This window comes from Rattus norvegicus, chromosome 1 (assembly GCF_021556685.1).
Source record: "Rattus norvegicus strain SHRSP/BbbUtx chromosome 1, alternate assembly SHRSP_T2T, whole genome shotgun sequence".
In the NCBI taxonomy this organism is placed as follows: Eukaryota; Metazoa; Chordata; class Mammalia; order Rodentia; family Muridae; genus Rattus; species Rattus norvegicus.
Window position 1 is genome coordinate 59,447,736 of NC_141534.1, and position 72,089 is coordinate 59,519,824.

At 44.3% G+C, this 72,089-nt stretch overlaps 1 long non-coding RNA gene and 1 pseudogene across 4 annotated transcripts; both read left to right on the forward strand.

Annotated features, from left to right (window-relative positions):
* Positions 1-18,911: 18,911 nt before the first annotated feature.
* LOC148007035 (sperm motility kinase Y pseudogene) lies at positions 18,912-21,975 on the forward strand (annotated as a pseudogene). The gene is made up of 2 exons (XR_015646125.1): positions 18,912-19,316; positions 20,383-21,975. The product of XR_015646125.1 is annotated as a sperm motility kinase Y pseudogene (transcript).
* Positions 21,976-22,688: 713 nt separating this feature from the next.
* LOC148007036 (uncharacterized) lies at positions 22,689-27,152 on the forward strand. Of its 3 annotated transcripts, XR_015646126.1 has the most exons (5): positions 22,867-23,660; positions 24,118-24,212; positions 25,772-25,950; positions 26,067-26,277; positions 26,900-27,152. It is a non-coding gene; the product is annotated as an uncharacterized LOC148007036 (long non-coding RNA). The 3 variants fall into 3 exon arrangements; XR_015646127.1 differs by lacking the exon at positions 24,118-24,212 and having other exon boundaries at positions 22,689-23,660; XR_015646128.1 differs by lacking the exons at positions 24,118-24,212; positions 26,900-27,152 and having other exon boundaries at positions 23,006-23,660; positions 26,067-26,851.
* Positions 27,153-72,089: the final 44,937 nt, after the last annotated feature.

Here is a 72,089-nt window from a genome sequence, read left to right on the forward strand (position 1 = left end):
GGTCCATGTTAACTTCTCCACAGAGAAAGCTTATGAGCTTTGCTGATGCATCCATTAGGCGTTTGGGGGATTCAAACTCAAGTCTCTGCCTAGTCCTGCAGCTTTGTCTCAGGTGTTTGATGATAACCTAGAGCCTTTCTGAGGACTTATGAGAACAGTGTCCTCTTGATGTGTCAGTTTAGAAACAGCTTTGTCTTTAAAAAAAGAAAACTATACCATCAGTTTGAGGCTAATCCTTCAGAATTCAAAGAAAACGTGATACCCTGAGTGTAGACATGAGGACATTAAAGCAGGAGGCAGAGTAAACATTCAAAACAGAGAACTATGGACAGCTAAGCATCTTACAGGGTTTTATTTCTAACAGCCTAAAGTCTTTCCATAGCCCATAGAAGCCACAGTCTCAGAGTCCTTCCCAACCATGTCATGACAGGTCCTACTGTGACCTCATGAGGAGCGATTGTGAGGCGGCCCAGCAAACAGAAATTAAGGTGTTGCCAGGCCTGGAATTCTTTGAGTTCTTTGAGAGGTGGTGTGGGCTGGAGCCCTCTGCGACTTGGTTGTATCTACTGAGCTGTGTGTGGTTGTATCGGATTTTACTGTACTGTGTATATGTGTATATATCAGTGTGTGTAAGAGAGTGTGTGTTGACAGATTTGCCTGTGTGTGAGTGTGTGTACACTTTTGCCTGTGTGTTTGTCAGTATATGTAGGAGTGGGTGAGTTTACAAGTTTGTGTGTGTGTATGTGTTTGTATGTCTGTACTTCTTCTTGAAAGAAAGAGAGAGAGAGATAGAAAGGAGAAGAAAAGAAAGGAGGAAGCAAGCAAGCTGGTCAGCTGTAGAGAAATGGGCCTGTAATAACAGACAATCAAGACACACAATAGGAAGGGGGATCAGAAGTTCAAGGCTAGCCTGGTCTACAGCATGAGTTCAAGGTCACCATGGACAACTTAGTCACACCCTTTCTCTAAAGCTGAGGAGGGCTAAGGCTACTAACTCAGTGGTAGAGCACTCGTGGGGAAAGCAGACTGCTGTCCATTGATACCTCTCCTTCCTTGCTCTGAAATACACAATGGTATTAGAAGAGTCAAAGGTTCTTGGCCTAGTATCCACTATTCTATTTGCTACATCGTTAAGGGTGCAGTTTTTGGTATTTTGGTCAGGGATCAAATCTATGAAATAAAACTTAAGCAATACTCTTATTGCTGTCAGAGTGGCAGGTGGATGATAAATGCTTGCCCACCTGCATCAGTACAAAGCTGGTTCCTTGGACTCCCTGCAAACACATCACTGCTAACTGTATGCCCTGTGTAGGCTTTTCCAGCACTGTACATAGCTTGAAAACCTTCCCTGCTATGGACCCTTGAGTGGGCATCCTGCCTTTCTCAGTCTCAGAATGGAGCACCTGGTCACCTCTAGGCTCACAGGTCAGGGACCTCTTCCATCCCATGGTGTACAAGACTGGCACGGCTGCACACACCTTGAAAAAAGAATATTTTGGCAACCCTTAATGAAAAAGATGGTTCTTACTTTCCATTATGGCATTCTATAAAATACGGGTATTTCCTGGTACAATTACACATGTCATTGATTGTGTGTGTGCGTATGTTTTTGGAGGTTGGAGGGGGATAATTCATTTCTCTAAGCCCCTTCCTCAATGCGAGGCGAAAAACATTGACTCTCATACAGACTTTTAATAATTACACAGTTATTTATATATTTTTAAGATTTGTTTATTTTTCCAACTTTTTTTAGCGCTCTCTCTCTCTCTCTCTCTCTCTCTCTCTCTCTCTCTCTCTCTGTGTGTGGGTATCTGTGTGTAATTAGATATAATACTCAGGGTCAGTACATCCTACACTTGAGCTACCCTATAACTTTTTATGTTTTAAACAGCTTTATTATGATATCATTGACATATAAAGCTGATATGTGCTAGAGGTGAGCATATTGATGTTCTTAAAGACATGTTCTTTCTCAGATACAGAACGCCCCTGGCTAAAATCCTTGCTGCTCCTGCAGATTAACCTTGTCATGCACTGAAGCAATGGGGCACATACTAAGCACACTCCCTGAGATGCCTCCTAGGTCGGTAGCACTGGCTCCATCCCAGGCAGAGCTGGAGTGGGCAGCTGTAAGGTTGAGGACCTGCATTTAGGACACTGGGCCCCAGGAGCACCTTACCTGCAGGTCATCCTTTGTACCTCTGAATGTCACTCCTGGGTTCTCACTGCCTTGCACTTAACCATAGACACCACTGTAGAACTGTCTAAGGCCAGTAGGGCAAAAACATTGTTGTTATAAATTTCTACTAAGTAAACGTCAAATGTTGAGCTTCTTGAACAGTATTCTGAAATGAACCTGGGAGAAACACAAGAAATATGGTCTGAAGTCTCTTCTGGAACTGCCACTCCAGCATATTCTTCCACAGGCAGTCACTCTCCTCTGCACTACCGTCCCCCTTGTTTTGCAGCTCATGGATCTCCTTGCTTAGCATATCCACAAGGTGCATTTGCTGTTGCTTCTCCAGCTTCTCCCTGGCATCTTGTTTCCATGGGTCTGGAGACAGACTCCCCAGAGGACAACTCCTCTTTACTGATAGTTATGAACTGCAGATCCCTGTGCTCAATAGTGGGGGGCTGCTGCGGGGACTACAACACCAGAATGACTGTTTCTTGGGGCCTCTGCAGTGTGGAAGTTTTTCCTGGTTTGGTCAGTGTGGTCAAAGAAGAGAAGGAAGCAGGGTCAGGGAATGAGAGTGCATCTGTCACCCATTCCTCTCCTGCTCCCTGTGCTTCCTCTCTGCTTCCTTGTCCAGGCAGGCCTTCTATATCTGAGACCACCACTGCTGCTCCTCACTCTCTTTTGCTAGCCAGCAGCCACCTGAACAGACTGGGATCCTGCCTTGTTTGCAGAAGGTGGTGGGAGGGGCAAATCCACTAAAATGCCGCCAAAATCTGGTGTAGTGGACCTGTGGTAGGGGAGGTGGTGAAGGGAGGTCTGTTCATAAGGGCTGGGAGACAGTAACAGTGGTGGGCAGCACCTCTGCTGGGGTTTCCCAATGGCCAGGACCACTCTTAGTCAGAGTGGAAGCAGGGGTAACTGACTTGGAGGAAGGCTTCAGGTGCTCCTGTCTGGATGTCATAGATTACAATGAGGAGCTCTGGATCCACATATTACTGTCACACTAGAGACCCTTGTCAGCCTCTACTCAATGGAGCTCAAGTAGGTAAAACTCTTCCTGAAGTTCTTCCTTGGAAGTGGTAAGAGGCTGGGAAAAGAAAAGAGGAAGCTCTACTACTTCAGGGACTCACCAGAGATGTTAGCAAAATTCCATGCATGTTTCTTCCTCACAGAGGAGGTAACAAAAACTGGGGAATGGGTGAATAACCAGACCTGACACTACTTTATGGCTCACCCGCCAAGTAGCCAGCTGTTCCTGTGTCTATGAAGGAATAAAAAGATTTTTCTATACACTGATGCATGCTGTTTGTGGCACTGTCACTCCTGCAATTTAGCTCCTAACCAGGTCTATGTTGAGGGGTCTGTTCTTGTGAAATGTAAAGAAATAAACAATCAGATGCTTGAAACTGCATAAAAGGCATACTTTTTCCTCAGGGATCTGTTTTACAATCTTTTAAAAAGCATTCAAGGGGTTTGAAACCCCGAAAGGAGCTTTGACATTTCAGGAAAGGGCGATGGAGGGAAGATTTGTATGGTGGGTTACTGGAAAGACAGGAAGGGCTAATATTGGATTATAAAGGAAATAAATAAATGGTTTTCTAAAAAGCATGTATTTTAAATGCTGTGCTAAAAATGTAATGTTGACCCTATGCTTTCAATAAAAAACATTTCACATTTTCTTATTTACTCATTTACACTAATTCGCATTTTCCCAGATTCAATAATTTAGTATTAGTTTACTTGAGTAGCGTAATAAAAATAAAACTTCTGTGAACAAAATTCAGGAATGATAGTTAATGTAATTTGTTGAGAACTGTATCAAAGAAGTAAGATATTTCACAAGTAAGAAAGTGTTCCAGCTCATCTCAGACCTCAGTGCAGAGGTCTCCAGTGGAGACAGATGTTAGCTGCTGTTCTAGTGGTATATGCACACTTCTCTCCAGGAATAGGAGGCTGATCTATTAGAAATCGTGTTAAAAACCCAAGTGTCACATTAAATGACAAGTAAAATAAACATAACAATGTTCCTTTAAATGCAGGAGCCATGTCATACCCATCAGACACTGAGGGCAGGATGTTTAGCACTGAGCCAGAGACAAAGATGTACCAGAAGTCGGCTTCACGCACCCCTACAAGTCTCCTGACACCACAGACCAGGATAAGGACTTTCTGCAGGACCAGATGAGATCTGTGCTAGAGACATGAGAGTAAATACGTGAAGCCTTTTGGAGGTTGAAGCCTTTTGGAGGTTGGGGTCCCTATTCAGGATATTCCATCCTCACAACTTTGTTAGCCAGCCTTTTAAGTGTAAAAATGATCTCCACTACCTTGGAAACCTGACACTTTTTTGAAGACACATTTACAGTGCATTTTGATCTATAAGGTCAAGGGGTTTTCAAGTAAAATCCTAATTTTGGACTAATCTGAGACCTCTATGAAAACAACAATAATCGAAGTACAATGTGCCTCACTGGCTTCTGGGTTACAAGGTGACTTAGAGAGTGCCTCCTCTTGTCACATTGGGGCTGCAAAGGTGATCTGCTCTGTTTTTCATCAGCCTGTCTTTACCAAGCAGATTCGTTGGATCACTGTGCTCTGTCCAAGGCTTTTGAGGACTCTCTGGGGAGCCGTTTTGAGCTGAATTATTATAGAGCTCAAAACCTTTACTCTTCCACCTATCGATGATGGACAATGCCATCATCTGCTACACATGTGGCTGGAGCCATGGATCCCTCTATGTGTACTCATTAATTGATAGTTTGCTACCTGGTAGTTCTGGTGGGTTGTGGTTGGTTGATATTGTTGTTCTTCCTGTGGGGTTGCAAAGCCCTTCAGCACCTTCAGTCCTTTCTCTAACTCCTCCATTGGGGTCCCCCTATTCAGTGCAATGGTTACATGCAAGCATCCTTATTCCAGAGCACTGAGATGGGAATGGGTGTGTGGGAGCGGGAGCATCCACATAGAAGCAGAGGCAGGGGGTTGGGAGAGCATGGGAAGGGGATAACGTTTGAAATGTGAATACATAAAATATCCAAGAAAAATAAAACTCATAAAAACTTCACTCTGTGCTCTGGGTTTACCTGAGCCATAACGATCTGAAACTGAATCCAAAGCCAATTCATTCATTCTCTCCCTCTTACTGGTTTTAAGACTTGAAGAGCTTCAAAGTATGCGTCTAAAATTCTTATATTTAATAACTGCTCTTGGTACAATAGGGTGATCTTTATATACATTCTTTGACTAGCGTAAAAATGCAAAACCAACCAAGCAATCAAAAGAAACCATAGCCTAGGGTCTCACTATATATTTGAGCCTGGCCTGGAATTCACTACACAGACAGGGGCACCGGAAACTAACAGAAATCTGCCTCTTTCTGCATTCTTAGAGCTGGCATTAAAGGTACATGCCACCACAAATTGCTTTATATGTACATTTTCAAAAGCTTTTACATATATTGTGTCTAGAAAAACATTTCATTTACTTAATAAGTATCTATGGGGGAAAGTGACCTTATTTTTTTTCTCAACACCTGAATTGTAATGTGTAAATAACAAAGTAACCTTTTTTAGAGTATTTTTTAAAAAGCACTCAACTTCTCTTCTCTCACCTGATAACACACATATTATTATCCATCAGAATGACAGCATCACATGGTGCTGTCACCTGGTGTGATTATCCACACCTGTTCACAGTTTAGTCTTCCTGTCTGCTCACCTGGGACTCATTTGTTACCCACGTCCCTCTTTGAGTTAGTAAATGGTGTTCTGCTTTAACATGCCAACACATGGTCTAGCCAGGATTGTTTCCTGTCCTACGCTTTAGTAAACAGGATTCTAGGCTGTCAGATGCTGATACTGTTGTTGATACTCCAGCTACAAAGGTCAGGGCTAGGGTGTGCAGGTTCCATAGCTGAGTCAGGGTCAGAAGAGAGTTCACAATACTGCACTTAACAGACTGTGAATGTATCTAGGAAACTGTACCATCAGATCTGATCTGGATCATGATCCAGAAGTATTTCTCAGCATCATGCACTCAGTCTCAACTAACTTCTTCCTTGAAGAGCTGAGCAAGAGCTGTGGTAGGAGCTACTACATGGGACTTTTAGGGCCTCTCGTTATAAATATAATTTATGTGTATGAGTGTTTGCCCAGCATGTGTGCACATGAATGTTTGACTGGTGTCCAAAGAACTTAGAAGAAGGTTTCAAATCCCCTGAAATTAGGGGCAATTGTGAGCTAACACTGGTGTTGTAAAATACTGAACCATCTTTCAAGCCCCAGATTTTGATAACTTTTAGGAGGAGCCATATCTCAATACAGGATTACTATATGTTGGCTAACCTGGCTTGAGTCACTAGCTCTTACCTCTCTGCACCATGGAGGAAAATGGCTGGGTAAGAAAGGTGGACAGGCAGTGAGAGAGGATGTCTTGATTTGCAACTTCCAGGGTAACCATGGAACTGGTACTAGTCATGAGTTCAGCTGCCTTAGGTAGAAAAGAAACAGCGGTCACTGTCACAGTAGAGTCTATGTTCAGAATACTTGTGCTTAGGTTCCTCAACCCGGTTGCTGTGTGGGAAATAAACTAGGCTTTCAGAAGATTATGTCCTGTCCACATCACTTATGATAATTAAATATAAAACAGGTAAATATATTCTATTCTATAACATTAACATTAAGATATTTAAACATTTTACAAGCTCTAAGTATAAGTGTACATATTTATATAATTATTTAAGGAAATACTCTAAAGAATATACATTCTTATGAGTGAACACAAATGAGATTCATGTGCTCTAACAACTAGGATTATAGGGGAAGATGAGTAAACACAAAGAGCTTTTACAGCACTTCTTTTTGAATTCAAATTTCAAAATAAAAAGCAAAATATCACTTCAATACAGTAAGACTAACCAATCAGCTTTAAAGTAACCAATTAGTCATACCTTTCCTGAGAAAGTCCAACCAGACTAAATCCATCCACAATGAGGAGTTGGTCATGGGCACCTAGTTGTCCAACCTGAGCCACCAGAAGGATGCAGGTGTAGGGAGAAAAGAAAAAAGGCAGCGTCAATACACAGCAGCATTCCTCACACCACACAGTCAGTGCACAGCAGCATTCCTCACACCACACAGTCAGTGCACAGCAGCATTCCTCACACCACACAGTCAGTGCACAGCAGCATTCCTCACACCACACAGTCAGTGCACAGCAGCATTCCTCACACCACACAGTCAGTGCACAGCAGCATTCCTCACACCACACAGTCAGTGCACAGCAGCATTCCTCACACCCTTGCTGATTTCCCTCTAGGACTAAATAGGAATAGAAGTGAACACAACTTAGACACATTGCTCTCCTCATCTTCCAATGGCCTAGTGTCTCCCTATGATCATAAGGCTAGTCAAAGAGGAAGCAGAAGTGCCATTGGGCATGCCCTTCTTTTCAGGACACTCCCAACAACACCCACAGTGAACAAAGCATACATACACACCAGAAGTATCCTTTGTCTTCACTCAACAATCAGCCATACTTAGAAGAGCTGTAGCAACGAGAAAACAGAGGACGACCTACTTTCCTGCTGTCTCTCAGCAGAGAGCAGGACATTCCCCAGCTGGGTATTTCCCAGAGGCATTAAAGGATGAACCAATTCCAATGGGGAAATTCACTGATGAAGTTGTGTTGCTGCTTTCCTTCAAGAATGAAACGTTACAAGGGTTTTCTCCCAGAAATGTGGCCCAGGGAGATTGTCCAGAGAACATGCAGATGGCAAAACCCACGTGCCTTTGTACTTTGTCCTTCCCAGTTTGCTCTGTGCTCATTCTTCCTCTGGCTCTGTTTTCCAGTTCCCCATAATTCTTACCTTCTTATATCCTCTAAGTATTTTATGATTCTTCCCCCAACCCAACCATCTCCCTCTTCTGGATTTCTTCTCTTCCCAGCAAGGACTCAATATGACTGCTGTGTAGCCCACTCTAGAGCGTGGTGCAGCTGAATGCATCCATTCACCTGAAGTTTATCACACTCTAAAAACACCAGCTTCCACAAAGTGAGGTGGAGAGTGGTATGAACTCATGAAATCTTCCATAGGTTACTGGTCCTAGCACACACGGCATTTATCACAAGAGCTATAGAACAAATTCTTATGCGGTCAAAAGTAGCATCACATTTCATTCAGCCTTAAATCTAATAACCAGCAATGACTTTGAAAAATTGAAATTACAGTTGCTGCAACAGTGCAGATCCTGTGAAGAGGTAGGTCCTGCGACAGTGGAGGCACTGAAATAGCGCCGGTTCTGTGACAGTGAAGGTCCTTTGAAAGTGGAGGCACTGAGATCGTGGAGGTCAATCTACCTACAGGGGAGCTGCTGCACAATTGAGGTTCTGCTACAGTGGAGGTCCTGCAAAATTGGAATTGATGATACAGGGGTATTCCTGTCACTGTAGAGATCCTGGGGCAGTGAAGTTGCAGAATCATGGGAGATCTTGCTTCAGTTGATGTCCTGAAACACTTTAGTTGCTACGGGTGGTGCTACGACAGTGGAATTCCTGGGATAGTGGAGGTTATAGGACAGTGGGTGTCCTGAGACAGTTGTAGTGCTCCTACAGTGGAAGTCCTGTGACAGTGGAGGTCCCGCAATAGTAGTGTTGCTTGGACAGTCCAGTTCTTGGACAAAGGAGGTCCTGTGACACTTGAGATGCTGAGACTCTTGAGCTCCTGAACAATAGAAGTGCTGTGATAGTTGAAGTGCTGAGACACTTGTGGTCCTGTAACAGTGGAGTTGACACACAGACAGTGGACTTCCTGAGGTAGTGGTGGTGCTTAAGCAGTGGATGTCCTGTGACAGAGGAGGTCCTGCAATAGAGGAAGAACAATATATGCTGGCTGATGACCCAGAGCTTCCAGAAAATAGACCACCAACCTATATATATCAGAGGATGGCATTATTTGAAACCAATGGGATGGAAGGCCTTTGGTCCTGTGGAGATGTGATGCTCGAACATAGGAGGAGGCTGGAGTGGTGGGTTTTGAAAAGTTGGGTGAGTTTAGGAGCAGCATCACAGTGGCAAAATGGAGGGAGGAGGGAGAAGATGTAGGAGTGGGCTTTGTGGATTGGCACCTAGGACGTGGGACATCATTTGAGATGTTAAAAACAGTGGAAATGATAAGGTTTATTGTCTGACCCAAACCTAAGGGATACTACATAAGGAACACAAAAACCCACAGGTGCTCACCAACAATCAGATAAAATTTGGCCTTATGCGCTCTACTCCAAAGAAACTATTCCAAGAACACTGTTTTTTGTTTTTTCAAACAAAGTTTAAAACTCTTAAGTGTACTCTCAAATCTGCCCTAATTCGCATAAATTGGTCAAAACTGTTGGCTTTGTAAATACTTCTATCTTGTCCCAATAGTCACATGCTGGTCATCCCAACAACATGATACTTGTCAAGGTGGGAGTCAATCAACATGGGATTCTAGTTCCAACTGGGTCATGCAGACCCTGAGCTCACCTTCAGTTTCTCACACACACATACATACACACACACACACACACACACACACACACACACACACACACACACCACACATACAGAGAGAGAGAGAGAGAGAGAGAGACAGACAGACAGACAGACACACAGACACAGAAACACACACACATGCACACACACACACACACACACACACACAGACACGGACACAACCACCCATGAGAGGGGGAGAGGTAGAAACAGAGTGAGTGAGAGAGAGAGAGAAAGAGAGAGAGAGAGAGAGAGAGAGAGAGTAGAGAAAGAAGGGAGTGCTTATCATCTACTTTCAAAGGCATATTGTGTGCTCTTCGCGTTGAGCACAGAGACTCGCACATGTAAACCAATCTTGTACACCTAGGAACATTTTCTGTTCTGTATATTCTCTTTTCTATCCAGTTTTTAGGATATCTTTAAAAGCAAGTAGGGCATTGTCCTACCATGAAATCTTGGACCTAAAGGTACATTTTAATACAAAGCTTACATGTCACTTACAGATGACTCTAGTAGCAAGTACATTAAGTTCAGAATCATCCAATCAGAAACCCTTAGTGTGTATACATCATTCTCACTGCCTTCACTTAACCTCATGTTTGGACCACTGTTCCTAGCTGGAGATTCCTGTTTATTCCCAGAATAAAAGGGAGGCTCCAGGCTCAAGTGGAACAGCAGATTCAAGGTGGGACTGTTGGGTGACATTACAGTGAACATCAGGGACTGTCCCACGGAGGGAGGACATGGCCCTTTCTTTCCTCCAGGGGAAGCAGTATCTACATTGTCCTGAGCAGGGAAGGATCCTCTCATTCTAGCAGATATTCTGGATGACACAAGGAATGTGAATAGATTATGAGATCACTTTTCCACATTTCTTTCTGAGGCAGAGACCCTTGAGACCCTTGGCTCAGGAGTAACAGTTCCAGATAGCAAGGTGAGGTCAGTGTGGGCCCTGTGTTGACCTATGAATAGTTATTTATGTTAATCACCAAATCTTTAAAACTTACAGCATGTGAGAGAAAAGTCTCCCAGGAGTCTCAGCTAAAACTAATCAGTGAGTTTTTAAGAACAAGAACAAGTAGGAAATTTAAATTCATGTGATTGCTACAAACAAAGCAAGACACTGTCACTAGATCACCTTTGTGTAAGGGCCCTGACGACCTACACAACTTAAGATGTGAAGTGCTCACCTAGCATGCTTCCTGGCATGAACCCAAGACACAGCTTCTCTGTGTCTCATCACCTCTGAAGCATGCTCCACAAACAATGGCAACAAACCTTCTCTTCCTCAGAGTTCAAAGTTACCTTTATTGTTAGTGATAGTTTCCACAGTTAACTAACGTCTACTGGATAGACAGCTTTGACTAACCTTCTCTGAGCTTCTCCCAACCATGTACAGATGGTACATCCCTCTGCACATGAGGCCTGTTCCTCTCAGGCCTGCTGTTCTCCTTCCCAGATTAGAAACTGGATAACTTTCAAGCCTACATTCTTAAGTCATCTATCAACTTTGGGTACATGATAAGCACAACATGACATTGGGTGCCAAATAACACTTTCCTACCTGACAATGAATATGATCCAGGGGTACCAAACATGGAAACTGGTCAGGTAAGGTCAGGTAACCCCCATGCTATCTCCATGTGGAGATGAAGATTGACACACCTTCCCAAGCAGACTTTCTCAGCTGTCTCAGCCCACACAGCAGTCCTTTGCTGAGCTTCCTTACTCCCAGTGACTGATGAGAGTACATGAGAAGATGCCTGATTTCTGGAAAGCGCTGGGCCCCATGACCCACAGTAGCAGCAGCTTCTGATCACAGGTGATTTCAGGAACTGAAAATGCCTAATGTTCCTGTGTTGATTTGAATATGCTGAGCCCAGGGAGTGGGACTATTTGCAGATGAGCCCTCATTGGATAGGTGTAGCCTTGATTGAGGAAGTGTGTCACTGTAGATGTTCCTTGTCCTAGCTACATGAAAATCAGTTTTCTAGTAGCGGCCTTCAAATGATGATGTAGAACACCCAGCTCTTCCTGTACCATGTCTGCCTAGATGCTGCCATGCTCCCACCTTGATGATAATGAACCAAACTGCTGAACTTGTAAGCCAAACCCAAAGCAGTGTTCTTCTTATAAGATTTGCATTGGTCATGGTGTCTGTTAATAGCAGGAAAACCCTAAGTAAGTCACTTTCTACCACAGATTACGAGGTTAATTGAGTGATGTCATCACCTGAGGAGACATGGCCTCTTATTAAGGTTCTAATCTCCTAAGTAATTGCAGGCTCTCTTCTGGCCTAGGCATTGGCTATAATATTAATCTTCCCAGTGTCTTTTTCTCTGTAAACTATACATTTTACATTTCTCTTTGCCCCATTTGCTCTTTTTCATTGAAGACCTATAACCTCAGTATAACAGAGGCCATACTGGGCTCTCTTCAAATTTTCATCGAAGGCTGGAGAAGTGGGTTTCCAAAAGTTGGGTGAGTTTAGGAGCAGTATTATAGTGGGAAAATGGAGGGAGGAGGGAGAAGATGTAGGAGTGGGCATTTGTGGATTGACACCTAGAACGTGGGACATCATTTGAGATGTTAAAAACAGTGGAAATGATAAGGTTTACATTGTCTGACCCAAAACTAAAGGATACTACATAAGGAAAACAAAAACCCACAGGTGCTCACCAACAATCAGATAAAATTTGGCCTTTGGCGGTCTACTCCAAAGAAACTATTCCAAGAACACTGTTTTTTGTTTTTTCAAACAAAGTTTAAAACTCTTATGTGTACTCTCAAATTTGCCCTAATTCACATAAATCGGTCAAAACTGTTGGCTTCGTAAATACTTCTATCTTGTCCCAATAGTCACATGCTGGTCATCCCAACAACAAGATACTTGTCAAGGTGGGAGTCAATCAACATGGGATCCTTGTTCCAACTGGGCCATGCAGACCTTGAGCTCTCCTTCAGTTTCTCACACACACACATACACACACACACACACACACACACACACACACACACACAACACACACATACACAGAGAGAGAGAGACAGACAGACAGACAGACACACAGACACAGAAACACACACACATGCACACACACACACACACACACACACACACACGGATACACCCACCCATGAGAAGGGGAGAGGTAGAAAGAGAGAGAATGAGAGAGAGAGAGAGAGAGAGAGAGAGAGAGAGAGAGAGAGAGAGAGAGAGAAAGAAGGGAGTGCTTATCATCTACTTTCTAAGGCATATTGTGTGCTCTTCGCGTTGAGCACAGAGACTTGCACATGTAAACCAGTCTTGTACACCTATGAACATTTTCTGTTCTGTATTTTCTCTTTTCTATCCAGTTTTTAGGATATCTTTAAAAGCAAGTAGGGCATTGTCCTACCATGAAATCTTGGACCTAAAGGTACATTTTAATACAAAGCTTACATGTCACTTACAGATGACTCTAGTAGCAAGTACATTAAGTTCAGAATCATTCAATCAGAAACCCTTAGTGTGTATACATCATTCTCACTGCCTTCACTTAACCTCATGTTTAGACCACTGTTCCTAGCTGGAGATTCCTGTTTATTCCCAGAATAAAAGGGAGGCTCCATGCTCAAGTGGAACAGCAGATTCAAGGTGGGACTGTTGGGTGACATAACAGTGAACATCGGGGACTGTCCCACGGAGGGAGGACATGGCCCTTTCTTTCCTCCAGGGGAAGCAGTATCTACATTGTCCTGAGCAGGGAAGGATCCTCTCATTCTAGCAGATATTCTGGATGACACAAGGAATGTGAATAGATTATGAGATCACTTTTCCACATTTCTTTCTGAGGCAGAGACCCTTGAGACCCTTGGCTCAGGAGTAACAGTTCCAGATAGCAAGGTGAGGTCAGTGTGGGCCCTGTGTTGACCTATGAATAGTTATTTATGTTAATCACCAAATCTTTAAAACTTACAGCATGTGAGAGAAAAGTCTCCCAGGAGTCTCAGCTAAAACTAATCAGTGAGTTTTTAAGAACAAGAACAAGTAGGAAATTTAAATTCATGTGATTGCTACAAACAAAGCAAGACACTGTCACTAGATCACCTTTGTGTAAGGGCCCTGACGACCTACCCAACTTAAGATGTGAAGTGCTCAGCTAGCATGCTTCCTGGCATGAACCCAAGACACAGCTTCTCTGTGTCTCATCACCTCTGAAGCATGGTCCACAAACAATGGCAACAAACCTTCTCTTCCTCAGAGTTCAAAGTTACCTTTATTGTTAGTGATAGTTTCCACAGTTAACTAACCTCTACTGGATAGACAGCTTTGACTAACCTTCTCTGAGCTTCTCCCAACCATGTACAGATGGTACATCCCTCTGCACATGAGGCCTGTTCCTCTCAGGCCTGCTGTTCTCCTTCCCAGATTAGAAACTGGATAACTTTCAAGCCTACATTCTTAAGTCGTCTATCAACTTTGGGTACATGATAAGCACAACATGACATTGGGTGCCAAATAACACTTTCCTACCTGACAATGAATATGATCCAGGGGTACCAAACATGGAAACTGGTCAGGTAAGGTCAGGTAACCCCCATGCTATCTCCATGTGGAGATGAAGATTGACACACCTTCCCAAGCAGACTTTCTCAGCTGTCTCAGCCCACACAGCAGTCCTTTGCTGAGCTTCCTTACTCCCAGTGACTGATGAGAGTACATGAGAAGATGCCTGATTTCTGGAAAGCGCTGGGCCCCATGACCCACAGTAGCAGCAGCTTCTGATCACAGGTGATTTCAGGAACTGAAAATGCCTAATGTTCCTGTGTTGATTTGAATATGCTGAGCCCAGGGAGTGGGACTATTTGCAGATGAGCCCTCATTGGATAGGTGTAGCCTTGATTGAGGAAGTGTGTCACTGTAGATGTTCCTTGTCCTAGCTGCATGAAAATCAGTTTTCTAGTAGCGGCCTTCAAATGATGATGTAGAACACCCAGCTCCTCCTGTACCATGTCTGCCTAGATGCTGCCATGCTCCCACCTTGATGATAATGAACCAAACTGCTGAACTTGTAAGCCAAACCCAAAGCAGTGTTCTTCTTATAAGATTTGCATTGGTCATGGTGTCTGTTAATAGCAGGAAAACACTAAGTAAGTCACTTTCTACCACAGATTACGAGGTTAATTGAGTGATGTCATCACCTGAGGAGACATGGCCTCTTATTAAGGTTCTAATCTCCTATGTAATTGCAGGCTCTCTTCTGGCCTAGGCATTGGCTATAATATTAATCTTCCCAGTGTCTTTTTCTCTGTAAACTATACATTTTGCATTTCTATTTGCCCCATTTGCTCTTTTTCATTGAAGTCCTATAACCTCAGTATAACAGAGGCCATACTGGGCTCTCTTCAAATTTTCATCGAAGAAATTTGTTTATTACTTTTTAATTTAGCCTCAGGTAGGTTTTTACGATGTGGGCTGAAGGAAGCCACATTTTTGTAAAAGCATCATACAAATTATCCCAGGCCAGTTACAAATATTATTGCCTTCTAAATCCCCTTGTCCTGGGCTTCCACATTCTGGATAGGTCTTGGCACTCCTGACTCCCAAGCTCCTGCCAGTATACCCCATTAAACTCTTCTTAGAGCACTGGGCCACTTCTAGTTCAAAGTTCTGAATTCTTGCATATTTTCCAAAACAAGTAACAAGCACAAACTGGCATGGTCAGGTATCACAGAGCAAGAGTCCGCTCTATTACATCCCCTTCTGCATTAGTTACCTTTGTATTTCTGTGACAGAAATGCCATGAGCACAGCAAACAATAAAACATGTAGGCGATTAGTGATCCTATTTCACAGACCACCTGTTACCATAGGTTAAGTTCTATGACGACAGGACACAGTGGAAGGAGCAGGAAGCAGAGGACTCACATCTGGAATCACAAGTACAAAGCAGACAGTGCACAGGGAGTGGTGCAGAGCACTAAAACCTCAAAGCCCAGGCCCACTGGCATTCTTTCTCCAGCAAGGGCACACCTCCTGAGTCTTCCCAAACAGAGTCACGAACTGGGAAAGGAGTACTCAAATGCCAGAGACAGTGGAGGATAGCTCATGCAAAATGTCATGATGATTCAGGAATTCGAATCAGTAACAGAGAGAACCTTCACTCTGGGTCAATGTGTGTTGCTGCAAAGCCAGCAAGCTGCTCTCCCTCCTCTTGAACATAAGATGTGGATTAAGTACAAATGTAAACAAGCATCTCCATGGAAAATCAACAGCCCTGTTAATCTGGTCATACTTATAGGATAAGTCCAGAGGTGCTGGATACTGAAATCACAGAAGAAGCCAACACAAACTCAAACCGTTTAGTCTATAGGAATAAAAATACCACAGAAGCCAAAATGGGTAACGATATGGAGCAAACGCTCACTCACTCAGCAGATAAAATTACACCTAGCCCTTACTCACAGACCTACTTCATAAACAGTGTACATTCTGCTGGTACCTACTCAACACAATCCTAAACGCTGCAATCAAACCAAATGGTTTCTTACTTTGTTGAGTATGACTTAAAAACACTGAAGTACTCTGAAGGAGGTTAATGGAAACTTCTCAGGGCCTGGGGAAGGTGGCTGAGGGAGTACAGATTAACAAAGCAACACAACCCAATTTCCCCACCAGCAAGCAGAAACCGGCCTGATGTCAGTTGCCAATTCCTGAGGGTTTAAGAGAAGCCTACAGACTGGAAGGACTGAGGTAGGTGAGATTAAAGTACAGTTACACTGAATGCTCACATGAGGAATGGGAAGGGTAGCAACTGGAAAGTGCTGTGTGTGTGTGTGTGTGTGTGTGTGTGTGTGTGTGTGTGTGTGTGTGTGTTCCATGCATGTGTTTCTGTGTGAGTGTGGTTGGGTTGTTGCTGTTGTGTGCTTAATTTGAGACAGAGTGTTACCACAAACTGAAGCTGTCCTAAAACTCACCCTGTGCACAAGGGTGGTTTGGACAGTAAAGAGATCTTCTCTCTCATGAAAGGGGGATTAATGATGTGTAGCACAAGCTATGTGTGAATGTAAATTTCAAAATCTGAAGATTTCATAAATCTCCTTTGGCTTGCTTTAACAATGCTGGTGATTATAGCAATACATGGTACACTGAGGACAGAACAGAATATATAGTGTGTGCTTTTGAGATGGTTCAGAGGTGAAAGGAATAGCTGATGATCTGAGTTTAGTTCCAGAGGCACTGTTAATAATCAAAGACAAATGTAGCCGACTTTTATCCTGTGTAAAAATCAGTCAGGGCATCCAGTCATCTAAAGTCTGGAAGCTGGGGAAGGGAACATGGAAAATGAATATCCTAGTAAGAGCACCATTGGAAGGGGAAGCCCTGAGTCCTGCTAAGACTGAACCCCCAGTGAACTAGATTGTTGGGAGGAGGGCGACAAGGGGGGGAGGATGGGGAGGAGGGAAGGGGACGTTTGCACGGAAACTGGGAAAGGGAATACTGGAAATGTATATAAAAAATACTCAAGTTAATATATATATATATATACACACACACACACACTGAGGTCAACCCTAGATAGGGCATAGAGCAATCCATACATCATGGGATTCAACGGGGCATTTTATGAAAGAGCTATTTCCCAGGAGCAGACCTGTGTGTCAAGGCCTCCCTTCCAGCTTGGCCTTTGGAATCTCCAGGGCTAAACACTGTCTCTTCCTTTGCAGAAGTGAAACATAATAAAAATTCACACTTCACAGTACAGTGAATAGCAGTAATCGCGAAAGGTGTAAATAGAACCGATCAGTACCAGAGTATGTGGATTGATGTTATATGAAAAGTGTTTGGGTGCAGTGCAGTATCCTCTTCCATGTTCCTACATACTGAGCAACGACCCTGTACAATTTCTCTCTAGACAGAACCATCTGGAATTCACTCACTGAGGGACTTATGCCCTGGAGTGGCAGCTACAGGTAGGACTTGTGCAACCATGTCACGAAGCGAAGAGACAGAGATGCATGGATTAAATGGAGAGAAGCAGATTGGAATGGTGGAGAGGCTAACCTGCCAACAACTCCAAACCCCCAGCAGGATGACAATGGAGAACAGCGAGCAGTTTCCCAGCCAGCCTCACTCTCCATAGCCAGACTTCTTCCAGTCCTTCCATTTTCCCAAGGAAAGAAAAGTTCAAAAAGCAGGTACAGGGAAAGAAAAACTGCTCTACTCCCAGGAGCCAAGGGCAAACCCCCTGGCACCTCCCTGTCTGAGCCCATAAGCAGAGACAGCCCAGTCCTGGGATCATCTCTAGAGGCTCAGGGACCCAGGCAGATGAGCCCTTGAATCACAAAGGGTTCCTCTACAGCATTCTATGTTTGTCAGTCCTGAGTCCCTGAGCCTGAGGTGCTCTGCACAGCTATTCAGAGAAGCATTCTCCTGATCTCTGTACAAAGATCTCTGTGTTGGATGTCAAAGGAGAGTGTCCACCCAGCATGGTTTGGGGCTCTGGCCCTCTAATCTGTTGGTCCATGTTAACTTCTCCACAGAGAAAGCTTATGAGCTTTGCTGATGCATCCATTAGGCGTTTGGGGGATTCAAACTCAAGTCTCTGCCTAGTCCTGCAGCTTTGTCTCAGGTGTTTGATGATAACCTAGAGCCTTTCTGAGGATTTATGAGAACAGTGTCCTCTTGATGGGTCAGTTTAGAAACAGCTTTGTCTTTAAAAATGAAAACTATACCATCAGTTTGAGGCTGATCCTTCAGAATTCAAAGATAACGTGACACCCTGAGTGTAGACATGAGGACTTTAAAGCAGGATGCAGAGTAAACATTCAAAACAGAGAACTATGGACAGCTAAACATCTTACAGGGTTTTATTTCTAACAGCCTAAAGTCTTTCCATAGCCCATAGAAGCCACGGTCTCAGAGTCCTTCCCAACCATGTTGACAGGTCCTATTGTGACCTCATGAGGAGCGATTGTGAGGCGGCCCAGCAAACACATATTAAGCTGTTGCCAGGCCTGGAATTCTTTGAGTGCTTTGAGAGGAGGTGTGGAGTGGAGCCCTCTGCGACTTGGTTGTATCTAGTGAGCTGTGTGTGTTTGTATCGAATTTTACTGTACTGTGTATATGTGTATGTATCAGTGTGTGTAAGAGAGTGTGTGTTGACAGATTGGCCTGTGTGTGAGTGCGTGTACACTTTTGCCTGTGTGTTTGTCAGTATATGTAGGAGTGTGTGAGTTTACAGGTTTGTATGTGTGTATGTGTTTGTATGTGTGTATGTCTTCTTGTGCGTATGTGTATCCCTGTGTGTATGTGTGTATGTGTCTGACGTGTGTTTTTCCAGCTTTGCTTGTGTGTAAGTATGCGTGTTTTGTGTTAATCTGGGTGTTTGTAAGAGTTTGTGTGAGTATAAGTTCACTTCTGTGTATTTCTGTGTGTGTGCCTGTGTGTGTGCCTGTGCCTGTGTGAGTGCCCGTGTGTGTGTGTGTGTGCATGTGTGTGTGTGTGTGTGTGTGTGTGTGTGTCTGTGTGTGCACGTGCCCATCCCCTTTTGCCCCTTGTATCTATATTACCTGCACCTCAGTGCAAGAGAGTGTAGAGGCCAGAAGTCACCCCGGCTGCTGTTCCTGAGGTAGGTTCTCAACCTTATTTTCAAGACAGGCTCTCTCACTGGCCTGCAGCTGCCCAAGTATCTGGGCTGGCTGACCAGTAGCTCCCATGCATTTGGTATGCCAACCCCATAATATCAGTTTAAAGGCCTATGTAGATGGCTGGCTGCCTATTTCTTGATTGATTGATTGATTTTTGGATGACTTCAAGAGAAAGAATTAGGTCACATATTGCCACGCCACTGGCTATTTCCTTATTGGGGTTTTGTTTTTTGTTTTATTTATTTATTTATTTATTATGGATTGCTGGTTTCATTTTTTAGTGGTTTTTATGTTATCACATGCTATATTACTGCTTTGATTATTTACGGTTCTGCAGTCGGATGATTCACCCTATCTCCATTTTCAATGTCCTGCGGTTTCATCCTTTTACATTATTCCTGTTTCTCTATTTATTGAGTACAAGCAATCATTGGCTTAGACTTGATACAAATTTGCCATTTGTGACACTTTGACTCTTCGGCCTTTGTTTAAGGTTTACTATTCACTGATATTTAACTGCCTTAATCCTTGTGGTTGGTTAATTTTAATTTTCAGTATTTTGCTCTGGAGAGTTGTGGATTTTTGTGGATCACTAGGTCCTGAAATTCAATGGAGTTTTCCCTTAAGTGTTGGCTTTTTATATTTGTTTGTTTTGTCTTATACTAATTCTTTCTCCTCTCGTTTCTTTCATCTGTTTTTTTTTTTTTCTTCAATGAACATCTATTCATAGTATTGACCATCTTTGGCCGCCCATTCCTATTGTAGTATGACAATTTTTATTTTCATCATTGCATTTAGTATGTGTGCGCTCTTGGCTTTCTCTTTTGGGGTTGATTATTTGGGTGGCTTTTACTTATGACTCTTCATATTTTCCCCTTAACTTTTTCATAATTTTGCTCTATTTTTCTAGTCTAGTTTTTACTTTGTCTTTGTTTGTTTTTTTTTTCTTTTTCTTTTGTTTGTTTCTTTTAGGTACCACAAGTGTAATTTTAGCTCCTATATTGCTCCATCTTTTTCATTATTTGATTCCATTTTTGTTATTTTTAGGTAGCATTAGTACTGATAAAATGCCTACAGAGACTGAGGAGGAGTTACCAACCCCTACACCCGAGCCCAGTATCTCTGAGGAGGGCAACTTCCATTCCCAATACCAAGTATTGGGGACAATTGGGCAAGGGGGCAACGCCAAAGTCCTCCTGGCCCACCACCGGCTCACAGGAACCCCGGTGGCTGTCAAAGTTCTGCGAAAGGACAAGCAGTGGTTCCAGCCAGCCATGATGGAAGCAAACATAATGAGAAAGATCAACCACCCCAACATAGTGTCTCTCATACAAGTTATTGAAAAGGAAACGAGAATATACCTCATAATGGAGCTGGTGGAAGGCCAAGAACTCTACCAGTACATCAGAGAGTCAGGGCACATAGAGGAGGATGAGGCCCGGCAAATATTTGAACAGATATTGTCAGCAGTGAGCTACTGCCATGGAAAGGGGATTGTTCACCGAGACCTCAAACTGGACAATATAATGATTGATAAAAACAAAAAGGTCAAAGTCATCGACTTTGGGCTTAGCACCCAATTTCAACCTGGAAAAATGCTAAACCACCACTGCGGCACGTACTCTTTTGGTTCCCCTGAACTCCTCCTTGGCCATCGGTATGACGGGCCGAAGAATGATATGTGGATTATAGGAGTGGTCTTGTACTGTATGGTAGTGGGAAAGCTCCCATTTGATTCAGTGATCATCCAAGAACTGCAAAGACAAGTAGTGGCAGGGGTATATCCTGCTCCCTGTGGGGTTTCAAAAGAACTGGAGGACCTCCTTAGTAAATTACTGAGGGTAAATCCCAACTTTAGACCAACAGCAAGAAAGGCGATGAAACACCCTTGGTTCAAAGAACACTGGAACGGATTGATAGGTCCCTATGAAGAAATGCTTCCCCTCACACCAGACCCGGCCATTTTGGATGCCATGAAAAGCATTGGATTCCAAGCCTCTGTAGTAAAACACTCTTTAAAACAAAGAAAATATAATGAGGAAATGGCAACTTATTTCTTTCTACAAAAGCAGGCTCTCCAGGGGGATGGCTGCACAGCCCAGGCACAGCAAGTGAGTCCCGTTGTAGCCCCATTTCCTAGCCTTGATCCTGCTGCTGCTTTTAGATTAGAACCAAAGAGGAGTGGAAGCCTGCCAGTCCTTGGCACCTTGCGGGTGTCATCCTCCCATGGTCACGTATCTCACTATGGCCAGAATGCTCATCCAAAAGGAGGCAAAAGATCCACTGTGGCTGGTCGTCTCAGGCCTCTACCGATGACACCTACACAGGACCACTATCACAAATGTGCCGTGAGTGTCCCATGCATTCAAACAACAAGCATCTTCACTGAGAAGAGTAGCAATAAGGAAATCAAAGAAGACAACCCACTCTCCCACAGAGCCCCATTAGAGGATAAGCCCATCCCCAGCAGGGTCCGGCACAGAGGTTTTAAGGGGTGGACCAGGAATATAGCAAATGCCCTGATAAAGCTTTGTTGCTGCTTGCCAAGGAGAAAGAAACCTCGCCTGGGGCAGAACAGAATCTCCCCCCAGAAATGAGCCACAGGGAGAGTCCAGAGAACAAGCAGCAGGCATAGCCCAGGTACCTTTGTGCTTTGTCCTTTTCAGTTTGCTCTATACTGGTCCTTCCTCTGTCTCTGGTTTCCATTTTCCCCCACAATTCTTACCTTGTATCTGCTCTAAGTTCTTTTATGAGGTTTCCCCAACACCAAGCCTTCTCCCTCTTCTTGATTTCTCCTCTTCCCAGCAGGGACCCAATAGGATTGATGAGTTCCACACTCTACAGAGTTTTCTAGTTGGCCCATCCCTTCAGATGGACTCCAGCTCCCCCTTAGGCCAATAGCTCCCACAGGGTGAGGACTAGAGGGTCATGGGCTCATGGACTCCTCCAGGGGCTACTGATCTTTTCACATGTGGTCATCAATCACAAGTGCTGCAGAGCAGAGTCTTATGTTTTCAAATGTAACATCCCATTCCATTAAGCCTCAAAACTAATTAACAAGGTTTGTCATTGAATAAGTATCAACAACCTAGTTTGTGGGTTATAGTTGATGGTCAGAATCCTGCATGCATGCATATTGTTTTGCATACTGGTTTTTTTTTTGTTCCTAAGACCTAGTGATCTATTGAATTTTATAGGTAGTAGTTCTAAATGTTTTCTTTCAAAGACCTCAACTGAGAAGTAGAATAAAGAAGTTATAATATAGTAAGGCAAATCAAAGCCCCAAATGGTAAGCTAAGAATTCTACCTCACTGTTTTTTTGCTTGGAATAAATTGTCTTGTCTATTTCACAGTGTCATCTGGAAATTCTTTCATGTCCTCAGTATAAACAGTAGGTGATTTCAGACACATAGCAATGGAAAAGACTCCAGCAGAAACTACAGCAGCAACAGGAGTAGCAACAATAGCAGAAGCAGCATTAGGCACAGCAGCAGCAGGAGGAGGAGAGCGAGGAGGGTAGGAGGAGGAGGAGGAAGAGGAAGATGAAGAGAGGAGGAGAAAGAAGAGGAGGAGGAGGAAGAGAAGGAAGAGAAGGAGAAAGAGGAGGATGAAGAGCAGGGGGAAGATTTTGATTCCCTGTCCCCGTGAGAATTGCTGATGACTACTTCTGGACACAGATATCATGCTGAGAACTGTTTATCAAAATGATTTAACAGAATATTAATGTTCATAGAAGACATGTCAATGTTCCTGAGGGCATGCAGCCCTGGAAAAGAGAGCCAGATGGCAGAGGCAAGCAGTGTGGAATGTTCTTACTGAGGAAGACCTTCTCAAAGCTGATGATGTAATAGGTATGAAGGAGCATTTCATGGGAGTCACGGTCCCATGCCCCTGTGTCAGGGCACACAGAGCTCCTAGCCTTGCATCCTGCGTGAGAGGGGACCTGGAATATTCCCTGATCCCCACAGGGTCCTGGATTGCATGGTTCCCCCTCAGTTATGGTCCTCCCTGTGCCTCATGGGGTACGCAGCTTCTACGGGCTGAATTTATATCAGTGATTAACTGGAGCTGGACCACAACCACACCACAGGCAAGCCCTGGGCACTGAGGACATTAAGAGCAACAGACAACATCTCCTCCACTGCTTCTGACTCTGCTCCACAAGGCAAGGCAGCTCCCACACAGCAGGCATCCAGCCTAACTCCCAGCAGGGAGAGTGTGAGATGTCTGTGGATGAGCCCACAGGGACTACAGGATTCTGTGGGAAGACATCTGGTAGCTTCTGGAGCAGCTGCAGCAGCCAAGATACATGAAGTACAGTGGAGGTGAGCTATAGGACCAGGTAGCAAAGAGCCTGCTCTGGCCAATGCTGATCTGAATCCCTGGGTGCAGGCTGGAATAGTCACTCAGGGCTATTAGAGTGAAGGCCAGCCAAGGGCATACAATGTGTCACTAACATTCTTAAAGTCTTGTCCAGGAAATAAACCACTGGCCTTGACCAGTAAAGTTGAGTCCAGACTCATGGGCTACAGGATAGCAGATTGAACTGAGTCTGAATTCCCATGAGTATGACCTCTGGCTGCTCCCTAGGCTCAGTATAGATGAGCATGAGAAGGCACCATTGCTGTGTTTGCAGGAGTAGCAGAGAGCTCAGAATACATGACCCACTCCTAACCCAGACTGGAGCCACTCTGGGGAGGAGATAGCATCATTTGATGGGCTTATGCGGGACACTGTGCTCTGGTTTGTGGCACATACAGCTCCTGTCTTTCTTGCTGACAGTTCAGATCCTCAGCTGGCCTCATCACGGACAGTCCCATGAGGAGTGGGTGTTTGTTTCCTGCTTCACAGTTAGGGCAGGAACAAGCCCAGACGCAGTGAGTAAGGACAGTGCTTCTGTCTTGACCCAGCTTCCTTGTCCGCCCCCTCCCCCAACTCATATCAGGAGCCACCCAGAGACCTTCATAGGAGTGTGGGTCATGTTAATCGGAATGCACAGCTGGAGATTAAATTCTTGGTAAGGTCTCCATACAGCCCTGGTGGCTCCCACACCCTGCCTACCTAAGTTTTCCCAATTGGGTCCTCAGGGTCGTGGAGAATCTTCTACAGGCTGCCGTGAAGATACAGCCAGTTTCTTGGTAACATTGTGTTTAGCAGAGGTTCTCTGCTTCAGGCACAGGGCCTTCCAGTGAGAGGGTTTGCTGAGTAGCACACCAGGACCAGAAAAGTGTAGAGCCCTCCAGTGGTAGACATGAAGTACTGCAGGAGTTTATTTCCTGATTTCTTCACATCTACCTTGTTCTAAAGGCTTTTTGTCAGACACATAGGGACTTAAGAAACTTGAGTTTGCACCCCCATAGGGAACCCAGGACACTAAACCAGCAGCCCTGTTAAACGTCGGCAGAGGACTGTCTGGGCTCTGTGTTTATAGAATGGCTCTAGACTGGTATGAAGACTGATTGACCAGCCAGTCAAAGAGAGTTAGGGACAGTTAGAGACTTGGAGGAGAGCATGAGCGGCAGACACAGCAGAGTCCAGGCCAACAGTGGAACCAGTTCATTTAATAGAGAAGCATATGCCCTCCCAAAAGGCTGTCAGCTTAAGGCACTGCACTGAAGACCTGACCCAATAACATGCCCAATTTACACATCACCCACCTGTGGCTTGTGGAGGGTCCTCAGGGTAGATCCTAAAGTCCATCATGGCTGAAAGGCAGAAGTTTGCACATCATTGCAATGTGGAGGCTACTCTCTGCTGATGGTTCCCACACACTCTGTGAAAAAGTTTGCTTAAGTGAAAGTTGGCCGTCCTTGAACTCTCTGGTCTTCCAGGGTAGTGTGTGTTGACCACATGCAGAGCCATTCCTGAAAAACGTAAGAGCCAAAATTCAACAATATGGAGAGAATCCTGTGCCAGATGGAATCCCTCAGGCCAGTGCGGATTCAGAGACATCCTATGCCTTGGCATGGAGGCTCCCAAGAACTTCTAGGATCAATGTGAGCCACACAGGGGCCACAGTCCATCCTGGGAGAAAATTAAAGTATCTGGAATTATCAGGGACCCTAAGGTAGGTTCGTCAGGATATGGAGCTGATGCATGGTGGGATGCTTGGAGGATACAGCCTAAGTCAACGTAGAGGAAAGTGTGTTATGAGAGCTAAGACAGAGCAACCACACAGTCTGAGAACAATTTTCTTAAGTGCAATTTGGCCGTCCTTGAACTCTCTGTTCTTCCAGGGTAGGATGGCCTATCGGGCCCAGGACAGAGCGACTATGCCAGAATTACAATGGTCTGTAATAGAGATGGAGAAGGTGTCAGGATGGGACTTGGGCAGTGGATGGAGCTCTATGACTGCAAAGCCTGCCTAGGCTCCAAGGATCCAGAGCTGGCTGCTGCAGGAAGTCCTAGATCACAACTCTGCCGTTCCTCTTCCCAGGTCTTGCTTTTAACTACTGGACCCAACACAAAGCCTCCCTTGCAGGCTTACCAGAGCATGAAAACGAAATGGCCACCTCCTGTAACAAGAAACACTTCTAGAAGAGGAAGGAGACATCAATACATTCACAAAACTTTCAACTCGAAATCTGTCTTGCCAATAAGTGTGCAGGGATAAAGGTAAAGCAGATATTGAGGGACCAACCAGTCAATGACTGACACAAAGTGAGATCTGTCTCATGTGACAGACACAACCTCTGACGCTATTTATGATATTCTTTCTGATTTACTTGCAGACAGAAAAGTAGCACACCTGTCTCCAGAGGCTTCACTCAGCAGCTGAAAGCCACAGCCAATCCTCAGATGGAGCTCGGGAAGTCTTGTGGAAGAGTGGGGGGAGAGTGACAAGGAAACTGGTTGGGATAAAACACTACAAGAAGTCCCCTACCGTCAGATACCTTGGACCATGGAGTATGCTAGAGCCTGTGCAACCAACCCCAGAGCCAGGTTAGCTATCTGCAGTTGGTCTCCATGTGGGTCATCTGACAAGTAGATCCAGGACTGTCTCAGTCTGTGTTGCCTGCCATTGGATCTGTTCCCCATACCCGGACTGCCTGATTGTAAATCTGTGGGGCAGAATGTGCTCGGGCCACCTGGGACTAGATGTCCCGGGGTGGTGTGGTACCCAGGGACTCTCCCCTTGTCCAAAGAGAAGGGAGAGCATTATGGTAGAAAGGATTTGTAAGGTGGGACTGGGAAGGGAAGAGGGAGAGTGACTGGGATCAGGATGTAACCTGAATAAAGAAGACATTATTGGAAGTAAAAAAGTTAGCCTGGAAAATGGAAAGATTGATAAGTGGCTAAGAGCACTGAATGCTCTTTCAGAGGTCCTGAGTTCAAATCCCAGCAAACACATGGAGGCTCACAAATGTCTCTAATGACATCTGATGCCCTCTCTGGTCTTTCTAAATACAGCTACCCTGTACGTATGCATAACGATTGATTGATTGAATGAATGAATGAATGAATGAATAAATAAATAAATTTTACCTAATCTTAGTTATCAGGCAATGAATAAAATGTCGAGATTATGTTCAAACCCATGTCATGGATTGCCTGGATCTTTTAGATCTTCAGGAAACATCTCAACGAAGAACAAGAGAGGCTGAAGAAGAATGGGGAAGGGTTTGATCCCTGAAGTTCCTCAGTGTCCACTAGCACAGCACTTGTCCTTGGGAGATGACATCTTTCACTCTTCCTGACTGTTGCACCAATCAGAATTACAAGCTCTGTGGATGAACCTGTAAAAGAGGACAGTTGCTCTTGGGCCAATATGGAGGTTCCTGACCTCTCAGCAAGCTCACTGCTGACTTTTGAGGTCTCTGGAGGGTGAGCAAAATGAAGACATACAGAGTAGCCTCAGGTTGAGTCAGCCAGGCCCAGGGGGCTCAGTGGTGTCTCTCAGATTCCCAGGCCCTCCCTGAGATTGAACACACTACACAGTGTAAGAGGATTAGGGGATAACCAGGAAATGCAGTTGCTCAGGTGTCTGGCTCTGTAGGAGGGAAATAAATCACAGTGGGAAGCTTCAGGACAGTCAGGTGACCTGAGCCCTCCACAGAGTCTAAGTCCAGACTCACAGACATTCATCTGTCCACAAGTCTCCTAAACACAGGCCTTGACTGACCTGCAGTCCAGAGTATGTTATTATACAGTGTCGCTTAGAGAGAGGACATACTTTCCAATTAGGCCTTTTCTGTGTCACACTGAGACTGGGTTTATGGTACAGCTGATGCAGATGGGGACTGGCCACAAGTGGCAGTCTATCGCAGATGAAATAAAAAAATAAATAAATAAATAAATAAATAAATAAATAAATAAATAAATAAATAAATGAATACCCACTTATCTCACTGCCTGCAATCCTCATTGTCACCACAAGGGAGCGCTGCTTTGACATTCTCAGAAAGAAAAGCTGACTTCCCTCAGGGAAATGGATGGACGGATGGATGGACGGATGGATGGATGGATGGATGGATGGATGGGTGGGTGGGTGGGTGGATGGATGGATGGATGGATGGATGGATGGATGGATGGATGGATGGATGGATGGATAGACAGAGAAGTGATTTGACTTAATCAGTTTCTTCCTTTCCTACTTTTCTGGTCGAAAACACACTGAACATGTCTGCTGCAATTGCTTGTTCTTCATTTCTGCTTTCTTTGGCTGTTCATTCAAGGCAGCTCCCTTAGAATCTGCTCATCTCAATAAAGGTCCATCTGTGGAATGTATAGCTTCTCAGTTAGGAGCTAAGGGATTCTTGGAAGGAGTTCCCAAAATCCCCTCTGGGGCAGTTGCCAGTGTTCTCTACTTCAGACAGCAGCTGCATGAAGCAAACACACACCTGTCTGAACATTACAGCTTGGGTGCACGTCACAGTGCACCTGCCCCAGGGTCCTTGCCAGTTGCACATGCCACAGGGCCACAACTACAAGATCCCTTCCCCAGGAATCATGCCCCCTTGCATCTCCCCCAGGATTCCTGCTCTGTTGTAACTGAACCAGGGCCCCTGCCCGGTTGTTCCTGGCTCACGTTTCCTACTCAGTTTTACCTGCCCCAACGACCCTGTCCCACTGCACCAGCCTCAGGGATCCTGTCCCATTGTGCCCACCATGCTGCACCTTCCTGAGAGTACCTACTAACTGTTCCTAGGTGGCATTTTTCAAAATCTAATTCAAAGATCTTGCCAGTCAGAACCCATTGTCTTTAGTAACATCAAGTAGATATTTGCAGGGCTTCCTCACCTACACTTAATCAATCCCTTCTCTCAGTTGTCCATGTGGAAGCAAAGAAACTAGCAGAAGAACATGGATTATTCATCCAGGATATCAGCAGCCCTAGAATTCTCATGAGATGGGCTGCTGTGACTGTGATACAGGGGTGGCAGGGAGGCTTTGACACTGAACAAGCCCAGAGTGCTGCCTCTGCTCACATTGTGCCAGCACCTTAGCCTACCTCTAGATGTCCTAAACTCTGAGAGGAGGAAGGAGATCTTCCTACATAGAAGATGTTCTCTGAATCTGTGCTGGCCCAGGTCAAGCCAGAGTGTTTGCACATGCCAGTTCCAGCCCCTGAGGGTTCTCTGCCTGCCTGGTGTTTTGTTGTGCTTTATGTCTGGCAAGGTGAAGATGTGGCCCATACTAGGAATATCTTTGAAGACAACTGCCCTGGGTTCCCATGCTAAAATTCAATTAGGGACTGACAGGGACCTAAATACCAACAAGACAGTGCCAAGACCATGAGTTCCAAAATCAAGAGCAAATGGGGCCTTGATGGTATCCTGTGCTGATCTGACAGGAGTCAGCACACACAATTCTCCTGCACATCCAATGCCCCTTGGAAAAATCCTCTGTCAAGGGTAAGTGAAGCCTCATGAGAATGAACTGTCAGCGTAGGACAAGACACTTGGGACTACTGTCCTGAACTCACCAGTCTCAGAAGAATGGGCTTGGAAAAGTTTTCAGGACACAGAATAGGGGTGTGTAAGCAAGTGCAGGTAATCCTTGTGTAACACATAGTTCCTGAGGAGGTTCTGAGAGCTGTTGGATCCACTCCTGGAAAAGGCAGCATCGTGTTCAGGGGGGTAAGAAAGCATGAGCCTGCTGATGTTTTCACAGTATTGCATGGGAACAGTAACAATGCCCTTAGGAGCAGGATGTCCTAACACTCTCAGATCAAGCAGACAGCCTAGAGCCTATTAGGCCCATATCCCAAGAGAATACCGGTCATGTGTGAAGCTTCTATAGCCAGGAAGCTGGAGCAGGGAACATTGACATTGTCTCAGTTAGGGGTTTACTGCTGAGAACAGACACACCATGACCAATGCAGCTCTTATGAGGACAACATTAATGGACACAGGATTGCAGGTTCAGAGACTCAGTCCAGTATCATCAAGCTGGGAGCATGGCAGCATCCAGGCAGTCATGGTGCCAGAGTAAGTGGGAGGTCTACATATTCATCTGAAGGCTGCTTGAGGAAGATTGGCTTGCATGTGGATAGGAAAATGGTTTTAAAGCCCATGCCCACAGTGACACACCTACTTTAACAAGACCACGCCTCCTAATATTGCCACTCCCTGAGCTAAGCATATACAAACCATCATAGACATCTTGCAGGAGGGTGGTACTGTTCTATCAGAGAGAATCCTCTGCTCCCGTTAATATACTGAGGTCAACCCTGGGTAGGGCACAGAGCCCTCCACACATCCTGGGACTCAGGGAGGCATCCTATGAAAGAGCTTTTTCCTAGAAGGAAACATGGGTGTAGGCCTCCCTTCCAGCCAGGCTGTAGGGAGTCTCCAATGCTAAACTCTGTCTTTTTGCAGAAGTGAAACAATGAAAATTCACCCTTAACAGTACAGTGAATAGCAAAAATGGTGAAAGGTATAAAAAGAACCAATTAGTACCAGAGCATGAGGATTGGTTTTATATGAAATGTGGGTGGGTGCAGTGCAGTATCCTCCTCCATGTACCCACATGTTCAGTAACTACCCTGTTTGATGCAGCTTTACACAGAACCATCTGGAATCCATTCACTGAGGGACTCCATCCCTGGACTGGAAGCTACAGGTGGGACTTTTGTATCCAGGTCTCCCAGCCCTGGGACAGGGATGCATGGATAAAGTGGAGAGAAGCAGACTGGAATGGTGCAGAGGTTATCCTGCCAGCAACCCCAAGCCCCCAGCTGCATGACAATGTAGAACAGCGAGCAGTTTCCCAGCCAGCCTCACTCCCCATTGACAGACTTCTTCCAGTCCCTCCTTATGCCAAGGAAAGAAAAGCAAAAAAAGTAGGGGCAGGGAAAGAAAAATTGCTCTACTCCCAGGAGCCAAGGACAAGCCCCCTCCCATCCTCTGATCTGACCCCATAACCAGCCACAGCCAAGTCCTGGGCTCATCTCTAGAGGCACATGGACCCAGGCAGATGAGCCCTTGAATCACAGTCGGCTCCTCAAAAGCATCCTATGGGTGTCAGTCCTAAGTCCATGAATCGGAGGTGCTCTGCACAGCTATTCAGAGAAGCCTTCTCTTGATCTCTGTGAAGATCTCTCTATTGGATGTCAGAGGAGGGTGTCCATCCAGCATCAATCCAGGGACTGTGGCCCTCTAATGTGTTAGCCCATGTGAACCTCCCCACAGAGCCCCACCTGTCCTTGTGCAACTCCTCCTTGATCGCCTTTTATAGGAAGATATTTAGAGTCCCTTGCAGGAGGCAGGGAAAATGGCACACAGCTGAGGGTGGTAGACAAAGCTGGGAACACATCAAATATTGAGTTGGTGTGAGGCTCCCTAAGCCATGCTTGGGCAGGTCTGTGCCAGTGATCCTATAAGACCCTTTGATTCTCCCCATGTACACAGCAGGAACCAATTGCCAGGCCTACCCTCTGCCCAGAGCAAAGGGAGATTGGAACTTGGATTCCAACCCTGGCCATTCCTATAATACCTGACCTTGTAACCCTTGCTCCCTTTGGGGCTCAACAGTCCCCCTCAAATGTAGACAGCAATGTCTAGATGGTGTTCACAGCTTTTCTTGCCTGAAACTGTGCTTTGTTTGATACTACAAACCAGAAAGTAGGGACTTAAACTTGAGATCACTGACTCAGGCTAGGGAGGACTCCAGGGCACCTGAGCTCAGCTGCAAAGGCAGAAGCTGAACCACAGTGAGCAGAGGTGGCACATTTTGCTGTTTCTTTCCTTTTCTGCTCTCAGGCCTTTCAGTGAACTCTACAGATGAGGATCTTTCCTCCCAGGCTTAGTGTCTGCAGCCATGAGAGTCCTCTACAGGGGACTCCAAACCCCAGAAGAGTCTTCAGAAGGAAAGCGCTACACACTGCACTGCCCCCAGCACTCTGAGAAACAGAGACCCTTTCTGGGCTTGGGCCAGTCAGTGCTCAATAGTTAGCTTCTGGCTGCACTGGCTGCTCACAAATAACACAGCAGACTGGGTCCTGTGACCTGGCTGTCACAGACTGTGATTGAGAATTCATTTCAACTGTGTCAGCATAGCCACTCTGTTCCTTCTGGCCCGAGGTTGCACAGAGCTCCTTGTCCTCATACATGCCTCTTCCATCACTGGACCTTAATATTTAAAGTGCGCCCTACACTCTGGATGGACTTGGTTTTCTATACATCATGCCAACCTCTGTGTTAGAGGAAGTGTCTGCCTGTGTATGCCTACCCCTTTATGTGCCTAGGTGTCCATGCATACCACTACCCCATATCCTGTCAGGGGCCATCCTCTGGACAGGTCCTCATGCCTGCATGTCAGACCACCTGTCTTCAAGCCCCAACCCCTCCCCACTGCATAGATGCTGAGCTTATGGGCTTTGCTGATGCATCCAACATTGATGGGGGTTTTGGGGATTGAAACTCAATTCCTTACCCTTGGGAGGAGAGTGCTCTGCCTATCCCTGCAGCTTTGTCTCAGGTGTTTGATGATAACCTAGAGCCTTTCTGAGGATTTATGAAATCAGTGTAATCTTGATGGGTCAGTTTAGAAACACAGCTTTGTTTTTTTTTTATTTTTTTTAACAGTGTACCATCAGTTTGAGGCTAATCATTCAGAATACAATGAAAAAGTGACACCCTGAGTGTAGACATGACGACTTTGAAGCAGGAGGCACAGAAAACATTCAAAACAGAGAACCGAGGAGAGGTAAACATCTTACAGGCTTTGATTTCTAAAAGCCTTAAATCTCTCCATAGCCCAAGAAGCCAGAGCCTTGAAGCCCTTCCCAACCATGTCATGACAGGTCCTATTGTGACCTAATGAGGAGCGACTGTGAGGCGTCCCAGCTAACAGATGTTAAGCTGTTGCCAGGCCTGGATTTCTTTGAGTGCTTTGAGAGGAGGTGTGGAGTGGAGCCCTCTGCGACTTGTTTGTATCTTGTGAGCTGTGTGTGGTTGTATTGGATTTTACTGTACTGTATATATGTGTATGTATCAGTGTGTGTAAGAGAGTGTGTGCTGACAGATTTGCCTGTGTGTGAGTGTGTGTACACTTTTGCTTGTGTGTTTGTCAGTATATGTAGGAGTGTGTGAGTTTACAGGTTTGTTTGTGTGTATGTTTGTATGTGTGTACCACTTCTTTTGTGTGTGTGTGTGTCCCTGTGTGTGTGTGTGTGTGTGTCTGTGATGTGCATTTTTCCAGGTTTACTTGTGTGTAAGTATGTGTGTGCCTGTTCCTACGTGAGTGTGTTTTGTATGAATCTGGGTGTTTGTCTGTGTGTGTGCCTGTGTGTGTGTGTGTGTGTGTGTGTGTTTGTGTGTGCACGCACGTGCCCATCCCCTTTTGTCCCTTGTATCTATATTACCTGCACCTCAGTGCAAAAGAGTGTAGAGGCTAGAAGTCACCCTGGCTCCTGTTTTTGAGGCAGGTCCTCAACCTCATTTTCAAGACAGGCTCTCTCACTGGCCTGCAGCTTCCCAAGTACCTGTCTTGGCTCTCCAGTGGCTCCCAGGAATTTGATATGCCAACCCAATAATATCAGATTAAAGGCCTATGTAGACTGCTGGCTGCTTATTTATGGATTGATTTTTTTTTCTATGTGTTTAAGAGATAGAATTAGGCCATATATTCTCAAGACCACTGGCTATTTCCTTATTGTGGTTTTGTTTTATTTATTTATTTATTTATTTATTTATTTATTTATTTATTTATTTATTTATTTATTTGTTTATTATGGATTGCTGGATTCATTTTGGTGGTGGTTTTTATGTTCTCACATGCTATATTACTGCTTTGATTATTTACGGTTCTGCAGTCGGATGTTTAACTCTATCTCCATTTTCAATGCCCTGCGGTTTCATCCTTTTACATTATTCCTGTTTCTCTATTTTGAGTACAAGCAATCATTGGCTTAGACTTGATACAAATTTGCCCTTTGTGACACTTTGACTCTTCGACCTTTGTTTAAGGTTTACTATTCACTGATATTTAACTGCCTTATTCCTTGTGGTTGGTTAATTTTAATTTTCAGTATTTTGCTCTGGAGAGTTGTGGATTTTTGTGGATCACTAGGTCCTGAAATTCAATGGAGTTTTCCCTTAAGTGTTGGCTTTTTACATTTGTTTGTTTTGTCTTATACTCAGTCTTTCTCCTCTCATTTCTTTCATCTGACCTTTTTCTTCAAACAATCCATTCACAGTATTGATCAGCTTTGGCCGCCCAATCCTATTGTAGTATGACGATTTTCATTTTCATCATTACGTTTAGTATTTGTGTGCTCTAGGCTTTCTCTTTTGGGGTTGGTTATTTGGGTGGCTTTTACTTATGATTCTTCATATTTCCCCCTGTTCATAATTTTACTCTATTTTTCTAGTCTAGTCTTTTCTTTGTTATTATTTTTTTCTTTTTGTTTCATTTGTTTCTTTTAGGTTCCACATGTGTAATTGTAGTTCCTGAATTGCTCCATCTTTTTCATTATTTGATTCCATTTGTTTGTTATTTTTAGGTAGCATTAGTACTGATAAAATGCCTACAGAGACTGAGGAGGAGTTACCACCTTCTAGTCCCGATCCCAGTATCTCTCAGGAGGGAACCTTTCATTCCCAATATAAAGTACTGAAGACTATTGGAAAAGGAAGCCATGCCAAGGTCCTCCTGGCCCACCGCCGGCTCACAGGAACCTGAGTGGCGGTCAAAGTTCTCCGAAAGAACAAGCAGTGGTTCCGGCCAGCCATGACAGAAGCAAACATAATGAGAAAGATCAACCACCCCAACATTGTTTCTCTCTTACAAGTCATTGAAAACAAAACTAGAATATACCTCATAATGGAGCTGGTGGAAGGCCAACAACTCTACCAGTACATCAGAGAGTCAGGGCACATAGAGGAGGATGAGGCCCGGCAAATATTTGAACAGATATTATCAGCAGTGAGCTACTGCCATGGAAAGGGGATTGTTCACCGAGACCTGAAAGTGGACAATATAATGATTGATAAAAACAAAAAGGTCAAAGTCATCGACTTTGGGCTTAGCACCGAAACACAACCTGGACAAATGCTAAACCAGCACTGCGGTGCGTATTCTTTTGGTTCCCCGGAACGCTTCCTTGGACTTCTGTATGACGGGATGAAGAATGATATGTGGACAATAGGAGAGGTCTTGTATTATATGGTAGTGGGAAAGCTCCCATTTGATTCTGTGATCATCCAAGAATTACAAAAACAAGTTGTTGCAGGGGTGTATCCTGCCCCCCTGTGGGGTTTCAGAAGAACTGGAGAACCTCCTTAGTCAATTACTAACAGTAAATCCAATGTATAGACCAACAGCCAGCGAGGTGATGAAACACGCCTGGTTCAAAGAACATGGGAAGGGGTTCACAGTTCGTTGTGAAGAACTGCTTCCCCTCAGGCCAGACCCTGAAATTTTGGGTGCGATGAAATGCATTGGATTTCAAGCCTCTGTAATAAAATACTCCCTAATAAAAAGAAAGTATAATGAGGAAATGGCACCTTATTGCTTCCTACAACAGCAGGCTCTCCCAGGGTATGGCTGCACAGCCCAGGCACAGCAAGTGCGTCCCATTGCAGCCACATTTCCTAGCCTTGATACTGCTGCTGCTTTTAGATTACAAAGAAAGAGGAGTGGAAGCCTGCCAGTCCTTGACACCTTGCAGGTGTCATTCTCCCAAGGTCACGTATCTCATTATGGCCAGAAGGTTCATACAAAAGGAGGAAGAAGGTCCACTGTGGCTGGTCGTCTCAGGCCAATACCGATGACACCTACACAGGACCACTATCACAAATGTGCCATGAGTGTCCCATACATTCAAACAACAAGCATCTTCAGTGAGAAGAGTAGCAACAAGGAAATAAAAGAAGATAATCTACTCTCCCACAGAGCCCCATTAGAGGATAAGCCCATCTCCAGCAGGGTCCGGCACAGAGGTTTTAAGGGGTGGACCAGGAATATAGCAAATGCCCTGATAAAGCTTTGTTGCTGCTTGCCAAGGAGAAAGAAACCTCGCCTGGGGCAGAACAGAATCTCACCCCAGAAATGAGCCACAGGGAGAGTCCAGATAACAAGCAGCAGGCACAGCCCAGGTACCTTCGTGCTTTGTCCTTTCTAGTTTGCTCTATGCTGGTCCTTCCTCTGTCTCTGGTTTCCATTTTCCCCACAATTCTTACCTTGTATCTTCTCTAAGTTCTTTTATGAGGTTTCCCCAACACCAAGCCTTCTCCCTCTTCTTGATTTCTCCTCTTCCCAGCAGGGACTCAATATGAATTCCCCACTCTACAGAGTTTTCTTGTTGACCCATCCCTTCAGATGGACTCCAGCTCCCCCTTAGGCCAATAGCTCCCACAGGGTGAGGACTAGAGATTCATGGGCTCATGGACTCATCCATGGGCTACTGGTTCTAGCACATGTGGTCATCAATCACAAGTGCTGCAGAACAGAGTCTTATGTTTTCAAATGTAACATCCCACTCCATTAAGCCTTAAAATTAATAACAAGGATTGTCACTGAATAAGTATCAACAACCTAGTTTGTTGGTTATTGTTGATGGTCAGAATCCTGCATGCATGCATATTGTTTTGCATACTGATTTTTTCATTCCTAAGACCTAGCAATTGATATATATACATATATATATATATATATATATATATATGTAACAGTTCTAAATGATTTCTTTCAAAAATCTTAACTGAGAAGTAGAAGAGAATATTTGATAAAATAATAAGGCAATCAAAGCTCCACATGGTATCTAAGTATTCTACCGCATAAGATTTTTGCTTAGAATAAATTGACTGTTTTTCTCTCACAGTGCCATCTTGAAATTCTGTCATGTCCTGAGTATAAACAGGAGGTGATTTCAGACACATGGCCAAGGAAAAGACACCAGCAGAAACTACAGCACCAACAGGAGAAACAGCAATAGCACCAGCAGCATTAGCAGCAGAAGGAGGAGGAGGAGGAGAAAGAGGAGGAAGAGGAGGATTCCCCAACACCAATCTCCTCCCTCCTCTTGATTTCTCCTCTTCCCAGCAGGGACCCAATATGAATGATGAGTTCCCCACTCTACAGAGTTGTCTTGTTGACCCATTCCTTCAGATGGACTCCATCTCCCTCTTAGGCCAATAGCTCCACAGGGTGAGAACTAGAGGGTCATGGGATCATGGACTCTTCCATGGGCTACTAATCCAGAGAGAAACGGGCCTGTAATACCAGACACTCAAAACACACAGTAGGTAGGGGGATCAGAACTTCAAAGCTAGCCTGGTCTACATCATGAGTTTAAGATCAGCTTGGACAACTTAGTGACACCCTTTTTCTAGAGGTGAGGAGGGCTAAGGCTACTAACTCAGTGGTAGAGTACTCGTGGGGAAACAGACTGCTGTCCATTGATACCTCTCCTTCCTTCCTCGGAAATACACAATGGTATTAGAAGAGTCAAAGGTTCCTGGCCTAGCATCCACTATTCTATTTGCTACATCATTAAGGGTGCAGTTTTTGGTATTTTGGTCAGGGATCAAATCTATGAAATAAAACTTAAGCAATACTCTCATTGCTGTCATAGTGGGAGGTGGATGATAAATGCTTGCCCACCTGCATCAGTACAAAGCTGGTTCCTTGGACTCCCTGCAAACACATCACTGCTAACTGTGTGCCTTGTATAGGCTTTTCCAGCACTGTCATAGCTTGAAAACCTTCCCTGCTATGGACCCTTGAGTGGGCATCCTGCCTTTCTCAGTCTCCGAATGGAGCAAAGATCCCCTGATCACCTCTAGGCTCACAGGTCAGGGACCTCTTCCATCCCATAGTGAACAAGACTGGCACAGCTGCACACACCTTGGAAAAAGAATGTATTGGCAACCCTTAACAAAAAAGATGGTTCTTACTTTCGATTATGTCATTCTATAAAATACGGGTATTTCCTGGTATAATTACACATGTCATTGATTGTGTGTGTGCGTATGTTTTTTGAGGTTGGAGGGGGATAATTCATTTCTCTAAGCCCCTTCCTCAATGCTGGGTGATAAACATTGACTCTCATATAGATTTTAATAATTCTACATTTATTTATATATTTTTAAGATTCGTTTATTTTTCCAACTTTTGTAGCTCTTTCTGTGTGTGTGTGTGTGTGTGTGTGTGTGTGTGTGTGTGTGTGTGTGTGTGTTTAATTAGATATAATACTCAGGGTCAGTAATCCTACCCTTGAGCTACCTTATAACTTTTTATGTTTTAAACAGCTTTATTATGATATCTTTGATATATAAAGCTGATATGTGCTAGAGGTGAGCATCTTGATGTTCTTAAAGACATGTTCTTCCTCAGATACAGAACGCGAGCTGGCTAAAATCCTTGCTACTCCTGCAGATTAACCTTGTCATGCACTGAAGCAATGGGGCACATACTAAGCACACTCCCTGAGATGCCTCCTAAGTTGGTAGCACTGGCTCCGTCCCAGGCACAGCTGGAGTGGGCAGCTGTAAGGTTGAGGACCTGCACTCAGGACACTGGGCTCCAGGAGCACCTCACCTGCTGGTCATTCTTTGTACCTCTGAATGTTACTCCTGGGTTCTCACTGCCTGGCACTTAACCATAGACACCACTGTAGAACTGTCTAAGGCCAGAAGGGCAAAAACATTCTTGTTATAAATTTCTACTATGGAAACATCAAATGTTGTGCTTCTTGAACAGTTTTATGAAATGAACCTGGGAGAAACGCAAGAAATATGGCCTGAAGTCTCTTCTGGAACTGCCACTCCAGCATAAGCGTCCACAGGCAGTCAGTCTCCTCTGCACTACCGTCCCCCTTGTTTTGCAACTCATGGATCTCCTTAGCATATCCCCAAGGTGCATTTGCTGTTGCTTCTCCAGCTTCTTCCTGACATCTTATTTTTATGGGTCTGGAGACAGACTCCCCAGAGGACGACAACTCTTTACTGATAGTTATGAGCTGCAGATCCCTGTGCTCAATAGTGGGGGGCTGCTGCGGGGACTACAACACCAGAATGACTGTTCCTTGGGGCCTCTGCAGTGTGGAAGGTTTTCCTGGTTTGGTCGGTGTGGTCAAAGATGAGAAGGAAGCAAGTTCAGGGAATGAGAGTGCATCTGTCGCCCTTTTCTCTCCTGCTCCCTGTGCTTCCTCTCTGCTTCCTTGTCCAGACAGGCCTTCTATATCTCAGACCACCACTGCTGCTCCTCACTCTTTTTTCCCAGCCACCTGTGCAGACTGGGATGCTGCCTTGTTTGCAGAAGGAGGGGGGAGTGGCAAATCCACTGAAATGCCACCAATATCTGGTGTAGTGGACCTGTGGTAGAGGAGGTGGTGGAGGGAGGTCTGTTCATATGGGCTGGGAGACAGTCACAGGGGTGGGCAGCACCTCTGCTGGGGTTTCCCAATGGCCAGGACCACTCTTGGTCAGAGTGGAAGCAGGGGCAACTGACTTGGAGGAAGAGTTCAGGTGCTCCTGGCTACATGTGCTAGATTCCACTGAGGACCTCTGGATCCACATATCACTGTCACACTAGAGACCCTTGCCAGCCTCTACTCAGTGGAGCTCAAGTAGGTTAAACTTCCTGAAGCTCTTCCTTGGAAGGGGTAAGAGGCTGAGAAAAGAAAAGAGGAAGCTATACTACTTCAGGGACTCACCAAAGATATTAGCAAAATTTCATGCATGTTTCTTCCTCACAGAGGAGGTAACAAAAACTGGGGAATGGTTATATAACCAGACTTGACACTGCTTTATGGCTCACTGGCCAAGTAGCCAGCTGTTCCTGTGTCTACAAAGGAATAAAAAGATTTTTTCTATACACTGATGCATGCTGTTTGTGGCATTGCCACTCCTGAAATTTAGCTCCTAACTTCAGGTCTAGGTAGAGGGGTCTGTTCTTGTGAAATGTAAAGAAGTAAACAATCAGATGCTTAAAACTGCATAAAAGGCGTACTTTTTCCTCAGGTATCTGTTTTACAATCTTTTAAAAGGCATTCATGGGGGTTGACACCCCGAAACAAGCTTTGCCATTTCAGGAAAAGTGTGATGGAGGGAAGAATTGTATGGTGGGTTACTGGGAAGACAGGATTGTAAAGGAAATAAATAAATGGTTTTCTAAAAAGCATGTATTTTAAATGCCCTGCTAAAAACTATAATTTTGACACTATGCTTTCAATAAAAAACATTTCACATTTTATTTACTCATTTAAACTAATTCTCATTTTCCCAGATTCATTAATTTAGTATTAATTTACTTGAGTAGCGTAATAAAAATAAAACTGAAAAAATAAAAAGTAAAAATAAAAGCTGAGTCAGGGTCAGAAGAGGATTCACAATACTGCACCTAACAGACTGTGAATATATCTAGTAAACCGAAACCATCAGATCTGATCTGTATCATGATCCAGAAGTATTTCTCAGCATCATGCACTCAGTCTCAACTAACTTCTTCCTTGAAAAGCTGAGCAAGAGCTGTGGTAGGAGCTACTACATGGGACTTTTAGGGTCTCACTTTATAAAAATAATTTATGTGTATGAGTGTTTGCCCAGCATATGTGCACATGAATGCTTGACTGGTGTCCAAAGAACTTAGAAGAAGGTTTCAAATCCCCTGAAATTAGAGTTTTAGGCAGTTGTGAGCTAACACTGGTGTTGTAAAATACTGAACCATCTTTCCAGCCCCTGATTTTGATAACTTTTAGGAGGAGCCATATCTCAATACAGGATTACTATATGTTGCCTAACCTGGCTTGAGTCACTAGCTCGTACCTCTCTGCACCATGGAGGACAATGGCTGGGTAAGACAGGTGGACAGGCAGTGAGAGAGGATGCCTTGATTTGCAACTTCCAGTGTAACCATGGAACTGGTTGTAGTCATGAGTTCTGCTGCCCTAGGAAGAAAATATAAAGAAACAGTGCTCACTGTCATAGAGGAGTCTATGTTCAGAATACTTGTGCTTAGGTTCCACAGCCTGGTTGCTGTTTGGGGAAATAAACCAGACTTTCAGAAGATTATGTCCTCTCCACATCACTTATGATAATTAATTATAAAACAGGTAAATATATTCTATTCTATAACATAAACATCAAGATATTTAAAGATTTTACAAGCTCTAAGTATATGTGTACATATTTATATAATTATTTAATGAAATGTTCTATTCTAATATACATTCTTATGAGTGAACCCAAAATGAGATTCATGTGCTCTAAGAACTAGGGTTATAGTGAAGGTGAGTAAACACAAAGAGCTTTTACATCACTTCTTTTTGAATTCAAATTTCAAAATTAAATGCAAACTATCACTTCAGTACACTAAAACTAACCAATTAGTTGACGCGTTTAAGTGACCAATTAGTCATACCTTTCCTGAGAAAGTCCATCCCGACTAAATTCATCCACAATGAGGAGTTGGTCATGGGCACCTAGTTGTCCAACCTGAGCCACCAGAAGGGTGTAGGGAGAAAAGAAAAAAGGCAGCGTCACTGGTTGCTGCCGCTGCGGAGAGCTCATAGGCAGCACCCCACGAGCAAACTTGAGCCTCGGGACCACAGGTAAGACCCACTTTTCTGCTGCAAGAGACCTGCCTGGTGAACTCAGGACACACAGAGGCAAAAATCCTCTAGGACCAGGCACTTCCGGGGTTTACCTAGAGTCCCAAACCCGCGGATCCCGAAACGCAGCAGCTCTCTGCTCCCGAACCCTGTGGGAGAGAGACCTCACCGCCTGGTCAGGTGGGCACTCCTGAGGCTGCAGAGCAGAGGAGACCACCAACACTGCCCACCCCAGCCCACATCCCTGGCCCAAGAGGAAACTGTATAAGGCCTCTGGGTTCCTGCAGAGGAGGGCCCAGGAGCAGCAGGACCGCTGCGTCTGAGACACCGCCAGAACCTTAAGGGACAGACCAGATAAACAGTTCTCTGCACCCAAATCCCGTGGGAGGGAGAGCTAAACCTTCAGAGAGGCAGACACGCCTGGGAAACCAGAAGAGACTGCACTCTGCACACATCTCTGATGCCAGAGGAAAACACCAAACACCATGTGTAACCCTGGTGCACGGAAGCTCCCGGAAAGGGCGGTGCAGATCTTCCTGGTTGCTGCCACCGTGGAGAGCTCATTGGCAGCACCACACGAGCAAACTTGAGCCTCGGGACCATAGGTAAGACCAACTTTTCTGCTGCAAGAGACCTGCCTGGTGAATTCAGGACACAGAGAGGCAAAAATTCCTCTAGGACTGGGCACTTCCGGGGTTTACCGGGAGTCCCAAACCCACGGATCCCGGCCCGCAGCAGCTCTCTGCTCCCAAACACCGTGGGAGAGAGACCTCACTGCCTGGTCAGGTGGGCACTCCTGAGGCTGCAGAGCAGAAGAGACCACCAACACTGCTCACCCCTGCCCACATCCCTGGCCCAATAGGAAACTGTTTAAGGCCTCTGGGTTCCCGCAAAGGAGGGCCCAGGTGCAGCAGGACCGCTGCGTCTGACACACCACCAGAACCTGAAGGGACAGACGGGATAAACAGTTCTCTGCACCCAAATCCCGTGGGAGGGAGAGCTAAACCTTCAGAGAGGCAGACATGCCTGGGAAACCAGAAGAGACTGCACTCTGCACATATATCTGACGCCAGAGGAAAACACCAAACTCCATCTGGAACCCTGGTGCACGGAAGCTCCCGGAAAGGGCAGCACAGATCTTCCTGGTTGCTGCTGCCGCAGAGAGCTCATAAGCAACACCCCAGGAGCAAACTTGAGCCCCAGGACCACAGGTAAGACCAACTTTTCTGCTGCAAGTGACCTGCCTGGTGAACTCCAGACACAGGCCCACAGGAACAGCTGAAGACCTATAGATAGGAAAAACTACACGCCCGAAGGCAGAACACTCTGTCCCCATAACTGGCTGAAAGAAAACAGGAAAACAGGTCTACAGCACTCCTGACACACAGGCTTATAGAACAGTCTAGCCACTGTCAGAAATAGCAGAACAAAGTAACACTAGAGATAAACTGATGGCGAGAGGCAAGCACAGGAACCCAAGCAACAGAAACCAAGACTACATGGCACCATCTGAGCCCAATTCTCCCATCAAAACAAACATGGAATATCCAAACACACCAGAAAAGCAAGATCTAGTTTCAAAATCATATTTGATCATGATGCTGGAGGACTTCAAGAAAGACGTGAAGAACTCCCTTAGAGAAACACAGGAAAACATTAATAAACAAGTAGAAGCCTACAGAGAGGAATCGCAAAAATCCCTGAAAGAATTCCAGGAAAACATAAATAAACAAGTAGAAGCCCATAGAGAGGAGTCACAAAAATCCCTGAAAGAATTCCAGGAAAACACAATCAAACAGTTGAAGGAATTAAAAATGGAAATAGAAGCAATCAAGAAAGAACACATGGAAACAACCCTGGATATAGAAAACCAAAAGAAGAGACAAGGAGCTGTAGATACGAGCTTCACCAACAGAATACAAGAGATGGAAGAGAGAATCTCAGGAGCAGAAGATTCCATAGAAATCATTGACTCAACTGTCAAAGATAATGTAAAGCGGAAAAAGCTACTGGTCCAAAACATTGGTCCAGGACTCAATGAGAAGATCAAACCTAAGGACAATAGGTATAGAAGAGAGTGAAGACTCCCAGCACAAAGGACCAGTAAATATCTTCAACAAAATCATAGAAGAAAACTTCCCTAACCTAAAAAAAGAGATACCCATAGGCATACAAGAAGCCTACAGAACTCCAAATGGATTGGACCAGAAAAGAAACACCTCCTGTCACATAATAGTCAAAACACCAAACGCACAAAATAAAGAAAGAATATTAAAAGCAGTAAGGGAAAAAGGTCAAGTGACATATAAAGGCAGACCTATCAGAATCACACCAGACTTTTCACCAGAAACTACAAAAGCCAGAAGATCCTGGACAGATGTCATACAGACCCTAAGAGAACACAAATGTCAGCCCAGATTACTGTATCCTGCAAAACTCCCACTTAACATAGATGGAGAAACCAAGATATTCCAGGACAAAAACAAATTTACACAAAATCTTTCTACAAATCCAGCACTACAAAGGATAAGAAATGGTAAAGCCCAACATAAGGAGGCAAGCTATACCCTAGAAGAAGCAAGAAACTAATCGTCTTGGCAACAAAACAAAGAGAAGAAAAGCACACAAACATAACCTCACATCCAAATATGAATATAAAGGGAAACAATAATCACTATTCCTTAATATCTCTCAATATCAATGGCCTCAACTCCCCAATAAAAAGGCATAGATTAACAAACTGGATACGCAACGAGGACCTTGCATTCTGCTGCCTACAGGAAACACACCTCAGAGACAAAGACAGACACTACCTCAGAGTGAAAGGCTTGAAAACCACTTTCCAAGCAAATGGTCGGAAGAAGCAAGCTGGCGTAGCCATTCTAATATCACATACAATAAATTTTCAACTAAAAGTCATCAAAAAAGATAAGGAAGGACACTTCATATTCATCAAAGGAAAAATCCACCAAGATGAACTCTCAATCCTAAATATCTGGGCCCCAAATACAAGGGCACCTACATACGTAAAAGAAAACTTACTAAAGCTCAAAACACACATTGCACCTCACACAATAATAGGAGATTTCAACACCCCCACTCTCATCAATGGACAGATCATGGAAACAGAAATTAAACAGAGACGTAGACAGACTAAGAGAAGTCATGAGCCAAATGGACTTAACAGATATTTATAGAACATTCTATCCTAAAGCAAAAGGATATACCTTCTTCTCAGCTCCTCATGGTACTTTCTCCAAAACTGACCATATAATTGGTCAAAAAACGGACCTCAACAGGTACAGAAAGATAGAAATAATCCCATGCGTGCTATCGGACCACCACGGCCTAAAACTGGTCTTCAATAAAAATAAGGGAAGAATGCCCACATATACGTGGAAATTGAACAATGCTCTACTCAATGATAACCTGGTCAAGGAAGAAATAAAGAAAGAAATTAAAGACTTTTTAGAATTTAATGAAAAGATAGGTACAACATACCCAAACTTATGGGACACAATGAAACCTGTGCTATAGAGGAAAACTCATAGTGCTGAGTGCCTTCAGAAAGAAACAGGAAAGAGCATATGTCAGCAGCTTGACAGCACACCTAAAAGCTCTAGAACAAAAAGATGCAAATACACCCAGGAGGAGTAGAAGGCAGGAAATAATCAAGCTCAGAGCTGAAATCAACCACATAGAAACAAAAAAGACCATAGAAAGAATAAACAGAACCAAAAGTTGGTTCTTTGAGAAAATCAGCAAGATAGATAAACCCTTAGCCAGACTAACGAGAGGACACAGAGAGTGTGTCCAAATTAACAAAATCAGAAATGAAAAGGGAGACATAACTACAGATTCAGAGGAAATTCTAAAAATCATCAGATCTTATTATAAAAGCCTATATTCAACAAAACTTGAAAATCTGCAGGAAATGGACAATTTCCTAGACAGATACCAGGTACCGAAGTTAAATCAGGAACAGATAAACCAGTTAAACTACCCCATAATGCCTAAGAAAATAGAAGCAGTCATTAAAGGTCTCCCAACCAAAAAGAGCCCAGGTGCAGACGGGTTTAGTGCAGAATTCTATCAGACCTTCATAGAAGACCTCATACCAATATTATCCAAACTATTCCACAAAATTGAAACAGATGGATCACTACCGAATTCCTTCTATGAAGCCACAATTACTCTTATACCTAAACCATACAAAGTCCCAACAAAGAAAGAGAACTTCAGACCAATTTCCCTTATGAATATCGACGCAAAAATACTCAATAAAATTCTGGCAAACCGAATCCAAGAGCACATCAAAACAATCATCCACCATGATCAAGTAGGCTTCATCCCAGGCATGCAGGGATGGTTTAATATACAGAAAACCATCAACGTGATCCATTATATAAACAAACTGAAAGAACAAAACCACATGATCATTTCATTAGATGCTGAGAAAGCATTTGACAAAATTCAACACCCCTTCATGATAAAAGTCCTGGAAAGAATAGGAATTCAAGGCCCATACCTAAACATAGTAAAAGCCATATACAGCAAACCAGTTGCTAACATTAAACTAAATGGAGAGAAACTTGAAGCAATCCCACTAAAATCAGGGACTAGACAAGGCTGCCCACTCTCTCCCTATTTATTCAATATAGTTCTTGAAGTTCTAGCCAGAGCAATCAGACAACAAAAGGAGGTCAAGGGGATACAGGTCGGAAAAGAAGAAGTCAAAATATCACTATTTGAAGATGATATGATAGTATATTTAAGTGATACCAAAAGTTCCACCAGAGAACTACTAAAGCTGATAAACAACTTCAGCAAAGTGGCTGGGTATAAAATAAACTCAAATCAGTAGCCTTCCTCTACACAAAAGAGAAACAAGCTGAGAAAGAAATTAGGGAAACACCACCCTTCTTAATAGACCCAAATACCAAAGTACCTCGGTGTGACTTTACCCAAGCAAGTAAAAGATTTGTACAATAAAAACTTCAAGACTCTGAAGAAAGAAATTGAAGAAGACCACAGAAGATGGAAAGATCTCCCATGCTCACGGATTGGCAGGATTAATATAGTAAAAATTGCCATTTTATCAAAAGCGACCTACAGATTCAATGCAATCCCCATCAAAATACCAATACAATTCTTCAAAGAGTTAGACAGAATAATTTTCAAATTCATCTGGAATAACAAAAAACCCAGGATAGCTAAAACTATCCTCAACAATAAAAAGACCTCAGGGGGAATCACTATCCCTGAACTCAAGCAGTATTAAGAGCAATAGTGATTAAAAACTGCATGGTATTGGTACAGAGACAGACAGATATGCCAATGGAACAGATTTGAAGACCCAGAAAAAAACCCGCACACCTATGGGCACTTGATTTTTGACAAGGGAGCCAAAACCATCAAATGGAAAAAAAGATAGCATTTCCAGCAAATGGTGCTGGTTCAACTGGAGGTCAACATGTAGAAGAATGCAGATCGATCCATGCTTATCACCCTGTACAAAGCTTAAGTCCAAGTGGATCAAGGACCTCCATATCAAACCAGATACACTCAAACTAATAGAAGAAAAACTAGGGAAGCATCTGGAACACATGGGCACTGGAAAAAATTTCCTGAACAAAACACCAATGGCTTATGTTCTAAGATCAAGAATCGACAAATGGGATCTCATAAAACTGCAAAGCTTCTGTAAGGCAAAGGACACTGTGGTTAGGACAAAACGGCAACCAACAGATTGGGAAAAGATCTTTACCAATCCTACAACAGATAGAGGCCTTATATCCAAAATATACAAAGAACTCAAGAAATTAGACCGCAGGGAGACAAATAACCCTATTAAAAATGGGGTTCAGAGCTAAACAAAGAATTCACAGTTGAGGAATGCCGAATGGCTGAGAAACACCTAAAGAAATGTTCAACATTTTAGTCATTAGGGAAATGCAAATCAAAACAACCCTGAGATTTCACCTCACACCAGTGAGAATGGCTAAGATCAAAATCTCAGGTGACAGCAGATGCTGGCGAGGATGTGGATAAAGAGGAACACTCCTCCATTGTTGGTGGGATTGCACACTGGTACAATCATTCTGGAAATCAGTCCGGAGGTTCCTCAGAGAATTGGACATTGAACTGCCTGAGGATCCAGCTATACCTCTCTTGGGCATATACCCCAAAAATGCCCCAACATATAAAAAAGACACGTGCTCCACTATGTTCATCGCAGCCTTTATTTATAATAGCCAGAAGCTGGAAAGAACCCAGATGCCCTTCAACAGAGGAATGGATACAGAAAATGTGGTACATCTACACAATGGAATATCACTCAGCTATCAAAAACAATGACTTTATGAAATTCGTAGGCAAACGGGTGTAACGGAAAATATCATCCTGAGTGAGGTAACCCAATCACAGAAAAACACACATGGTATGCACTCACTGAGAAGTGGCTATTAGCCCAAATGCTTGAATTACCCTAGATGCCTAGAACAAATGAAACTCAAGACAGATGATCAAATAGTGAATGCTTCACTCCTTCTTTAAAAGGGGAACAAGAATACACTTGACCGGGAATAGAGAGACAAAGATTAAAGCAGACACAGAAGGAACACCCATTCAGAGCCTGCCCCACATGTGGCCCATACATATACAGCCATCCAGTTAGACAAGATGGATGAAGCAAATAAGTGCAGGCTGACAGCTGGATGTAGATCGCTCCTGAGAGACACAGCCAGAATACAGCAAACACAGAGGCGAATGCCAGCAGCAAACCACTGAACTGAGTATAGGACCCCCGTTGAAGGAATCAGAGAAAGAATTGGAAGAGCTTGAAGTGGCTCGAGACCCCATATGAACAACAATGCCAAGCAACTAGAGCTTCCAGGGACTAAGCCACTACCTAAATACTATACATGGACTGACCCTGGACTCTGACCTCATAGGTAGCAATGAATATCCTAGTAAGAGCACCAGTGGAAGGGGAAGCCCTGGGTCCTGCTAAGACTGAACCCCCAGTGAACAAGATTGTTGGGGGGAGGGTGGCAATGTTGGGAGGATGGGGAGGGGAACACCAATAAAGAAGGGGAGGAGGGAAGGGGATGTTTGCCCGGAAACCGGGAAAGGGAATAACACTCGAAATGTAAATAAGAAATAATCAAGTTAATAAAAAAAAAAACAGTGGGGAAAAAAGGCAGCATCAATGCACAGCAGCATTCCTCACACCACACAGTCAGTGCACAGCAGCATTCCTCACACCACACAGTCAGTGCACAGCCGCATTCCTCACACCACACAGTCAGTGCTCAGCAGTATACCTCACACCACACAGTCAGTGCACAGCAGCATTCCTCACACCATATTCAATGAACTGCAGTGTTCTTCACACCACACAGCATCCACAGCCATGAGCATCTGCACACTTTTTCACAAAGCTCGAGTGCAGAATGCCCTTCACTGATTCCTTTAAAACAAATACTGGCCACATCTGCAACACTGCCTTGGACAACGACTTAACATACATTTCCAGTTTATACTGGCCAGCACCCTATGCAAAAACAAGGTCAGAACAGCACAATGAAATCACACAGCAGGAAATGAGCAAAATCCTACCCACATATACCCTGGAATCTTGACTAGTTAGGAAAATTTCTATTTTATGGTTCCAAACTTCTAAGAAAAATACTCCTGTACAATGGACAATTGGGTCAGAAAATGCCTATGGACTTGGAATACTCAAAATGATTATTTATAAAGTCTAAAACAGCTACAAATCTAAAGGAATGAGAAACATAACAAGTGACCAGCCCTTACCCACATCAGGACAGAAAACCAGCTTGGTACTAAATAATCCAGCATCTGCCTTCTCTATCTTCCATTTAAACATAATTTATAAATTTTAAAACAAGAAATTAACTTCTTGGAGGAAGCAGTTAACAGCATTTTGTAAGGAAATATTATCCAGAAAGTACTCTACTGGAATTCATACCCTGGAACTGAACAGTCAAATGCACTTACAATAGCATTCTATGGAAAGCTAATGAAATGTTTGAGAAAAATCTTAGGTATGGTATATAATTTCAGGATCATCAATATTCTGCTTAGAGATCATAATATAACAACAAAAGAGTTTTGGATCACATAGGGAAATATTATACAATGCAGTCATGTGCATGAAGCCTTACCCGGACATTACTGGAATTAGCACAACATTATGTGTATACTTTTGTACTAACAATAAAAATAACTTACCATAATAACTGTGAGATAGTATATCATATAAGAATGTATCATAAAAAGTGACTTCAAGAAATGAAGAAAAATTTCTAAAGAAGGAATCAAGAAGATGTTATTTTATATGCACACCATCTGTATTTCCACCCAGTAGTTAACATTTTAGTTTACCTTTTTCATTGGTGAGACGGGTCCATTTTCTCCCCTGCAGTAGGGAGTAGCGACAAGGCAGCAGTCATCAAGTATGCAGTGTGTTACTGTTTCATAGGCATACAACCTGTGTTTTATTTACATATAAATATATGGATGTATGTAATAAAATTATGAATAAAATAATAAATTACATTGTACATTAATATATAAATAGAAATTATATATTATAAAAGAGAATTGTCTTATATAGGGTTCTTTAGAGTCACAGAACTTATGGGTAATCTCTGTACAGAGAGACAATTTGTTGATGACTTGCAGTCTGTAGTCCAACTCCCCAACCATGATCAGCAGCAGGTATGAATGGGAGTCTAAGGATCTAGCAGTGGCTCAGTCCCACAAGGCAGGCAGACAGGTAGGTAAAAAAGAGAGACTCTTCCTTCTTCCAATGTCCTCATGTAAATCCCCAGCAGAAGGTGTGTCCCAGGTTAAAGGTGCATACAACCACAGTTGGATCTGGGACTTGCTTTGTCCCAGGTGACCTTGAACTCAGAGACCTCCTTGCCTTAAGCTCCTGAGATTCCTAGCCACTTTGCCTCATGATCTCCATGCCAAGATGCAGTTCAGAAACTTGTATCTCCCAGCCTCAACATCAGGATCAAAGGTGAGCTTTACAATTCTGGGTTGTAGTTCATTCCACTTATAGTCAAGTTCACAACCAGGAATAGCCACTACGAGTATATACGATGTGTCATTATACATGCACAATATATATACATATATATATATATATATATATATATACATATAAATTTGAAAACACCACAACATTTTATTTGTATATGTTAACCGAGTAAAGTGACAGATGTGGCATTTGTCTGCACATCATGCATGGGTGGGAGAAGAAATTATAAGCCCTTGCATCAAATGAGGAGCTGCAGTTAACAGCAGCTGATAGAAATTCATTCTTCCTTGGGGGAAGGCCATTGGTACGACTCCCAGTGAACAGCTGTACACACAGTATGCAAGCCTGACCAGGTCTAACAGGGCTTAATGAGATACAAAAAAATGTGTTTATGTGTATTTCTGTACACACACACACACACACACACACACACACACACACACAGAGGGGTGGTTTAGTGGTGCTGACTTTTAACCCAGGATCTGATTCAGGTGGACCTCTGTGAGTTCTAGACTAATCTGATTTACACAGCCAGTCCCAGACTAACCAGGGCTATAGAGTCAAAAGGGGGATTCTGAGAGGAATCTTTTAGAATTTGGAGGAGAGAAGTTAGGGTTGATAAGACCATATTTTACTGTATAGATGTATGGAAATTTAAATAAGTGAGAAAATACATGAAGTAACTGAGAGGAAAAAAGTACACTCAATAATGGCAACTTTTTGAACTGACTTTTGTCCAGTTACTTGGCAAAGCAGAAATAAATATGCCTTTAACTGATTTCATCTATGGCAATGGCACTTTCCTTGAGTCAAAACACTTAACATAGATGATTGGAAATGACCTTGAAATCACAGTTACCCTCAGCATCCATGGGCTACATTGAAAATTTATAGTTCTGATTAAGAAGCTGGAAGATATTTCATAACTTTGTATTATCCACTGCGGATTATTTTATAGATCTATAGAATTCCACAACTCAGCTGTTAATTCATTCAATTCTCCCAGTAAACATCCATGATACAGTAATGATGCCCTAATCTCTTTGAACAGGTGCTCTGGTGCAGAGTTTGCCTGAGATAGCCCAACAGCTGCATCCTCTCTTGTCTCCTTCTAGAGAGCTTCATGACTCTGCTGAACAGAATATAAAGTTGGTTATTTGTTTGGATTTTACTTGGGATTTTTGATTTTAGCCTTTTCCCTGATATCTTTCCATGATATATATTCTATTTTTCTAACTTTGATTTTAGTTCATTTCAAGCACATTATGCTACATGCAATTTTAAAATAACCCAGCACTAAGTCTGGCTAAACACAGGCATCAGAGTTTCACGCAGCCTCCATGGCTACTTCTATGCACTTGTTACTCTGCATCCTAAGGCTCGATTGCTAAGCCGATTGTGAACCAGTTTAACATAAAATACCTTGACTACTCAAGATGAAATTGCTCTTTGTTTGAGCATGTGAAAAGATAGTCTTTTTATGAGCCAAATTTAATAATAACCAATCATAAGTCTTTGCTCATGCCTTGTGAAGGATGGCATAAGGAATCTTTACCTTTCTTGTTTGGTTCTCTAGAATTTTCTAGTTCTTCAGGGTGGCTCCCTCTGCCCTTTCTGATCCAGAGAACTCTGGAAGGAGTCCAGGGCCTAATTACTTTTCCTATAAGCAGATACATAAGTTCTTTATCCCAAACTAACATGTCCTTTAGCCAGTAACCAGAAAGATTTTTAGCTTGACATCTTTCCCAGAAAAATAGTAAAATAACCAGAAAATTCAAAAAAACACACATTTTGAAAATTAACTTCTCAACAAAGTAACTAAACCAAACAAGCACAGTAGAAACCTTTCTTTCCGGCCTTTTCTAATCTGCCAGGCCAGGATATTGAACCCACTTTTGAGAGAACAGGAGCATCCTGTGAGACACTGAGACTTTCCTAGAGGATTTTATCCTCATCCAATCTCTGTTGTCTGCTTTGCAGGTTGTAGTTTTTCTGTTAGTTCAGCTTCTCCCTGCACAGCAGGAGCTCCCAGATAATCTGGGCCCATTTTCCCTGAGTTAGCTCTGAACCTCAGGAGGAATTCCCCAGGTGACTGAGGCCAAAATTGTGTCCTCTTCTATCCAATTAAACCAAATTAGCAACAACTAAACCAAACTTTATTAAAAGCAGGCACCCTTTACTTTCCCTCTCTGCCTGGAGCCATTCATTATACTGATTCTTTTTACAGGAGGAGAACTCAGAGCCTGATTTGGGTCTGTCTATCCCTGTGTTTAAGATTCCCATGTGCTGGAGTCCCTTGACTCATCTCTGCTCATTCAGGAATCTAATTCTCTCATCCCTAGGACAAGAATCCTAACTCCCTAGTGGATTGTTGACTACCACACTCAACGTCATCTATTGCATGTAGTTTTAAATTAAACCCATGCTAATTCATTCTATGCTCTGGTATCAGTGGTTAGGTTCACCCTACATGGCTAGTTCTATGCAGCCATCTTGTCTTGGTTCCTGCTGTTTGTTTGCTACTTTAACCAAACAAATTTTAACTGAAATGCCTGGAGTGCTGTTGCATTTCTCATCCCACCCACACCCTCTGGCTGGCCTGCAGAAGGCTGGGTAAAGTTCCTCTCACAGGACTTGCCTTCGTCATTTGAAATGAAAATACCAGAGGTTTATACTAACCAGATTTACATGGGTAAATCTCCAAACCAAAAACGCCAATGCAAGGAACAGAAAACACAATAATATAACGACAAAGTGTGCGATTAGATTGGACAAATACACCTCTACACTACTCTATTGCCCATTTATGAAATCTCTAGCTACTTGTGGCTCCTCCAGGCCACAGGGGTCTGCTCTATTTTTAACCTCTTCCTCTTCCATCTACTTCTTGCCCACATCCTCCATCTCTATTTTTCTTTCTCTCCCTTTTCCAATGCATTCTGCTCTACCTTTTCCTTCCATTGTCCAATCAGAGGAAGTAACCTTTATTTGGCTAATTACTATTTCACCTGACATCATCTGAATATGTGATCTATTGCACTACAGGTCCACCCTGTTGGGAAAGCAAAAATACAAAGAGCAATCCACAAGACATTTTGCTCATTTTGAGTTAACACATATAGTAATTTCACTACATCTTTTTCATCATTTTTATTCTATTCTTATTAAGTTATTTCTAGGGAATATTTGTAGTTTTTAACTACAATGCTTACACATAGTAAGGAGGAGTTACAACACCCAAGACCTGAGCAGAATCTCTGAGGAGGTATACTTCCACTGTCAATACAAAGACTTAAGGACCATGGGACACAGGAGCAACACCAAGGTCCCAATACCACACCATCAGCTCCCTGGCAGCCCCATGACCATCAAACTGCTTCTAAAGAAGCAATGGTGCCAGCCACTCATGACCAAGGCAGAGACAATGATGATGGTCGACCACCTGAACAGCATCTTATTTCCCCAAGTAAGAGCTCATTGAAGGACAACAGTTTTATGAAAACACCAGAAAATGGGGGTAAGGTAGAGGAGGATAAAGTCAGGCAAATATTTAGGCAAATTAGAGCAACTGTGAGCTAATGCCATGAGCACGGTATAGTACACAGGGAACTCAAACCATATAAGATTATGTTGGACATAAATGGATAAGTTAAAATCATAGACTTTCTTTCGCCTTAGAACACAAGTTGAACCAGGGCAATGCTGAACTGGCACTGTGGTGCTTTGTCTTTTGGAACTCCTGAACTCTTGCCCAGCAAACTTTATGATAGTCCACAAAATGACATTTGGACCTTAGTTTTACATGGTACTTAAAAAGTTAAGATCTTTACTCTGTATTCATACTAGATTTGAAAAGACTTGTTGTGGCAATTGTATTCTGCCACCTGTTGGGTGTTAGAAGAGATGGATAACCTGCTTAGCCTCTTAATGATACTCAACATGAAATATAGGATGACAGTCACTGATGTGATGATGTACCGCTGGTTAAAGGAAGACCGGAAGCCTTTCTCAAATCCCTATGAGGACTGAGCTCCATCACACAAGACCCTGTAATTGTGGACGACATGGAACATATTGAGTCCAGAGCCTAAGATATTACAATGTATAATCAACCCATGGGATCATGTTGCTTACTGTCCTGGCAAGTTCTCCAGGTGCAAGGCTGTACAACAGAGGCTCACACATTGAGTTCAGTTATTCCCTAACCTTGATGATAATGATTCATTCCCTTTGGGCTCAAGAGGAGTGGAAGCTACCCCACCCTAAGCACACTCAAGTTAATAAAAAAAAAGTGGTGTTACTGACACAATGAGGTCCATTGTCAATGGAGGTCCTGGGACAGTGGATGTGCTTCAACAGTTGAGGTCCTCAGAATATAGAGTAGAAGATATGGAGGTCCCAGGACAGGGGAAGTGCCATAACAATGGTGCTTCGACAACTGTGGAGGTGCTGCAACAGTCGAGTTCCTTCAAACTGGAAGACTTGTGACAGTGGAGTGGCTGAGTTTTTGGAGGTACTGCAAGAGTGGAGGTACTGTGACAGTTGAGGTGCTTCATCAGTTGAGGTCCTGTAACAGTGGAGTTCCTAAGACATTTCAGGTCCTTTGACAGTGGAGTAGCAGCTGGGACAGTGGATATGCTGCTACAATGGAGGTCTTGAAAAACTTCAATTGATGCACGAGTCAGGATCTTTGACCTAGGAGGTGATGGGACAGTACAGGTGTAGGAGAACCAGTAGAGGTGTGGCGACAATAGAAATGCTATAATAGTGAAAGCCTTGCAGCACTAGAGGTCCTGTGATAGTGGAAGTGCTTCGACAGTAGACGTACTGTGACAGAGGAGGTCCTGCCAATTCTAGTTTCAGAGGAAATAGATGTCCTGAAAAGTGGAGGTCGTTCAATAGTGGGCTTCATGTGATAGTTGAGGTGCTACCACAGTGAAAGTCCAATATCAGTGGGTGGACATGCTGTGCCAGTTGAGGTAATGGAACTTGGATTTCCTGAGTTATTGGAGGTCCTGTGACTGTGGGGTCCTGGGAGAGTAGAGGTGCTGAGACACTGCTCTGTGACATTGGATGATCTTGTGACAGTTTAGGTGCTGTGACAATGAAAGTCCAGCAACAGTACACATACTGTGACAGTAGATGTCCTGAAAATTGAGGGTCCTGACAATGCAGCCGCTGTTAGTGAGAAGGTCCTATGACACTGGAGGTCCAGTGATAGTGGAGGTACTGGGACAGAAGCCACACTGGAACAGTGGATGTCCTGCTACAGTGCACATCAAAGTGCTTGTAACGATGATGATTTTTGACCACTCTAACTTCATTTCACTACGCAAGGAATTGAGTCTGAGACAAGATAGTACCTTGTCATGGTGCTACTTGAATGCCACTAGTTTTAGAGTTAAGTCTGAAGGTCTAGGCTGTGACAGAGGAGGTCCTTTGACAGTGATGGCCCTGCAAATTTGGACATCCTACAACACTGGAGCTCCTGCAACAGTGGAGGTCTTGAGACTCTAGATTTACATTGACATTGCAGGTCCTGCGGCAGTGGAATTTCTCTGCGAGCTGAGGTCCTGCAACATACTAGTTGCTGAGAGAATCAATTTTCTGCAACAGTGAAGGTCCTACAATAGTTCAGGTCCTGAAAAGTTGAGACTCTGTGAGAGTAGAAGTACAGGGAATGTGTATGTCCTGTGCCAGGAGAGGCCCTGCAATTTGGAGGCCCTGAGAATGTGGAGTTGATTTGACAACAGAGTTTCTACCACACTGGTGTTCCTGTGACAGTGTCCAACAAAGTCCTTGTATTAGAGAAGAAATAATGCCAGCCAGCAATGACCATGGAAGTGATGATGATGGTTGATCACCCCAACATCATCTCGATTCTTCAAGTAATTTAGACCAAAACAATACATCTATTCATGGAGCTGCTTGAAGGGCAACAGCTTTACAAATACACCCAAAAGTATGGCTATCTAGAGCAAGGCAAGGCCAGCAAAATATTGTGTAAATAATAGCTGTGATGAGCTACTGCTTTGGGCACACAATATTTCACAGGCACCTAAAGCCAAAGAATATTGTGTTGTACATCAATGGGAAAGTCAAAATTACCAATTTTGGCCTTAGTATCCCATTCCAATCAGGGTAAATGATGAACCAGCACTGCAGTACTTATACTTTTTGTGTTCCTGAACTCTTCTTTGGCAAATTTTATGACGTTCCAAAGAACTAAATATGACGCTTAGGTGGAGTTTTATATTTCATGGCAGTCAGAAAGTTTCCATTTGACTCTCTCTTCATTCTAGAGTTGAGAAGACAGGTTGTAGCAGGAGTGTGTGGTGCCTCTGGTGTGGTGTCAGAAGGACCTACTTAGCCTCGTAATGACAGTCAACCCTAGATATAGGCCAAAAGTCACTGTGGTCATGATGCAACCCTAGTTCAACTAAGGCTAGACGCAGTTCCCAAATCCCTATGAGCAACTGATCCCCCTCAGGCCAGACCCTGTAAGTATAAGAGCAATGGAATATATAGGATTCCAAGTGCTGGAAACTAAGGACACTTCAACTGAACAAAATTATAACCAGACCATGGCATCCTACTTCCTTCTGCAAAGGCAGGAAGTTCACAGGCAAGACAGCACAAAATAGGCTTGGACAGTCAGCACAGTGGAGGTGTGGGGAAAAAGCAGGTGCTAAGACAGTGGATGTCCTGCTACAGTGGCCTCCAAGTCCTAGACATGATAATGCACCCCTGTTTCAAAGAAGATTGGGAGCGTTTCCCAAATCCCTATGAAGAAATGATACCTCTCAGGCCACACCCTGGAATTTTGGAAGTAGTACAACATGTTCCATTCAAAACACAAGACAAAGATTCATTACATCAAAGAAAGTCTAAGCGGATCATGGCATCCAACTGCTTACTGGAAGGACAGGCAATTCTGATGGCTTGCTTCATACCCAGGCTCAGACAGTGAGTCTAGTAATGGCTCCATTCCCTACCCTTAATGATTATGCTGCTGTCCCTCTAGGACTGGACTGCAGAGGAGTGGAAACCAACCCACCATTGACACATTGGACTTGTCAACCCCATGGCCTCATTTATGCCTTTGTCCATATTCTAGTCATAGAGCTTTCAGAAGAACCACTGGGACTGGCTTTCTTCTCAGGCCACTACAGATGACCTGGACAAAACATACATGCCAGAGTGTCTTCTTCCTTCATTCAACAAGCAGCCTCAGGCCGAACAGAAGCATCAACGAGAACACAGAAAACAACCTATTATCTCTCTGTGCATGAGGAGAGGGCGAGTCTGTCCCCATCAGTGGCTGGCTAAGAGGATTCAAGGGATGGTCCAAGAAATTAGGAATATCCAAATGAAGCAGTGTTCCTGTGCTCAATCAAGCAAGAAAACTCTCCTGGGACAGGACAGTATCTCTCCTGAGAAATGAGGGCTGGAGACAGCATCCAAAAAATAAGCGGCAGGCAGGCAAGGACAGGTACCTTTGTGCTTTGTTCTACCCAGTTTGCTCTGTGTTGCTTAGCTCTGTCTCTGGTATCCATTTCTGCAAAATCGTTTCTGTCTTAACTTTTTAAGTACTGTATGATTCTTCCGCCAGTTCTTCTCCCTCTTCTAGATTTCTCCTCTTCCGAACAAGGACTCAATATGACTGATGTGTACCCCAGATGTCAGAGTTGTCCTGTTACCCCATGCCTTTACCAGGACGGTATCACCACCAAAAGGAAACGGTTCCCACAAGGTGAGGTCTAGAGGCCTATGGATTCATTCAATCTTCTAGGGGCAAATGATCCTTCCACATATGGCAATTAATCACAAGCAGTTTGGAACAAATTCTTATTTTGTCAAAAGTAACATCATTCTCCATTAAGCTTCAAAATAAATAACCAGCAAAGCCTTGTAATAAGTGATAGTGGTGTTGATAAAACAGTGCAGCACACGTGACATTGTAGGTCCTTCAACAGTGGAGGCACTGAGAGACATTGTAGTTCGTGCAACAGTGGAGGCACTGAGATAGCGAAGGTCCTTTTACATTCAAGATCATGCAACAGTGGAGGTCCTGAAAGAGTGGGCGTCCTGAGACATTGGAGATGGGATTGGTACAGTGGAGGTCCTGAGACAATGCAGGTGTTGCAAGAATGGATGTCCTGCAACAGTGGAGTTCCTTGCACAGTAAAGGTCCTGCAATAGGGGTTGTCTTTAGACAGAGGAGGTCCTGCTACAGTGGAATTCCTGTGATAGCTGAAGTTTTGAGACAATGTCAGACCAGGCACAATGGAGATGCTGTGCCAGGAGAGGTTCTACACAAGTCGAGTTGGTGATAGAGTGGATGTTCTAAGACAGTGGAGATCTGGTGACAGTGGATGTCCTGCACCATTGGAGGTTCTGGAACAATCGAGGTCCTGAGACAGTGCAGTTGCTCGGACATTGGAGTTTATGCACCATTGTAGGTCATGTGAGAGTGGAGGTGCCGGGCCAGTAAAGGTGATGGGACAATGGAGGTCCTGTGACCGTTTTGGTGCTGCGATATTGGAGATCCTTCATCAGTTGAGGTCCTGGCACATTTGAGGTCCTGAAATATTGGATGTCCTGCATTATTGGAGGTCCTCAGTCAGTGGAGATGGGCCTGGGACAGCTGAGATCTGGTAAAAATGGGGGTGTTTCCACACTACAGGTCATGCAACAGTAAATGTCCTGATACAATGCAGTTGTTCCAACACTGTAGGTTCTGCAATAGTTGGTTTGCTAGAACAGTGAAAGTGGAGATCCCGCATCAACAGAGGTCCTTTGACAGGGAATGCCCTGCAACAGTGAACATCCTTCAACATTGGAGGTCCTGCAACAGTGGATGTCATGAGTCAGTGCCATTGAACTGACGGTGGAGGTCCAACAACAGAGGAATTACTGTGCCAGTAGAGGTCCTGCAAAAGTCTGGCTGCTAAAAGAGTGCATGTTCTAAATTGGAGGTCCTGCAACAGTTAAGGTACTGCAACAGTCTAAGTATAGATACTGTGCATATCCTGTGCTAGTAGAGGTCTGGCACATTGGTGTTGCTCACCGTGAAGTTGATGAGACACTGAAAGTCCTGCCACAGTGGAGGTCCTTATAACAGTTGAGGTCCTGCAACAGTGGAAAAGCAGTGTGAATGGATAACCTGTGCCAGTAGAGTTCCTGCAGCTTGGAGGTCCTGAGAAAGTGGAAGGGCTGAGACAATGGAGGTCTTTTGACAATGCAGGTCCTTATAACCGTGATATAGGAGGTCTTGCGACATTAGAGGTCCTTGAAACAGTTGAAGTGCTGTGACAGTGGATGTTCAGGGACAGTAGAATTCCTGTGCCAGTAGAGATCTTGCAGTTTGGAGGTACTGAGTCTGTGGAGTTTCCTGACAGCCGAGGTACTACCACAGTGGATGTCCTGTGACAAGGGAGTTCTTAGGGTAGTGCAGGTTCTGGGACAGTGGAAGTACTGCTACAATGGTTATCAAAATGCATGGAAAGAAGCAGCAAGGATGCCACCCAGACCAGACCATGGCAAATATAATGAAGATATTAATCCACCCCAAATTCATATTGCTTCACCAAGGAATTGAGTCTGAGACACGTCTATACCTTCTCATGGAGCTCTTTGAAGTTCTACAGCTTTACAAATTCATCTGAAAGTCTGTGATAGTGGAGGCCTTAGACAATGTAAGACCAGCCACAATGGAGATCCTGTTCCAGTAGAAGTTCTGCAAAAGTCTAGTTGGTGATAGAGTGGATGTCCTGAGACAGTGGAAGTCTGGTGACAGTGGAGGTCCTGCACCATTAGAGGTTCTGGATCATTCGAGGTCCTGAGACATGCAGGTGCTCAGACAATGGAGTTCCTGCAACAGTGTAGGTCCTGTGAGAGTGGAGGTGCTAGGAAAGTGAAGGTGATGGACAGTGTAGGTCCAGTGTAGGAATATTGTGTTCCTACAACATTGGAGGTCCTACAACAGTTGAGGCTCTCACACCCTGCAGTTCTTCCAACTTTGGAGGTCATGCAACTGAATAGGTCGTGGGAAAATTGAGGTTCTGGGACAGTAAGGGTGTTGGGACAATGGAGGTGCTATGTCACCTGAGGTCCTGGGACATTTGAGGTCCTGCAATATTGGAGGTCCTAAGACAGTGTAGATGACCTTGGAATAGTTGAAGTCTGGAATAAAGGGAGGCTCTGCACCAGTAAATGTCCTGAGACACTGGAGATCCTGCAGTTTGCCTGGACAGTGAAGGTCCTACAAAAGTGGAGGTCCTGTGACAATGGAGGTCATGAATCGGTGCATTGGCACTGACCGTAGAGAGCCAGCAGCAGTGGACTGTCTTTGCCAGTAGAGGTCCTGCAAGATTCTAGCTGTTGTGAAAGTGGATATCCTACAACATTGGAGAGCTGGCATTAGTGAATGCCCTGAGACAATGGAGATCCTGCAGGAGTTGGTTTGCTTGGACAGTGAAGGTGCTACAAAAGTGGAAGTCTTGCGTCAGTGGAGGGGCTTGGCAAAAATGGATGTGCTGCCACACTACTGGTCCAGCAACAGTGAATATCATGAGACAGTGCATTTGCAGTGACAGTGGAGCTCCAGGAAGTGTGGAATTTTTGTACCAGTAGAGGTCCTGCAAATTCTAGCTGCTGAGAGGGTCTATGTCCTGCAACCTTGTTGGTCCTGCAACAGTTTAGGTACTGCAACAGTGTAAGTCCAGCTACAGTGGATATCCTGTTATAGTAGAGGTCCTTTAAATTGGCCTTGGTGAGACAGTGGACGTCCTGTGATAGTGGAGGTCCTATGACACTGGAGGGGCTGGAACACTGGAGGTCATGCCAAAATTGCAGTTCTTGTAATGGTTGCGGTGTTGTGACAGTGGAAATCTAGCGACAGTGGACATTCTGTAGGACAGTAGAGGTCCTACAATATAAAAGTCCTTGGACAGTGGAGGTACTGACGCACTGGAGGTCCTGTGAGAACGGAGATTCTTATAACAGCTGTGACACTGGAAGTACAGAAAATGTAAATGTCCTCTGATAGGAGAGCTCCAACAAACTGAAGTTGCTGAGACACAGGAGGTCCTCCAACAGCAGCGGTCCTAAGACAGTAGAGATCCTGTAACAGTGGAGAGGCTGAGACCCTGGAGGTCCTTTGACAGTGGACTACTTTGTAACAATACACGTGCTATGACAAGGGGGTTGTACAATAGTAGAGGTCCTTGTTATAGTTGAGGTATTCCAACAGTGGAAGTTTATGGACAGTGACTTCCAGTGCCCGTAAAGGTCTTGCAATTTGGAGGGTCTGAGACAGAGGAGTTGCCTGACCACAGACGCCCTACCACAATATTGGTCCTTTGACTGTGGAGGTCTTGGGATAGTTCAGGTGCTGGGACAGTGGAAGTTCTGCTACAGGGGTTATCAAAGTGCATGCAAAGAAGAAGCAATGGTGCCAGCCAAACATGACCATGGCAAATATAATGAAGTTTTTCATCCACCCCAACATCATCTTGCTTCTCCAATTGAGTCTGAGACAATTCTAATAACTTATCGTGAAACTGGTTGAAATTTTACAGCTTTACAAATACATCTGAAATTCTTTCCACCGAGAGGAGGAAGGAGCCAAGGAAATATTTAGGCAAATGTTAGCAGGCTTTATCTATGGCTATGGGCACTGTATAAGTTCACAGTGACCTGAAACCAGATTATATTCTGTTAGAGAAGAACGGAAAATTCAAAAGCATCGACTTTGGCCTTCAACTCAAGACAAATCTGGGCAAATGCTGAACTGGCAGCATGGTGCTTACCCTATTGGTGCACCTGATCTCTTCCTAGGACAACTTTATGATGGTGCAAAAAAAAAAAAAAAAACAACAACGTATGGATCTTAGGAGTAGGCTTATATTTCACTGTTGTATTTGACTCTGTTGTCATACAACAGTTCAGAAGACAGGTTGTAGCAGGTGTGTACCCTGCTCACTGTGTGGTGTCAGAAGAGGCAGCTTAGCCTCTTAATAAAATTCAATCCAAACTATGGGCTGACAGTCTCAGAGGTGATGATGTACCCCTGGTCAATGAAAACTGGAAGAGTTTCACAAATCCTTATAAAGAAGTGATCCCTCCCATGCCAGATACTCCAAAAGAGGAAGAAACGTAATATATTGAGGTTTGAGGTAAAATTTTATAGATTCATTGCATCAAAAAGGTATAACCAGAACATGGCATCCTATTGCTTAATGTAACAGCAAGTAATACACAGGAATTGCTTCACAACACAGGCTCAGCAGCTTTGTCCAGTTACGGTCCCATTCTCTACCCTTGCTGATTTCCCTCTAGGACTAAATAGGAATAGAAGTGAACACAACATAGACACATTGTTCTCCTCATCTTCCAATGGCCTAGTGTATCCCTATGATCATAAGGCTAGTCAAAGAGGAAGCAAAGAGCCATTGGGCATGCCCTTCTTTTCAGGACACTCCCGACAACACCCACAGTGAACAAAGCATACATACACACCAGAAGTATCCTGTGTCTTCACTCAACAATCAGCCACACTTAGAAGATCTGTAGCAACGAGAAAACAGAGGACAACCTACTTTCCGGCTGTCTCTCAGCAGAGAGCAGGACATTCCCCAGCTGGGGATTTCCCAGAGGCATTAAAGGATGAACCAATTCCAATGGGGAAATTCACTGATGAAGTTGTGTTGCTGCTTTCCTTCAAGAATGAAACATTACAAGGGGGTGGAGGAAGAGTTTTCTCCCAGAAATGAGGCCAAGGGAGATTGTCCAGAGAACACGCAGATGGCAAAACCCACGTGCCTTTGTACTTTGTCCTTCCCAGTTTGCTCTGTGCTCATTCTTCCTCTGGCTCTGTTTTCCAGTTCCCCATAATTCTTACCTTCTTATATCTTCTAAGTATTTTATGATACTTCCCCCAACCCAAGCATTCTCCCTCCTCTGGATTTCTTCTCTTCCCAGCAAGGACTCAATATGACTGCTGTGTAGCCCACTCTAGAGCGTGGTGCAGCTGAATGCACCACGGATACAGCCAGTTTCTTGGGAACACTGGGTTTAGCAGGAGTCCTCTCCATCAGGCTCAGAAACAGAGTGAGTGAGAGGGCTTGCTGAGTGGCACACAAAGACCTGAAAAGTGTAGAGCCCTCGAGTGGTAGACTTGGAGTACTGCAGGAGTTTATTTCCTGATTTCTTCACCTCTACCTTGTTCTAAAGCCTTTTCAGGGACCCATAGGGACCTAAGAAACTTGACTTTGGACCCCCATAGCGCAACAGAGAGACTAAAGCAGCAGCCCTGTGAAACTTATGCAGAGGATAGTGTGGGCTCTGTGTTGTAGAGTGGCTCTGGACTGGCATGCAGGCTGACTGACCAGCCAGTCATAGAGAGATAGGGACAGTTAGAGACTTGGAGGAGAGAGCATGAGTGGCAGACACAGCAGAGTCCAGGCCTACAGAGAAGCCAGCTCATTTAATAGACAAGCATATGCCCTCCCAAAAGCCTGTCAGCTTAAGACACTGCACTGAAGACCTGACCCAGTAACATGCCTCATTTACACATCACCTACCTGTGGCTTGTGTAGGCTCCTCAGGGCAGATCCTAAAGTTCATCATGACTTAAAAGCAGAAGTTTGCACATCACTGCAATGTGGAGGCTACTCTCAGCTGATGGGACCCACACAGTCTGTGGACAAGTTTGCTTAAGTGAAAGTTGGCCGTCCTTGAACTCTCTGGTCTTCCAGGGTAGTGTGTGTTGACCACATTTAGAGCCATTCCTGAAGGACATAAGTGCCAAAATTCAACAATAGGGAGAGAATCCTGTACTGGATGGAATCACTCGGCTTAGTGTGGACACAAAGACATCCTATGCCATGGCATGGAGGCTCCCAAGAACTTCTAGGATGAATGTGAGGCACACAAGAGCCCACAGTGCAGCCTGGGAGAACATTAAAGTATCTGGAATTATCAGGGACCCTAAGGTATGTTGGGCAGGATATGGAGCTGACATGCTGGGATGCTTGGAGGAGACAGCCTGAGGTAAAATAGAGGGCAGTGTGTCATGAAAGCTAAGACAGAGCCACCAACAGGATGGCTTATCTGGCCCAGGACAGATCGAATCTGCCAGAATTAGACGGTCTATGTAGAGCTTCAGTCCTGGAATTGTAGGAGCATAGAAAGCGCCAAAACTCAGGGTGCAGACTACCTCCATGTTTTCGTATCTCCCTGTAGGTTGAAGAGGCAGAGAACGACCGCAGAGGTGACCAGTATGTCCTCAGCCTGGACAACAAGTGTCTGCTCATCATACAGACAGCCCACGACTCTCTCACCCAGCGAAACCTGAGACTGCACACTGGTGGACCAACTGGTTCCTCAAGAGGTTAGCTCTCTCAATGGCATGAAGTTCAGGCGCTACCTCTTCCTATACTGGCCTGGTGAAGACAGAACCCTGGAGGACATTGTGGTCTGGGCAAGAGATATACAGCAACCCTTTCTGTACCAGCCAGCCTTGAAGGTTGCTTGAGATCATTCCAGCATCACCAGTCTCCATCCTTTTCCAAGCAAGTCAGTTCTTGGGTCTCAACACTTCTGCCCACCACATCAGTCTCCTTTCCCAGCCCACTTGTAGGAGTCGGGGACCAGCTCTGACATGATCCTAGGGCTTTGGATGGGGTCTATTTTAACTGTTTCTGGCTGTAAGCTACTAGGATTCTCAGGAGCATAAGTGTATGAGAGAAACAAGTGTCTTATTAGCCCTGAAGCAGCTTGGACTCTGTTCTTATCTGCTAGAGAAGGTGTCATGAAGGGACATGGGCAGTAGAGGGAGGTCTATGACTGCAAAGCCTGCCTAGGCTGAATAATCCAAACTGGGTACTGCAGAATTTCCGAGATCACAGCTCTGCAGTTACCATTCTCATGTCTTGGTTTTAACTACTGCACCCAACACAAAGCCTCCGTTGCAGTATGTCTCAGATCCAATTGAGACTCTGCAAACCAGACATCTTTGTACGGAATGGAAAAGATCCCTTACTGCACATCTCAGGTTGTGGAGGCTGGTCCATCCTGTCTGACAGTGTTTCTGAGTCACTGGTATAGGGCTGTTTGGGGTCTCCTCACCTCACCTTAGCCAAGGAGGTCCAGGGTCATCAAGCAGGTACAGTCCATGGGCTCTGATATGGTTCATGGTATGTTATCTACTCATGGAGCCCTCAAGATTTCTTTACTGCCCAGGGCCCAAAGAAGTATTTGATGTCCCTTTGCTTGGATGAGAGGAGACTTGAATGTCACTGCTGCTCACAGGTTCTTGGTAGTTGAGCCCAATAGTGGATGCATTTTTGTGAGTCATATCTGCACCTCCTCCTAACATCTGTTAGAGTAGATGAAGTCTGGCTGGCTGGGTGGGGCAGTACCTTTTCCCCTAGGCCTTCTTGTGTGCATCTTGACCTCAGCCAGAACATGAGGAGTTGGGACAACCATTCTGGATGTCAGCTGAAGCAATGCCTCACACAGAGGTGCTGGCAGAACTGCGGGTTCTATTCCCTGGACATTGTGACACGAAACAGACTGGGAACAGTGGGAAGAGGAAGGTCCACAAGGCTAGCTCAGATTCCAATCTCTAAAGATCAGATTTCATCTTTCGTACAAAATCTGGTGAACTAGCCCTGTACGAGACGCATATTACCTTCCATTAGAAAACCTTTGGGAACAAAAACCCTAGTGTAAAGTGGGGTCTGTGCCAACTGTGGGTGCCTGGCATCGGTCAGGTCTGGTGTCAGGATAGGCCCATCCACAGACATACACAGGCACACACACACACACACACACACACACACACACACACACACAAACACATCATTTCATGCAAGCCTACACTGCCCCCCCCCCAATCACCTGCTATCTTGGGATGTGTCCAGGCTGCCTCAACTTAGCTTCTTCCCACCAGGTATGTCCCTAAATTGTGTGAACCAGGGGTGGTCACTCCCCTTGCTGGGTTCCCTATTCCTCAAGTTCAGGTGAGGTCACTCTGCTCCTCCTGATCCTTTCCTGGTCTAGAGCTTGTCACCTGACCCTGTGGTTCACAAGTGCTCCCAAGGAAGAAATAATCCACGTCTCCATGTTTACGTGGTTGCCCATACTGCTGATTCCTGGCAGGAGTCATGTGTGGATGGGTACTTGACAGGGTCTTGGTCCTTAGTTTGTCAGTGTCTCCATGAACACAGCATTCCTGTGAGACCAAAGCACTCCAGACACAGATTGGGATATGCTGAGTGGCATGGCAGAGTATGCCCCTGAAGAGCAGGCAGGCCCAGCATGGCCACAGAACAGCCTTGGATGTGCCTGTCTGCCTTTCCCACCAGAGCATGACCTGCTGTAACAGCTGCTTGTCATTATCTTGGGGAACACAGCAGTGAGAACCCTGCTGGGGCTTCTGGTCTCCAGGGAGCAGGTAGGGGCCTTGTGCTCACTTGTCCCTCACTAGTCCCCTTGGCCCAGGGATTGTGGTTTTCAGGACTCCCAGAAGCATCAGAGGCCAGCACAAGTCATCCTTAGTGTGTGCAGCAGCTACAGGTGCATGCAGGTCAGGACCTGTGCCCTGTGTCTTCAGAGACAAGAAGGAGCCAAGAGCATTGGCTGACCCTGAGAAGCCACTTGGGTCTCATAAAGATTCTATTTATGTCCTTCCTCTGGGCCTGTGGAGACATTGTAGGGAACTATACCAATTTCCTTGGATGCCAGGCTGTGCAGAACTGCAGACTGTGGTCACAATCCATAGGGAATGGACAGGACAATTACAGGCCACGCTCTGCCATGCCTCTGCCTAAAAGTGTGAATCAGGGGTCAGGGTATGGGCATAAGGAGGAGCCCACGCAGATTCGAGTCTCCTTCCAATATTCATCTGTGGGCTGGATAAAGAAAGCCAGCACAAAATCACAGTAACTTTATATGATTGTCTTTTAAAAGAAACATCAAAGATAACAGGTGTAAATCATGAAAATGGCATCTGTGTGTGCGTAGACAGCTGTTTGCATGGAGAGTGTGTACCCACACTCCAAGCACGGACTACAGGCATGGGGAGTGTCTGTCTACACTTGGAGCAGAGCATACATGCTATCAAACACACAATAAAGGCCATCATGCCCAAGCCCCGGGTCTATAAGCCACTGAAAGCCTCTCACTCCTCAGTGGGGTCTGATGTCCAATACCTTAGAGACATCTGCAGACTGTGCTGTCAGAACATGAAGAGCCATGAGAGTCTCCCCCGGGAACTCTGTAGTCTTGCTGGAAATGCAAGAGGAAAGCCCAGCCTCTAGGCCAACATGTAGCATAGTTCATACAAGTATCACTGACACACAAACATGTTGAAGACAACATGGCAGGGCCTGGCAGAGCTGTAACTTGGCCAAAGGTGGAGTGGCTTGGACAAAAGAACAATCATGGCTGTGGTAGCTCCCTAAAGCCTGGATTTCTGCCCCCTCTATTATGGGGTCTCTGAGGAAGACAAACTGATGGACTCCTAGAGCATCCTGTTGATTAGCTTGCTGTTCAGATGTGGGATGTGGTCACAGTGCTCTGACAAGGCCACAAGAACATCCATGGGAGTGAAAACTAGCCTAGGTGTGTCCTACTGTGCCCAGGGATCTGCACTCTGGCTTATGGTGTGGAGGCCCAGGGTGCAATGGGGTCAAGGTGTGGCATAAGGAGGAGCCCACGCAGCATAGCATGTGAGTCCTTGAGCTCACTGCATTTAAGTCCTGGGGTGAGTCTCAAGTGGTCAAACTCTGCATGACTCAGGTGGCTGACTACTTACCTGCTGTGATTGACATCACCGGCTTTTACAATGTGGGTGTAGCCTTAAGAACCATGTTATATACTTGTCAACTGGAAAACAGAACTTGTGTTTCACTTAGGATGGATGTGTGTCCTTCCAAAGTGTGAGATTACCATACTTTGTTTTCTTCCCTCCCTCTCCACTTCCAAAGTCTGGAAGGCCTCCTTGATGTGGGCTCTAGACAGCCAACGCTAACTGCAATGATCACTTGGGTTTGCCATGAATGAACTTCTGTACTGGGAACTGACCTGGCACAGGGCTAGGCTTCCCTTCCTTGCTGACCGAGCAGAAACCTGTGACAATCAAGTGACACCTGGAAGAGTTCCTGTGCACCAAGTTGGGGTGCAGTTCTCTGAGTTGCATGCCTCTGTGGATGAGTCCCACAAACCCCAAGGCACTGGTGACAGGCCTGGAAAAGGACAGCATAAGTCACAGGAGACCCCAGGTTGATCTGGCAAGGGATAAGCACTCTTTGCTATGATTAACCTTATCTTGCTCATGGACAGACAATTCTCATGTGAACCAAGTGTGCTAAGTTTAAGAAAATAGGCTGGGGCTGGAGAGCAGGCTCAGTGGTTCAGAGCCTGGCTGCTCTTTCAAAGGTCCTGAGTTTGATTCCAGTCACCATATTATGGATACTAACTAACTATAATCAGATCTGATGCCCTCTTTGGACACACAGATGTACATGCAGATAGACCACTGAAATAATTGAATCTTAAAAGAAAGGAACAAAGGAATGAAAGAAGGAAGAAAAGAAAGTTAAAGAATGAAAGAAAAAAGAATGAAAGAAAGGAAGTGAAGTACGAAAGAACGAACGAACGAAAGAACGAAAAATCAAGAAAGGCAGAGAGATAGAGAGACAGAGAGAGAGAGAGAGAGAGAGAGAGAGAGAGAGAGAGAGAGGAAGGAAGAACGAAGGAAAGAGAGAGATAGATAGGAGAAGAAAAGAAAGGAGGAAGCAAGCAAACTGGTCAGCCATAGAGAAACGGGCCTGTAATACCAGACCATCAAGACACACAGTAGGGAGGGGATCAGAAGTTCAAGGCTACCGTGGTCTATAGCATGAGTTCAAGGTCACCATGGACAACTTAGTCACACCCTTTTTCTAAAGGTGAGGAGGGCTAAGGCTACTAACACAGTGGTAGCGCACTCGTGGGGAAAGCAGACTGCTGTCCATTGATACCTCTCCTTCCTTGCTCTGAAATACACAATGGTATTAGAAGAGTCAAAAGTTCTTGGCCTAGTATCCACTATTCTATTTGCTACATCGTTAAGGGTGCAGTTTTTGGTATTTTGGTCAGGAATCAAATCTATGAAATAAAACTTAAGCAATACTCTTATTGCTGTCAGAGCCTCCACACACACACATAAACACACGCACATACACACACACACACACACACACACACACACACACACACACACACGTACCAATTTAAGACAAGGCAGACTTTATCTGCAGGGGATCCAATGCCGTCAAGAACTGGGACCCTGAAAAAAGAGCACTACACTTCAAAACAAAAATCCAAGGAAAATAAACAACTGGAGTGTCAGTGGAGGTTGTGTCAGAAGAGTTTCAGAAGAGTCTGTGAGAAGGTGAAGGGCACACTGAACACTCAGCCAAACTGGAAACGTCTGCACCTGAACTGTTCAGCATGAACCCTGCAGTGTGGCATGCTGTGGGGGTTTCTGAGAAACCATGTCTCATCACCTGAGTTTGCACCTATTTAGACCAAGTGTTTGGGTGTTGGAGGTGACTACTATATCTATAGATTAATTAAAATTAATGTGGATGAATTCATCATGCATAAACAGTACAAAAAAGTTGTCCAGACCAAACTGTTGGATGTATCATTAATGGATTATTCCTTAAATACTTCTGAGCACGAAGATGAAAAATTTAGGATTAATCTCTGTTCCACTAGTGGATGACTCACTAAATGTGCACCACACTGGAGGGGACCAACCATCAAAGGAAAGCTACCGTTCTTTTAATCTTTTGCAACTGCAGTAGCCCATTCAAAGCAAACACTCACATGTGTCTCATCAGTCAATCAGTCTACAGGACAGAGATTACCTATGCCAATCTCAGGGACAGAACAGCATTTTCTGTTTCCAATTCAACTACCTTTTTTTCTTTAACCTGCACCCAGGATCCAAAAAAATGCATCAAAACAGCATTTACCTGCCCACACTGAAACACCATTAATGAACAAAGAACAAGAAATGGTAGAAACAGTCTCAGCAAGGAGAAAGTCAAGAGTCAGGTTGTGAAGACTCCTTCACATACTGCAGAGACAAGACAAGTCAGCCTCAGCAAGGCCCGGCCAGCTACCCACACACACCCCATGGCTCTGAGCCCATCAGCTCCAGACCTGAGGACTACCAGGGATGCAAGTTTGACACTTGAGACTCTCTCAGTCAGTAAGGTGCCATGGAAAGTAGCTGGGAAGCAGAGTTTACAGAGAAAGTCATAGAAACATTTCAGCCTTAAAAATCAAAATCTGATCCTTTCAAAGCCAGGTGTGTGTGTGTGTGTGTGTGTGTGTGTGTGTGTGTGTGTGGGTGTGTGTGTGTGTGTGTGTGTGTGTGTGTGTTTATGTGTGTGTGTGGAGGCTCATAAGACATAGGTAGTCTTGGAAAATCAAGGAGAGGAAGGATTTATTGAGAAGCTGAGATGGTGGACAATGAAGGGTGGATGTTGGAAGGAAGCTAGAGGATTGTGGGAGTTTAATAGCCAAAGAAATTAGTATTTAATTCCCTTAGACAACTGGTCCAGGTGCAGTGTTCCTGGTGGTGGCTCAGTGTTCCAGCTGTGGATTCAGGGAACTCAGAATATCATACTGAAAATAATCTCTCAGACTACAGAGTCAAATTCCTGCTGGTGCTCCAGTCCCATCAGAGAAGAAATTAAGTCCCTCCTCCTATGGATCCTCTCATTTTTGTCATTCTCGCCTGCAGGAGATTCAGTCCTTCCTTTCAGGTGGCTACTCATACCTGCAGGTGATTTAGACCCTCTTGAAGGGAATTCTGTCTCCAGATTGGGGTGTGAACCCTCCTGTTAGAGAATTAACTCTCTAAATCTTCTCACAGTGTATGTGTGACTACCTGGAGACAGCATTATCTGCACTTCTAAACTCTGATTGGTAAAGAGAACCCACGATATGAGTTTGAAAACCTCTGAGTTATATACTGAGTAATGAAAACCTCTGAGTTCTATACTGTTGATTTCTAAATGTATTCAGGTGATTATGAATTATTCTGCAATATTTTGATGAAATTTACTTACTTCCTAGATTTCAAACAATAATAGAAGCTATAGTTAAAAGTTTAGTGTGTGTTTGGCCAAATTATGTACAAAATATTTTTGATTTTTATAAAAGTTGGTGTACGACATAGAAATGTTCCCCTATTTTGTTTTGTTTACTGCTAGGATGTAGAAATGCTGTATTTCTGCTGACAGAGCTTATATTCATTGGTCTTGTATAACTCACTGTTCAGTGCTAAACTTTAGCAGATTCCTTAGGGTCTCTGCCATTTATAACAGGATTCCATCTACAAGTTGACTGCCTTGTTCTTCCTTTCTGATGAGATGCCTTTTGTTCAGTTTTCCCCCGTAAATGACAGAGCTATACTGTGAGAAAAATGATGGACAGCAGTGCCAGAAAGACCTGGGACACATTTACAAAGTCTTGTCCAATTAGAATGGGGCATGGTGAGATAGTTCTGTCAGGAATGCTCTGACCCTATGAGTCTCTCTTCACTACCTTCACTTGGACAAGTTGTAACGCAATTAATATGGTGAAGGATGAAGTCCCTGGCACTTAGTAGGT